At 40.3% G+C, this 72089-nt stretch overlaps 1 pseudogene across 1 annotated transcript; it reads left to right on the top strand.

Moving 5' to 3' along the window:
* Window positions 1–36574: 36574 nt before the first annotated feature.
* On the top strand, window positions 36575–55762 carry LOC309627716 (large ribosomal subunit protein eL32 pseudogene; annotated as a pseudogene). The gene is made up of 2 exons: window positions 36575–36688; window positions 49037–55762. The product of its transcript is annotated as a large ribosomal subunit protein eL32 pseudogene (transcript).
* The last annotated feature ends 16327 nt before the right edge of the window (window positions 55763–72089 follow it).

Here is a 72089-nt window from a genome sequence, read left to right as displayed (position 1 = left end):
AAGAGCCTTGATCCTTCTGCTTTACCGCTTGTGGAATTTAGACACTATTAGTGTCAAGTCCCATGGTAGAGGCCACTTTCTGACTCTCAGTAAACTGGCCAGGGAGCCTATTTTCCAAAAGGGTCTTGATAGTTATCTCTGTGATTTTATCAGTTCATTGAGAAATTGCCCTGCCCCATCTAGGAAATAGAAGTTTTTCTGTGAACTGGGTAGTGATGAAATATCCCTAGGGTGCCTTACGGAGCTCTTCTAGTCCTGGGACTGATGGAGATTCAGTGACTCTGACCTTGCGTACAAGGCAAGCAGTTGTTTTGGTGATCAAAGTCTTTGAACCCCCAACTCAGGACACGTGGATGAACAATAGAACAGAATATCTGAAATCTCGAAAAATCTAGGATGTCGTATTAGTTATTTATTGCTGTGTAACAAACTACTCCAAAACTTAGTGGCTTAAAACAACAAATATTTATTATCTCATACAGTTTTTGTGGGTCAGGAATTTGGGTGCAGTTTAGCTGGGTGGCACTGGCTCAGGGTCTTTCAAGAGGATGAAGTCAAGATGCTGGCTGAGGTTACAGTTATCTGAAGGCCTGACTTGGCACTTCTAAGAGGACTCGCTGACATGGCGGTAGGCAGAAGGACTCTTTTCTTCACCACATAGGTTTCTCCACAGGGCTGCTTGAGTGTTCTCACAATATGGCAGCTGGCTTCTCCCAGGGCAAGTGATCCCAAAACAGCAAGTTAGAAGCTGTAATGTCTTGTGACCTAGCCTTGGAAGTTGCACTTCATTATTTCCATAGTATCCCATTGGTTACACAAATCACCCTTATTTATTGTGGGACGGGACCACCCAAGGGCAGGATACCAGGAGGCAGGGATTATTGGGGACCATCTTGGAAGCTGGCTACCACAAATGTGTAGAATCGTTTTTTGTGTCTTATTCTGCCCTTGTTATCCTTCCAACCATGTTTAGAAGATTATGAAGAGCACTGTACCTGGCTCAGCTCAGCTAGAAGACAGACACTGGGGCATATTATGTCCTTTGAGCGCGTGAATCAGAAAACAAAGGACTCCAACAACCATCATGGTTAAAACAAAGTGTTTTAATTCCTTCTCTCTTTTGTTCTCTCTTCCACCAAACTTGGTGCTTCCCAGTGTATACGTCCCGGAGTACTAGTCCTGTGAAGTACTCTACCAAAAATTATTTTGCAATCAAAGTCATAGATTCACAATTTTCATAAAGACTCTGAGAATTCTTGCAGTAGAGATACTTATTTCACTGTTTAACCCAGCATTTCTCAAGTTTATTTGTCCATAGGTTTTGAAATTTTGTCATACCTGAAAACATCTGCTAAACCTAGTGTTCTTTAAAATATACATTTTGAAACACTGGTCTGCAGAGTTAGATGCCCATAACCAATATTATTCCAGAAAAGATTTAAGATGCTTGTAATACAAAAGCAGTACGTTGAACCTACCTGGAATTGTATAGTTGAGTAGTCCCATTAGATTGAGCCCTTGAAGGGCAATCTTATATCCACAACACCTAACTCAATACCTGAAACTGTTGGTTTGCTGGGGAATCCTCCTTTGACTATCCCCTTTACTGTGCTCTAAGAGCGTGTGCTTTGATGTTTCTTTACCCCTGTATGAAATCTCTATTGAAAACTGGCCCTTAAAGTCTTTCAAAGAGTGTTAACCTCCTTCCCCCAGGAGGAGAAAATTTTCTCCACCTACATATAAACTCCAAGAAGCATTGCACTGCTGAGATTAAGGATCTCTTAGCTGGTGTATTTTATGGCTGAATTGTTTGTCTTGGTATGTAAGCCTCTGGGGCATAACCATTTCTCCTATGAGTCTGGTATTAACACTCCGCACACTTTCAGCGCTCAACCCAAAGTAAATCGTCATCATAATAGTCATAAACATAAATCAAGAGAGCATAGTTCAACTTATTTATAGCCTTACAGGAGAAGCACAATAGAGAAAATGCAGTTATTTTCCATCATATTATCCTATATCATTTCCAAGCAAAATGTCGTATTGTCCACTAGTGTGTAACCAGGTAATGAAGGATTCTGGCGTAACCTGCAAATTCCATCAGGCCAGAGTTAAATGATGTGAGGCTAGAAGCTCATGTTTTCTAAGTTTCTATAATTAAAATCTGAATTTCTAGGGCTTATTAAGGTAATATTTAACATATAATTATCTTGACATTTTAAAAGGGAAAAGTGTTTAAGACAAATTATGTAGTAATATTTAATCACAAAAATCTACTGGTTCTGTTCATTTCTTCAAAGGTCTGTTCTCTGATTTCTAAGGTGAAAGCTTAAAACTTAATAAAGATTTTAATGTAATGTTTAATCTAATGGATAATAGTGGATTAGTTAGTGGGTTATCCCTCCCATATAATATACAGGGTGCTTTTACCGCACTGAAATCTGGGCCAGCCTTACAGTTGGGCTTGTTATTCCATATGACTGAATATCAAACTATAGTAGCCACGTTTTCCACTTTTTTTTTAACTTGAGAGATTTGGAAAACACACCTACACACACATGCACACCCTGTCCCCCATACTCACCCCCCTCATAAATGTGAAAATAACAATCCCAAATGTATCCACCATCAAGCAAGGTACTTGAACATTTTGATAGACTTCTTTTCAGGCTTTATCCTAAGCATCCACTTTAAAAAATATCTGAGTAACACATGACTGTATTTTCCTTTTCTGTTTTTTATGAAGGCATTTTATTTTATTTTATTTTTTTTAGATGGTGAGTTCCATATATTTTTTAAATTAATTAATTAATTAATTAATTTATTTATTTTTGGCTGTGTTGGGTCTTCATTTCTGTGAGGGCTTTCGCTAGTTGCGGCAAGCGGGGGCCACTCTTCACCGCGGTGCGCGGGCCTCTCACTATCGTGGCCTCTCTTGTTGCAAAGCACGGGCTCCAGACGCGCAGGCTCAGTAGTTGTGGCTCACGGGCCCAGCTGCTCCGCGGCATGTGGGATCTTCCCAGACCAGGGCTCGAACCCGTGTCCCCTGCATTAGCAGGCAGATTCTCAACCACTGCGCCACCAAGGAAGCCCCCTATGAAGACATTTTAGATAAAGCTGAAGTCCTCTTCAATGACCATCTAAATCTTGCCCTCTCTCTTGTTAGTGGCACTCCCTTTTTGGTGGTATTCGTAATCATGAGTTTGTATTCTTCCAGATGATTGTTTTTTGTGCTAACATACATATCTATGTATTTCTATGAAATATGTAGTATTGTTTTGTAACATGAAAAACATTATATTTACATTATATTTTATGTATTTTTATGTGAGTTACTTTAAAACAAAACCATCAATGGTGATGTACACACACATTCATACCCTAGTTTATTCATTTTATCTACTATATAATATTCCACCTCTTAAAAATACATTTTATTTAACAGTTCCATGATTTCTATTGCAGTGAACACCTTTGCATATACTAGAGTGTTTTTTTTAGCATTTAAAATATTTATTTATTTATTTTTAAATTTATTTTTGGCTGTGTTGGGTCTTTGTTGCTGCTCCTGTGCTTTCTCTAGTTGTGGCGAGTGGGGGCTACTCTTTGTTGTGGTGCATGGGCTTCTCATTGCGGTGGCTTCTCTTGTTGTGGAGCACAGGCTCTAGGCGCATGGGCTTCAGTAGTTGTGGCTCACGGGCTCTAGAGCGCAGGCTCAGTAGTTGTGGTGCACGGGCTTAGTTGCTCTGCGGCATGTGGGATCTTCCCGGACCAGGGCTCAAACCCATGTCGCCTGCATTGGCAGGTGGATTCTTAACCACTGCGACACCAGGGAAATCCGCCCCCCCCAACTTTTTTTTTTTTAATTAGTAGATATCTAGAAGTTTAACATCTGGGTCATGGGTATGAACATTTTAAATTTTAACAGGTGGTGCAAAGTGAATGTTCTAATTGACCAGGTCACCACTGGTAAATAGATCCCTCTGTCTATAAAACCTTGCCAATGCATGGTATTCTCAAATGTTAACATTTCTTCTTATCTGATCACTGTAAGATATCACTAGTGATTTAATTTGTATTTCCCTGGTTGTTAGTGAGGGCAAATTTATTGTCCTATGTTTCTTGGCCATTTGTATTTCCTCTTCAATGAATTGCCTAGTATATTCTTTATTTTCCTACTGGATCATCTTTTTCTTACTAACTTTTAGCAGTTCTTTTTATATTCTGGATATAAATATTTTGTCTTTCATATTTGTTTTGAATATCTTTCACAATCTGGTTCTTGTCTTTGAACTTTGTTTAGGCGTCTTTTGTTTAAAAGTAGTTTAAAATTTTCAGGTAATCGACTTTATTTATATGTTCTTTTATGGTTTTTACTTTTTTTAATTCTAGGAAGACAGGTTTAGTTCCTTTTTTGTTCTCTAGTATAATGGGTATGCAGTAATTCTGGATCTTAGCTTGATCAGATGTGAAATCAATGTAGAGTTGAAACTCAGTCGATACTGGTCCTAATGGACTTAATCAACGGAGAATCTCAGAAATATCTAATACGTGTACCTCATTTTAACAAAGTGAAGGTACCATTTTCTTTTCTCATCAGTGATTTTATGCCTGAGCTTATTATATTTAGCAGTTGGATTCTCCTCCTTTGATTTTCAACATTGTCTAATTAGACATTTGGCAGTCTCCACTGAATGGCTTTCTCATTCTGTCACAAAAATTTTAACAGCAGTTATTAAGTGAAACAAGAGAAAGCTGTGTTCACCAAGATATACTCCAAATTCAAGGGAAAATGGGTGTCAGAACTGGAATTAACATGGTTATGTCACATGAGAAAAATCTCTCTTGGACTTTCCTGCTTTATGTACACCTGGCCCCCTCTGTTCACACATTAAATTTCCTGTGTCCCAAACACCTTACAGCACATTTATCCTTGTCTGTTCATTGGCTTATGTTCAGAGTAAGGTATCAAGTAGTGAGACTTTTAGAAGTTTGACAAGGTCTAAATTGACTGCTGCCCCAAATTTTAGCAGTGGAGATAGAATACAGAATCTTAGTGAGATGGACAGACTCCTGGCATACCACTGTACCCTGGGGCCAGCCTTCAGGTTTGTTATACATGCTAATTTAAGAACATGTGTTGGATAGTGACTGCTTTGATAGTTTTAAGCTTATTTTAGATATTGTTGTATTGACAGGGTGGCATCAAAAACATCTTTTTCAAATGGTCATGAAGAACCTAGGGGCAAGACGGGACTAAAGATGCAGACCTACTAGAGAATGGAGTTGAGGACATGGGGAGGGGGAAGGGTAAGCTGGGACAAAGTGAGAGAGTGGTAGTGTATATATGGACATATATACACTACCAAATGTAAAATAGATAGCTAGTGGGAAGCAGTCGCATAGCACAGGGAGATCAGCTCGGTGCTTTGTGACCAGCTAGAAGGGTGGGATAGGGAGGGTGGGAGGGAGGGAGACGCAAGAGGGAAGAGATATGGGGATATATGTATATGTATTCACTTTGTTATAAAGCAGAAACTAACACACCATTGTAAAACAATTATACTCCAATAAAAATGTTAAAAAAACAAAACAAAACAAAAAACCCCCAACTTTTTCTAAAAAAAATATTTATTTATTTTATTTTTGGCTTTGTTGGGTCTTTGCTGCTGCGCGCGGGCTTTCTCTAGTTGTGACAAGCGGGAGCTGCTCTTTGTTGCAGCACGTGGGCTTCTCATTGCAGTGGCTTCTCTTGTTGCGGAGCACGGGCTCTAGGCATGCGGGCTTCAGTAGTTGTGGCACACGGGCTCAGTAGTTGTGGCTCACGGGCTCTAGAGTGCAGGCTCAGTAGTTGTGGTGCACGGGCTTAGTTGCTCCGCGGCATGTGGGATCTTCCCGGACCAGGGCTCGAACCCGTGTCCCCTGCATTGGCAGGCGGATTCTTAACTACTGCGCCACCAGGGAAGCCCAAAAACATCTTTTTCAAGGAAAGTTTAAATGTAGTTGTATGGCTAATATTATATAGGATGTTCTTAATGAAGAGCTTTCGTATGTCTTACATTGTTTAATCCTTACAACAAACCTGATAGGTATTATTTTTAGGTATTATTTTTTAATAACAGATTTTTCAAGAATAATTCAAATAACGTTCAATTACCTTTTGAAGTGTTCAGTTCAGTGGTTTTTAGTATGCTCATGGAGTGGGGAAACTGTCACCACAATCAATTTTAGAATATTTTCGTTACCCCTCCCCAAATTCCCATACCCATTAGCGGTCACTTCGTCATGTCTCTACCCCCCAACTCTAGACAACCATTAATCTACTTTCTGCCTCTATAGATTTGCCTTTTATGGACATTTCATATATATGGAACCATTAATACATAGCCTTTTGTGACTGGCTTCTTTCACTTAGTAATATAATCTTTTCAAGGTTCATCCATATTGTAACGTGTATTAATACTTTGTTCTTTATTAATGCTGAATAATATTCCATTGTATGGATATACCACATATTTTTGTGGGAGATTTTAAAAATTGAAGTACAGTTGCTGTACAATATTATATAAGTTATAGGTGTACAATATAGTGATTCACAATTTTTAAAGGTTATATTCCATTTGTAGTTATTATAAAATATTGGCTATGTTCCTGTGCTGTATAATATATCCTTGTAGCTTATTTATTTTATACATAGTAGCTTGTGCCTTTTAATCCCCTACTCTGATTTTGTGCCTCCCCCCTTCCTCTCCCCACTGGTAACCACTAATTTGTTGCCTATATCTGTGAGTCTGTTTCTGTTTTGTTATATTCACTAGTTTGTTTTATTTTTAAAATTCCACATATAAGTGATAACATGCAGTATTTGTCTTTCTCTGACTTATTTCACTTAGCATAATACCCTCCAGGTCCAGTCATGTTGTTACAAATGGCAAAACTCATTCTTTTTTTTTAAAATAAATTTATTTTATTTTTTTTGGCTGTGTTGGGTCTTCGTTGCTCTGCGGGGGCTTTCTCTAGTTGTGGCGAGTGGGGGCTACTCTTTGTTGTGGTATGCAGCTTCTCAGTGGGGTGGCTTCTCCTGTTGTGGAGCATGGGCTCTAGGCGCACGGGCTTCAGTAGTTGTGGCTCGTGGGCTCTAGAGCCCAGGCTCAGTAGTCGTGCCACATGGGCTTAGTTGCACCATGGCATGTGGGATCTTCCTGGACCAGGGCTCGAACCCTTGTCCCCTGAATTGGCAGGCAGATTCTTAACCACTGCTCTACCAGGGAAGTCTGGTAGTTCTATTTTTAGTCTTTTGAGAAAGCTCCATGCTGTTTTCCATAATGGTTGCACCAATTTACACTCCCATCAACAGTGTATAAGGTTCCCTTTTCTCCACATCTTTGCCAACATTTGTTATTTGTAGATTTTTTGATGATAGCCATTCTGACAGGTGTGAGGTGGTGTCTTGTTGTTGTTTCGATTTGCATTTCCCTGATGACTAGTGATGTTGAACATCTTTTCATGTGCCTGTGGTCATCTGTATATCTTCTTTGGAGAAATGTCTATTCAGGTCTTCTGCCCATTTTTTAATCATGTTGTTTGTGTTTTTGATATTGAGTTGTATGAGCTGTTTATATATTTTGGCTATCACCCCCTTATTAGTTATATCATTTGCAAATATTTTCTTCCATTCAGTAGGTTGTCTTTTCATTTTGTTGATAGTTTCCTTTGCTGTGCAAATACTTTTAAGTTTAATTAGGTCCAGTTCCTTTATTTTTGCTTTTGTTTCCTTTGCCTTAGGAGATAGATCCTAAAAAATTTTGCTATAATTTATGTCAAAGAGTGTTCTGCTTATGTTTTCTTCTAGGAGTTTTATTGTGTCATGTCTTATATTTAGGTCTTTAATACATTTTGAGTTTATTTTTGTATATGGTGTGAGAAAATGTTCTAATTTTATTCTTTTACATGTAGCTGTCCAGTTTTCCCAGCGCCACTTATTGAAGACACTTTTTCTCCATTGTATATTCTTGCCTCCTTTGTTATGGATTAACTGACTGTAAGTGCATGGATTTATTTCTGAGCTCTCTATTCTGTTCCATTGATCTGTGTATCTGTTTTTGTGCTAGTACAATATTGTTTTGATTACTGTAGCTTGTAGTATAGTCTGAAGCCAGGGAGCGTAATACCTCCAGCTTTGTACTTTTTTCTCAAGATTGTTTTGGCTATTTGGGGTCCTTTGTGGTTCTGTATAAATTTTAGGATGATTTTTTCTAGTTATGTGAAAAATGGCATGGATATTTTGATAGGGATTACATTAAATATGCAGATTTCTTTAGGTAGTATGGACATTTTAACAATATTAATTCTTCTAATTCATGAGTACTGATATTTTTCCATTTCTTTGTATCAGCTTCAATTTCCTTCATTAGTGTTTTATAATTTTCAGAGTATAAGTCTTTTACCTCCTTGGTTAAGTTCATTCCTAGGTATTTTATTTTTTATTTATTTATTTATTTTTTAATTAATTAATTAATTTATTTATGGCTGTGTTGGGTCTTTGTTTCTGTGCGAGGGCTTTCTCTAGTTGCGGTGAGCGGGGGCCACTCTTCATCACGGTGCGCGGGCCTCTCACTATCGCGGCCTCTCTTGTTGCGGAGCACAGGCTCCAGACGCGCAGGCTCAGTAATTGTGGCTCACGGGCCCAGTAGCTCCGCGGCATGTGGGATCTTCCCGGACCAGGGCTCGAACCCCTGTCCCCTGCATTGGCAGGTGGATTCTCAACCACTGCACCACTAGGGAAGCCCTATTTTATTCTTTTGATGTAATTATAAATCTGTATTTATGTATGTATGTATGTATTTTGGCTGCACTGCACAGCATGCAGGATCTTAGTTCCCTGACCAGGGATCGAACCCATGCCCCCTACAGTGGGAGCATGGAGTCTTAACCACTGGACCACCAGGGAAGTCCTGATACAATTTTAAACAGGATTGTTTTCTTGCTTTCTATTTCCAATAGCCCATTATCAGTGTATATAAAAGCAACAGATTTCTGTATATTAATCTTATATCCAGCAAATTTACTGAATCATTTATTAGTTCTAATAGTTTTTGGGTGGAGACTTTAGGGTTTTCTATATAGTGCACGATGTCACCTGAAAATTCAGTTTTACTTCTTCCCTTCCAATTTGGATACCTTTTATTTCTTTTTCTTGTCTAATTGCTGTGGCTAGGGCCTCCAATGCTATGTTGAATAAAAGTGGTGAGAGTGGACATCCTTGTCTTGTTCTTGATCTTACAGGAAATATTTTCAGCTTTTCACCATTGAGTATGATGTTAGCTCTTGGTTTGTCATAAATGGACTTTATTATGTTATGTTCCCTGTATACCAACTTTGATGAGAGTTTTTATCCTGAATGGTTGTTGAATTGTGTCAAATGCTTTCTCAGCATCTATTTAGATGATCATGTGATTTTTTTTTATCCTTCATCTTGTTAATGTGGTGTACTACATTGATTGATTTGCAGATATTGAACCATCCTTGCATCCCTGGAATAAATCCCACTAGATCATGGTATATGATCCTTTTTATATATTATTGAGTTTGATTTGCTAATGTTTTGTTGAGGATTTTTGCATCTATATTCATTAGAGATATTGGCCTGTGATTTTCTTTTTTTGTGTTGTCTTCTTCTAGTTTTGGTATCAGGGTAACTGTGGCCTCACTGAAGGAATTTGGGTGTTCCCTCCGCTTCAATATTTTTGGCATAGTTTGAGAAGGATAGGTATTATCTCTTTTTTGTATGTTTGGTAGAATTCCCCTGTGAAGCTGTTCAGTCCTGGACTTCTTTTTGCTGTGAGTTTTTTAAATTACAAATTCAATTTCACTAGTAGTGGTTTGTCTGTTCAGATTGTCTGTTTCTTCCTTATTAGGTCTTGGAAGATTGTGTGTTTCTAGAAATTTATCCATTTCTTTTAGTTTGTTCAACTTTTGCATATAACTGTTCGTAATATTGTCTTATGATCTTTTGTGTCTCTGTGGTATCAGTTGTTATTTCTCCTCTTTCATTTATTATTTTGTTTATTGATATGCCACATTTTGTTTATCCATTAATCAGTTGATGAAAATTTGGGTTTTACCCACTCCGATAGGTGTTATTACCCTCATTTGGTAAATGAGGAAACAGCCTCAAAATGCTCAAGTGATTTATTCATGGTCATATAGCCAGTCATTGCCAGAACTATAAATTAAATCCATTGCACACTTCACAATATAAGAATATCTCTTTTCATATTCTTTCACTTTCTCCTTGTTTTCTCTTAAAATTAAGGACAACCTGATATTTATGTTTAGAGGTATTGCTATTAATTTGATTTCTTTGCTGTTAAGTCATTTTCATCAATCTCCCTGGGTAGGGACTAAGTTCTTGGGCACCATGAGTGTAACAAACTTTATACACATCTACAGACTCAACACAGACATTCCCCAAAGAGTTAATACTTTGGAATCCCACTCGTAATTGTCATGCCAACCTGTTAACTTTTGATAGTTTAGTAGTTGATGACAGTTAAAAAATTCCTGGCTGACACGTTAGTTATCATTTGAAAGTATGGAGGAGTAAAATGTCTTGAAATTTTTCCTAGTTCCAAATTTAACAGATTTAGAGAGCCCTGCTTCCTTGTTCAATACGTTACATGTGAAAGAATGTCTTAAATGTAAAAACAAACTTGATGCTAATGGTGAACAATAAAGTTTGTAATTCCATACTTACTTTAAGATGACTTCATAACTGGTATTGAGCATAGTTATAATGGAATTATTGAAATTGAATCTGGACAATGCAATAAAAATCTCTCATATATGGAAGAAAACATCAATTAATTTAAACGACTCTCCTTGGGACGACTCTCATCATGCTGTGCCATATACATTATTAATGTTCAGATGAATTGGCCAAAACATTTGATGTTCAGCAATATTCCTTGAAACTAATGATTTCTGTTATCTGGTTGTAGGGCAAGTAGGAGAAGGTGGATACATAGTCTTAAATGTTGTAGGGACTTTACATAAGCTAATTTTCAAGCCTCTCTATTTATGGTTGGAGAAACGAAGTCCTAAAGAGATGAAGGTCTTATTTAATTATTTATTTATTTATTTATGTCTGTGTTGGGTCTTCGTTTCTGTGCGAGGGCTTTCTCTAGTTGTGGCAAGCGGGGGCCACTCTTCATCGCGGTGCGCGGGCCTCTCATTATCGCTGCCTCTCTTGTTGCGGAGCACAGGCTCCAGACGCGCAGGCTCAGTAATTGTGGCTCACGGGCCCAGTAGCTCCGCGGCATGTGGGACCTTCCTGGACCAGGGGTCGAACCCGCGTCCCCTGCATTAGCAGGCAGATTCTCAACCACTGTGCCACCAGGGAAGCCCCGAAAGTCTTATTTAAAATCACAAAGTGAACGTCAGTCTTCTTATGCTTTGCCTGACTAACAACTATCCTTAAAACTCAGCAGATTGGAAAATAGTAAGCAGGTTCCTTAAAAAATTAAAAATAGAACTGTAACATGATCCAGCAATTTTACTTCTGGGTATTTACCTGAAGAAAACAAAACTACTAATTCAAAAAGATGTATGCACCCAATGTTGTAGCATTATTTACAATAGCCAAGATATGGAAGCAACCTAAGTGTCCATCAGATGAGTGGATAAAGCAGATGTGGTTTACGCATACAATGGAACGTTACTCAGCCAAAAAAGAATGGCATCTTGCTGTTTGCAACAGTATGAATGGATCTAGAGGGTATTATGCTAAGTGAAATAAGTCAGACAGAGAAGGACAAATATAATTTCACTTATATGTAGAATCTAAAAAACAAAACAAACAAAACAAAAACATACCATCAATACAGAGAACAAATGGGTGGTAGCCAGAGGTGAGATGAGGGAGTGTGGGTATAACAGGTGAAAGGGATTAAGAAGTACAAACCTCAGGTTATAAAATAAGTCATGGGGATGTAATATACAGCATAAGGAACACGGTCAATTATATTGTAATTGCTTTATATGGAGACAGATAATTATTAGACTTATTGTGGTTATTTCACAAGGTATGCAAATGTCAAATCACTATGTAGTACTCTTGAAACTAACACAGTATTGTATTTCAACTATATTTCAATTAAAAGAAGACTAGCAGATGCCTTTGGCAGGACACATCCCTGGCATCCTTCCTCAGTGCTCCTTTGATTTTCCAAAATTTCCGAGAATATTGTAATTATTTGTTATGTGAACTTGGTTAAATGTGAGTTTGGCTATCTTGTCTATGTATTCCCAATGTCCAGATCACACCTGAGAACACAATAGATGCTCTATAAATATTCATGTTTCTGTGATACTCTATCCAATGTCCTTTCATGTTTTTCTATCTCGTGGTCCAGGCTAGAGTTTTTCTATGTTTTTAGTGATGGGACAGTTTCCTCCCTGCTAACATCTTACAGAAAACGCCAATGTGTAAGACAGATAACAGAAGAGCTGGCTTCGCTGAAGCAGGAGCCAGGGAACCAGATGCCTGGCTTTTTGGTCTTCCCTCTCATGGCTCTGCAACAGGGGTTGGGGGTGAAGAAGACATGTCTCAGAGGGGTGCCAAAGCTCCAGGAATCACAGCTGAAAACCTGCCATTCCAGATGCTCAAAGAGAACTAGAATTAAGATCATAACTAGGAATAGCTATTGCATATTCATTAGTTCATGTCCTGTCTGAGAAAGGTAATCATCTGTTAGCTTACACAAAACGCTAAGACTCTAAATTTTGCAGGAAGCTATATGTTCATTCACTTCACTCACCAGTCGTGTAATGAGCACCTACTATCTACTGGGCTCTATTTTAATAGCTATGAATCCAAAAGAGTGAACAAACAGACCAAAATATTTTCTTTCTTGGAGCTGACATTCTGATAGAGGAAGATAGACAATTAAAAAAGACATAGGGCTTCCCTGGTGGCACAGTGGTTAAGAATCCTCCTGACAGTGCAGGAGGTTCGAGCCCTGGTCCGGGAAGATCCCACATGCCGTGGAGCAACTAAGCCCGTGCGCCACAACTACTGAGCCTGTGCTCTGGAGCCTGTGAGCCACAGCTACTGAACCCATGCGCCTGGAGCCTGTGCTCCACAACAAGAGAAGCCACCGCAATGAGAAGCCTGCGCGCCGCAATGAAGAGTAGCCCCTGCTTGCCGCAACTGGAGAGAGCCTGAACGCAACAAGGAAGACCCAGCACAGAAAAAAGTAAAATAAATAAAAATAAATAAATTTAAAAAAAGACATAATTACACAGTATGTTGGATGGTGATGGTGATAGGTTTATAGAGAAACAGTGTTGAAGGGATATAGGGTGCGTGTGTGTGTGTGTCAGTGTGTTTGTTGGGGTGTTGCAGTTAATGGGGTAGTAATGGGAGGTCTAAGTGACCTTTGCCTACACACTTGAAGGAGGTGAGGGAAGGAGCCATAGGCTTTTTGGGAACAGTACGTGTAAAGCCCTAAGTGAAAGTATGCCTGGCAATCTGTATATCTTCTTTGGAGAAATGTCTATTTAGGTCTTCTGCCCATTTTTGGATTGGGTTGTTTGTTTTTTTTGATATTGAACTGCATGAGTTGCTTGTATGTTTTGGAGATTAATCCTTTGTCAGTTGCTTCATTTGCAAATATTTTCTCCCATTCTGAGGGTTGTCTTTTCGTCTTGTTTATGGTTTCCTTTGCTGTGCAAAAGCTTTTAAGTTTCATTAGGTCCCATTTGTTTATTTTTGTTTCTATTTCCATTTCTCTAGGAGGTGGGTCAAAAAGGATCTTGCTGCGATTTATGTCATAGTGTTCTGCCTATGTTTTCCTCTAAGAGTTTGATGGTGTCTCACCTTACATTTAGGTCCTTAATCCATTTTGAGTTTATTTTTGTGTATGGTGTTAGGGAGAAGATATACAGATTGCCAACAAACACAGGAAAGAATGCTCAACATCATTAATCATTAGAGAAATGCAAATCAAAACTACAATGAGATATCATCCCACACCGGTCAGAATAGCCATCATCAAAAAATCTAGAAACAATAAATGCTGGAGAGGGTGTGGAGAAAAGGGAACCCTCTTGCACTGTTGGTGGGAATGTAAATTGATACAGCCACTATGGAGAACAGTATGGAGGTTCCTTAAAAAACTAAAAATAGATCTACCATACGACCCAGCAATCCCAGTACTGGGCATATACCCTGAGAAAACCATATTCAAAAAGATACATGTACCACAATGTTCATTGCAACTCTATTTACAATAGCCAGGACATGGAAGCAACCTAACTGTCCATCAACAGATGAATGGATAAAGAAGATGTGGCATATATATACAATGGAATATTACTCAGCCATAAAAAGCAACGAAACTGAGTTATTTGTAGTGAGGTGGATGGACCTAGAGACTGTCATACAGAGTGAAGTAAGTCAGAAAGAGAAAAACAAATACAGTATGCTAACACATATATATGGAGTCTAATAAGAAAAAAGAAAAAGAAAAGAAAATGGTCAGAAGAACCTAGGGGCAAGATGGGAATAAAGATGCAGACCTACTAGAGAATGGACTTGAGGATACGGGGAGGGGGAAGGGTAAGCTGGGACAAAGTGAGAGAGTGGCATGGACATATATACACTACCAAACGTAAAATAGATAGCTAGTGGGAAGCAGCTGCATAGCACAGGGAGATCAGCTCGGTGCTTTGTGACCACCTAGAGGCGTGGGATAGGGAGGGTGGGAGGGAGGGAGATGCAAGAGGGAAGAGATATGGGGATATATGTATATGTATAACTGATTCACTTTGTTATAAAGCAGAAACTGACATAACATTGTAAAGCAATTATACTCTAATAAAGATGTTAAAAAAACAAACAAAAAAAAGAAAGTATGCCTGGTATGTGTAAAGGGGGTTTCTTTCTTCCATCTCCTTTACGTGAGAGTCCTTAGATTACAAAGAGCCATAGAAGAATTTTGATCAAGGAAATGATTTGGTTGAATTTCTTTAGTTCAGTTCCTATAATTAGGCAATAGATAGGAAAGTACTTTCATGATGAATGATCTAAGAATAACTTGCCTGCTATCATGGAATTAAATTGTCTTTGGCCAATTATGTTGACTCACATATATACTGATTTGAGATGTAAATGAATTCCCTTCCCATTTGTCTCCCTATTCCTGTGCAGATGGGAAGAGTTAAGAACCTTCTTTCTTAGGGGGTCTTTAAAATAGGCCAGAGTCTCCTGAAGGCAGATCAAACTCCCAAGTCTCATTACTACCCAAAGAATCTTTACAATAGACTGCGCTTCTCCAGGGGATCTCAAATTCTATTAACCAGGAGGAAGTTCTTTGGTGCTGTCATCCCTTCAGTTTTCCCTGGATCAGATGCAGAGAAGATACCGGGGCGTCATAGACCTTAGGGGGTGTGGGAGACCTGTGCTGCATCATTTAGACCGTAAGCAGCATCATTAGGGCGATGACGAAGGAAACGAGTCCTGAGAGGTTGCTGTGTGATTCCATGACCACCTTTGCTACAGAGCGTATTTTCTAAAATACCTCACTAGTTTCTTTCAAGGGAGGTTGTTATCTGCTACTCTAAACAACTTGCTTTGTAGCCAAGTTGCTTGTGGAGAGGACAGGTTATGAGGCTTCTGGAACAGGCTGGTGATGGTGGTGACAGAATCGCAACCAAGGGCCTTTAAGAGCTGTTCACACTTTAGATTTTGTTTGAAGTCCAATCCTGGCCCCATGGAGTATAGTGTTTATGTTTTATTTAATGATAGCCCGGTACTGAAAAATGGATGCTGTGTAACTTTCTAGTGGGGGACTGGGGGAGGGAGACAAAATGATAGTGCAGAAGGGAGTTTGACGTGGGGGAGATCTACCCTGCCCTATCATCACCAAGTTCCTACTCTTCAATTGTTGTCACCTGTTTAAATGCCTGTCCTGTGGCTCCCCTGAGGACCAACCTTCAGTACATACTTGTTACTACTGGGGAGCTGTTGCTAGTGGTGTTTTTGGGGGGCGGGATAAGGAGATAGATGGGGGAGGAAACGTGATGTGTCATAAAAAATGACCCCATGTTTTTACAAATACACCATCCCTTATGCAAGAGATGAATTCTTTTTATTTAAGATATTCCACATGAGCTTTTTTTTTTTTTAACATCTTTATTGGAGTATAATTGCTTTACAATGGTGTGTTAGTTTCTGCTGTATAACAGAGTGAATCAGTTATGCATATACATATATCCCCATGTATCTTGCCTCTTGCATCTCCCTCTCACCCTCCCTATCCCACCCCTCTAGGTGGTCACAAAGCACAGAGCTGATCTCCCTGTGCTATGTGGCTGCTTCCCACTAGCTATCTATTTTACATTTGGTAGTGTATATATGTCCATGCCACTCTCTCACTTCGTCCCAGCTTACCCTTCCCACTCCCCGTGTCCTCTAGTCCATTCTCTACGTCTGCGTCTTTATTCCTGTCCTGCCCCTAGGTTCTTCAGAACCATTTTTTTTTTTTAGATTCCATATATATGTGTTAGCGTATGATATTTGTTTTTCTCTTTCTGACTTACTTCACTCTGTATGACAGACTCTAGGTCCATCCACCTCACTACAAATAACTCAATTTCGTTCCTTTTTATGGCTGAGTAATATTCCATTTTATACATGTGCCACATCTTCTTTATCCATTCATCTGTCGATGGACACTTAGGTTGCTTTCATGTCCTGGCTATTGTAAATAGAGCTGCAATGAACATTGTGGTACATGTATCTTTTTGAATTATGGTTTTCTCAGGGTATATGCCCAGTACTGGGATTGCTGGGTTGTATGGTAGTTCTATTTTTAGTTTTTTAAGGAACCTCCATACTGTTCTCCATAGTGGCTGTATCAATTTACATTCCCACCAACAGTGTATGAGGGTTCCCTTTTCTCCACACCCTCTCCAGCATTTATCGTTTGTAGATTTTTTGATGATGGCCATTCTGACTGGTGTGAGGTGATACCTCATTGTAGTTTTGATTTGCATTTCTGTAGTAATTCCACATAAGCTTTTTATTGAAGGAAATCTATGGTAAATTATTTTTTAAATAGAGTTTTTTTTCTAATTAAAGTATTTTGTAAAACTGGATTTTCATAGTGCAGCTTTCGTGAAAGTGGGAAGCAACTGTAAGACACCTTGTTAGATGTCACTTGAACTCGGCTTAGGGATGTGAAAAGTCCCTAGCTGTAGATACCAGAGAGATCAGATTTGAATCTTGGATCCACCATTTGCAAGCTCTGTGACTGGATAAATCACTTCACTTCTGAGTCTTCAGTTGATTCATGTGCAGAAATGGAGGTAATGATTCTTCTCATGCTGGGTTGTTGTGATGTAAAATCTCTGACACACGATAGAGGCTCAACAAATGTTACTTATCCTGCTCTTTCTCCGTTGGCGCGTGAGCACACCCATTTAGGCCAAACTGAAAGCATCATCTTCGTTTATCAGAGAAATTGGCCAGTGATGGTACAGAAACCATTTCTTCCTCACACTAATTTTTAGTGCTTTCCTTGGATTTTGGTGATTTATCCTCAAGTCAGAAATCACCTGTGTTAATTTTCTTTTTTTAAAAAAAATTATTTATTTTTGGCTGCATTGGGTCTTTGTTGCTGCGTGCTGGCTTTCTCTAGTTGCAGTAAGCGGGGGCTACTCTTCGTTGTGGTGTGCGGGCTTCTCATTGTGGTGGCTTCTCTTGTTGCGGAGCACGGGCTCTAGGCGCACGGGCTTCAGTAGTTGTGGCACGTGGGCTCAGTAGTTGTGGCGCACGGGCTTAGTTGCTCCACGGCATGTGGGATCTTCCCAGACCAGGGCTCGAACCCATGTTCCCTGCATTGGCAGGCGGATTCTTAACGATTGCGCCACCAGGGAAGTCCCCACCTTGGCCTTTAGTGTTGGGTTTTTGGCTCTCCATGGAACATATCTGTATGCTAAACATCTGAGAATACTCTGTGTTTGTATTTTTTATCAGGGCAAATGACAACATAGTGATTTCATTTTGCTGCAGGAGCTATAATGATCGAATAGGTGGATTCTCTGCTGAACTTGCTTCCATATTTTCTAGCATGGTTTCTTCATTGGTCAGTAGAATGAGGTTGCTATATTTCTCACTATCTGTGGAAAGGGCTGTAGAAGAGAACTAATTCCTCCTGCTCTAGTAATTCTCTAATATAATTTTGTGACCAGTGGCCTGATTTCTGTACTATTGTTCTCGAACTTGTATCCCTAAATTAGAATTGTCTTTCCAAAGAGTTACCTGGGAAGGCTTACCGTTAACTCCAGTGATTCCATGAATGCTGATGTGTGATTGTTCGAACCGTTTCTGGGCCTTCCCTTTGGAAACTGCCTTCAGAGGCAAAACCCTAGTCACAAAGAAAAGAGTTTGCTCATATCAGGGACTTTAAAATCTAAGAACAACAGTATTGATCCCTTTGAAAATCAACACTGAATGTATAAACTGTGATTTGTTTGCTAAAAAAATCAGCCTCATTACTTTATGGTCACAGCTGACAAGGATAGAAAAGAATATTTATAGGGAGTTCCCTGGCGGTCCAGTGGTTAAGACTCTCTGCTTCCACTGCAGGGGGCACGGGTTCCATCCCTGGTCAGGGAACTAAGATCCCACAGGCCGTGCAGCGCAGCCAAAAAATAAAATAAAACAGGCCTATTTGTTCTCTCATAGTAAAAAAGCAATATAAAGTAAAAAAAAAAAAAATTTAAAAAAAGATTATTTGTAATAACATCTTAGCACAGCTACAGTCAACAGGTCATGCTAGAAATCCAGAGTGTCAGCTTTTCCCTGATCATCAGCAGTGTGTCCTTTTCTAGTCATTATGTCATTCATTGGTACTTGTTTTGCTTCCTCCTTGATTTAAAAAAAAATTTTTTTTTTCTGTTAAGTCTTTCTCCCATGATCCCTGAACTTGCAGTCTCACTTGTTTCGGGGAAGCTTTTATATCCCCAGTTCCAGGCATATTCTTTGATGGTTCAAAGTCCTCTGTTTGCTTTTCTCTTTTTCTAGCCAAGACCATCTTTACTTCGCACTCCTGAAGCCATACTTGCCCAGCCATGATTCTTCTATCAGGGGAAACTGCTAATCACTTTTGCCTTCCTGTGATATGCCCTGGGTTTGTTCCCACGCTCCTGCAGTTTTGTGTTTGAAATCTGAACTCATAGTAAGAAAGGACGTGTGTAACGGGGTTAAGATTGTCTAGTAGCCTTTTACATGTTATATTGGGGTGTGTGTGTGTGTGTGTGTCTTCTCTTTTCTGGGTTCTTTTTACATATGTATCGCTGGTCAAGTTTCTACTAATTACGAAGGCTAAATAAAGCCTCCTTTTCAGAGGGAGATTATTTTGGTAGGGCAGGATTTAAGAGTTTGGTAGCATGCAGCATTTGCAAGAAAAAGGAAACTCAAAGTCCAGAAGATTGATAAGTGACCCAGTCAACCCGAGCCCCTGGACACCGCACTTACTTTTTTGCTTCAATAAAGTCTGCTTCAAAGCAATCTCAATCCTTCATCAAAGAGATTTCCAGAGCACTCCCAATGGGTTAACATAAATCTTACTGTTGTCAATTTTTTTTTTTTTCCCTTCCAAGTTGCTTTTCAAAAAAAAAATCAGTCCCGTGTCTCCATTTCTTTACATCTTTTATCCTCGGGCTGCTACCACTGGCTGTATGATTACATATTAGCAGTTAAGAATATTCCACAAAGTCCCGGCTTGTTCTCACTCTGCCATGGTTACAGTCACCGATGGCGATGAAAGGAATTTGAAAGGCATGGCCAGGCAATCCTGCACGGGCTCAGCACAGACCCTCTCTGTGGCTTATCACGCCGAGGGTGTTCTTTGGACCAGCCATCAATCGTGTTTGAAACTTACCCCTGATTCCTGAGATATGAACCCCTTTGATAGAAGTTAACAATACAGCGCATGCAGCATGGGCTAAGGAAAATATTTTTGACTTCGAGTTAAAGAAATGCTTTGCTCCAGCTCCGATTTTTACACTTTCTTAGGGTCTCCCTTCTCTTGGGCAGCCTCCGTGGCCCCCTGCCAGCTAAGTCAAGTTCAAGCACCCACGGATGCTTCAGTGGCTGCCATAACAGGCAAAAAGAGGCTCCTGGAAGGAGACGGACAGGAATAAAGAAGAACAGAGAAAGAGATGGAGGGGAGAGAGGAGAGCGAAGACGAGAAAAGAAGAGCATATGGAGTTGAAGGCAGAAGTGATTGGGAAAGAGCCAAGTCCTGAGGGAGCTGGAGGTGTAGACAGAGCGCTCAGTGTCAAGGTCAGGGGCATCTAGAGAGAGGAAGAAATGCCGTGCGCCCAGATGTCTGTGTGCTTTACAATGCACAAGTATAAAGGAGCCATTCTGGGAAATGTTCTTGGGAGCTGGAGGTTCACTTGTTACTCAGACCCCACCCTGTGTGATTCCCCTGTTGTTTTTAAAACCTAGGCTTTGCTTTAAAATATTTGAATTTTTATCCCTGATTCAGGGTAACAGGGCAGATCGCTCCTCTTTGCTGATGGGGGTTTAGCTCTGAGCCCTGGGGCTAATATTTTAACATCAAAGAAGCCAAAGGAGCCCTCGCAGCAATCAGGCAGATTTCATTTTCAGTTACTTCTAGCAGAAAGAGAAGAGAGGAGTCGTCTGCAAAATTATTGGGCCCAGGACCCCCATCCCATTGAGCATTATTTTGAATGGACAGGACACTGATTGCTCAGTGCTGTGGGAAAGATGTTCATCAACTGAACAACGTCCAAAGCAAGTGCCACCTGCATCCCTGTGTTGAGGGTTGAAGATTGGAATTAAAATGTCGCCCTTTCTTTTATCTTCAGCAGCACTTTGGAGGTACTTCCCTGGAGGGTTGATTTGTTCCTTCTTTCAGTGGGTTGGAATAATTCCATTAAAAGTCTTTGGCTAACTCAAGTAAAACACTCTACCAAGTGAGTGGTATTTGGCAAACTTGTTCCCTTTTCTTGATTATTCTGGTCTATTGATCTGTGTCTCTGGAGAAATTCTGGAAACTTCCAAGATGTTTTTTGGAGTTTAAAATATTATCTCCCTGGTGATAAACTTGAATCAGAGACTAATAAGATGAATTCCTTCCTTGCCTTGGTCATCCCAGCTCTTTCCTCACACCCATCAATCCTCCCGCTCTTAGAGAACTCAGAAACGAAGGAGTATATTTGTCACCAGTGGGTAACAAGGCAACAGAAAAATTCAGATTGGTCAGACAGAAATAAATGCCTTTGCAGGAAAAGTAAAGGCACACAGTTGGTTGTAGGAAATTGGAAAGAAAGAATTTTACATGAAATGGTGGAAGGAGAAAACTCATGCTGTTAAAAACCACAGAATTATTGTTATCCTATGGTAAATGGTAAATTCCATGAGGTCTGGATCCAAATAATCTGCCACTGGTAACAAGGAAAAAAATAGAAGTGTTTTTCTTTGTATTTTACTTAGAAAACATCCTGATTGGCATTTGAATTCCTAGAGTACATGAGGAAAGAATGCAGTAAGCTTTTTCAGAGAGTCCACTTTCTTCTGGAGAGAAGATAGCAGAAAAATGAATGATGGGTCACTTCTAATTTATAATGATGGTTTCATCTCTCCCAGGTATTACTTTAGTTCTTGGATGATCGGTTCTCCCCACCTGAATCCTGATTGCTTTTTGAAGATGAGAAAGGTCACAGAGGCTATACAGTCCATTTCTAGTCTTTTGCAACTTACACACTGCTTTTAATACTAGTTTAAAATTCTTTGGATAATGGAGATTCCAGTTTGTTTTAAATTTTACCTTTACTCCATGGCTTGATTAACAAACACTCATAAACAAAACTGATTAATTCCTATCGCTTTTTAAGTTGTTGTTTGTGTTGAAACCCACACTTAAGCTAAGTTATTTTGAACATAATTAGAGGCTAACTTTATTGGAATAAACCAAACAGCCAACATGAGAAATACTGCCAATGTGTATATGTCTTACATAACGAGAAACATGGTGCTTAACAAGAAACACATAATATGTCTTATAGTATTGAAGTGAATTATCTCTTTGTGTTTGCTCTCAGATTTGGCACTGTTTTGTTTTTTAACTTATGCTGTAGTTTTAGGTATTCTGGAGCTCTGACCACTTTCATTCATACTTATATAAAAATTGGAATGCTCCCCAAAAGAAATGGTAATGTCTGTGCTACTGTTTTTAGAAAGACAATTTGATCTTTATTAAAAAGCAAGGATAAAACCCATGTATTAATCATCTGCATTGCCTTTGTTCCAAATTTAAGATTATTGTCTTCCTCTTTGCTTCGGCATCTTCTTTGACCCACACTGCTCTCTCTCTCTCTCTTTTTTTTTTTTTTTTTAATAAATTTATTTATTTTTGGCTGTGTTGGGTCTTCGTTGCTGCGTGCAGGCTTTCTCTAGTTGCGGCGAGCGGGGGCTACTCTTCCTTGTGGTGCGCAGGCTTCTCATTGTGGTGGCTTCTCTCGTTGTGGAGCATGGGCTCTAGGCACACGGGCTTCAGTAGTTGCAGCACGCAGGCTCAGTATTTGTGGCTCACAGGCTCTAGAGCTCAGGCTCAGTAGTTGTGGTGCACGGGCTTAGTTGCTCTGCGGCATGTGGGATCTTCCCGGCCCAGGGATCAAACCCGTGTCCCCTGCCTTGGCAGGCGGATTCCTAACCACTGCGCCACCAGGGAAACCCCCATGCTACTCTCTTTTAGACAGGGAAGATAAGGACAAAGGGCACGATCTACGAGGGCAGGATATAGGGCAAGATACATGTGTTCTTTGGGGCAGGAACCATATCTTCTTCAGCATTTATTCCACCCACAGACTGCCTCTCTCTGCCAAACACTTAGAGCCTAGCTTGAAAATCATTTGATTTTGTTGATAGGATAAATGAGTAGGAAGATGGAGTTTGTGGCCAAGTCTAGACCAAGAGTTCCCAAAGTGTGGTTCTGGGTAACATTAGTCTAGATATATAGCCCATACAAATATTCTAAGAAAAAATAGATTGAGATTATATTTTCTTTAGGAGAGTCAAAATGTTCATTAGTATATTAAAGAGTCTGAAAAACATCCAATAGGAAAGAAATCTGTAGTAAAGCAATGAACCCAGGGTTTCTCCAATCTATTTGACCATGAAACTTTTTTCCCCCTCTTTTAAAAACCTTCCTTCTTAATGTCCCACAGAACCAGTGCTCTGATGACACCCTAGATGAAGATGGATTAAGATGGAAAAATCTTGCCTTCTTTGAGCATTAAATTTAAGATGTATTTACTGAATATATAACCATGCCTTTAGGTATCACAAGAAGTCCCATAATAAGAAAAAGGAGACCATGAAGTAAGTAAAAGCCTTCATTTCCCATCAGGTCAGAAAACAAACAAAAACCAGTTGAAACAAAAATCTTGATGAAATATTGCTTAGAGAGGAACCAGGTACCAATTAAAGATATCTTAAAGATTATAAATGTCTATTATGGGAAGCAGTGGTAGGCCTGCCTAAAATATTTGGTATTGCCGAGTCACAGCCTTCATATAATCGTGCAGAGAGAAACTGTGTACTCTCCTGGAATGAATAACAATTTAGCCTGGGCAAGCAGTAGAGATTGATGATTTTATGTATCTTTGATTTTTTTATGTTTTTCCAGAGTACGAGCAGACTGAAAAAAAAAAATCAGGCCCTCTAAATGTTTCTTCTTATGTTTGTAAGGCTTGTGAAGAGCTTTACCACCAAGAGGCCAGCGTACATTTTCCTGGTCAAGCTTTGTCGTGACTTGCTCTGTTCTGAGTTGCATTAGAGCTCTTGTTTGAGACAAATGGGCTCCATCATTTCTTCACCACTCAGACATGTGGCAGGAAGAAGGCACTGACGTGAGCGAAGCTTTGACACGGCAGTCACCGTCCCTTTATTTCTGCTCTCCTTTCTTTTTGGGTAATGAATCGGGGTGTCGTTAGCTGCCTGCCTTGTGTTCATCACTGTCAGAGCTGGCAGGGTAACAGATAACAGCAGAGATTCAAGGCCACCCAGGGAATGAAGCCTGACAGGACCTCATCTATCACTCCCATTTTAGGGGGTCTCTGTGGTAGAGCTAGCGTCAAAGCTGTAATCGAAGCTCACCAGGTCTTCAGGGGCCGGGCAGGATTGTTCCGCCAAAAAAGCAACTTGAGCTGTCAAATCTGCTTTGTAAATGAAGTGCTTTTCTAGAGACAGTGTGTTTATAATTGTCATCCTGTATGTAGTTCCTCAACATCCAAGAGCTTCTCTCCACGTGCTCCCTCTGGTTATTTTCAGACAAATGAAACTTACACCACGGGGAGGAAAGGTGTGCCAGAAGATGGATGTCTTTGACCTTGGGCATACCTAAGCATACTCTGCTTCTGAGGTTTTTGTCATCTCCTCAAGCAGCTCAGTTATTAAGGCTGGGTAGAAATGGCCTGACTAGGGGGCTACCTCTTCTCTTGTCCTTTTCTCTGTGTGAGTCTATCCTCATGGCTACTTCCTTCCTTCCTTCCATCCATCCATCCATCCATCCATCCATCCATCCATCCATCCATGTCAGCGACCTCCAGATTTCCATGAACAGCCAGCTCAGTTCTCCAGTCTCCATTCCAGAACAGTATGTCCAAATCTCTACTTGCATGTTCCACAGGCACCTCAAATGCATCATGTCCCAGACAGGATATATCATCTCTACTCCAAACCTGCTTCCATCTGCATTCTCAATCTCAAGAAATGCATCACCTTCTAGCAAGAAAAGGAAGAGAAGCATCCTAGATCCCTTGTTCAGCTTTACCCTCCTCCAAAATCCAATTAAAATTAATTCTGTTGGAACCAACTCCTAAGCAGTCGTCCCATCGTCTCCATCTCCTTGTTTCACCCGGACTTTTCAATAGGCTTCTTAATGTTCTCCCTGCCCGTCTCCGTCCACACCACAGAGAGGTTCCCAACATGCAGAGCTGATCACGTCAGTTTCCTACTCAATAATGCCTCCCCAGTGCCTATGGGATGGGCTCCACCCCTTCCTGTGACATTCCAGGCTCTTCATAATTAGACTCCCGTCTATCTGACCACTTTCGTCTCCTGGACTCTGCCTTGAGCTTATGATCTAGAAATACTGAATTAGCTGCACGTCTTAGAAGATGCCAGTTACTTTAATGTCTCTGTACCTTTTCACATGCTGTTTTCTCTTCCAGGAAGGTCCTCCCAATACATGCCCGCTCAGCAAATACTATTCATTTTTAAGTCTCAGTACAGAGAATTTGTCATCTGTGAAAACTTCTCTAACTCCTTTCCACTCACTGTTACGATTTTTCATGCCTGCCTTTCCACTGTAAAACAAGTATCATTTATCGAGTGCCTCCTATTGTCAGGCACTATATTACTTTCTTTACATATTTGTATTTAATTCTCAAGTCTGTCTATAAGGTAGATGCTATTTGACCAATTATACACGTGATAAAATTGAGGCTTAGACTAATGAAATAGTTTCCCCCGATTCATAAACCTAGTAGATGGTGGATATGAGCTTTAACTCCAAGTTTATGTGACTTTGAGAGGCTGCTCTTTCTATTGTTTTAAACTGGATCTGTTCATGTCTTGAGAATAAGCACCATATGTTTCCATTTTTATTTTCCTAGTGCTGAACACAGGGTTTGGTACAGACTAGACACTCAACAGTTACTGAACGAATAAAACTCATAAAGGATTCCATATATTTGTACTCCCAAGGTACCTTATACACATTATCTCTATTTTTCAAAACAACCCTGGGATAAGCAATGATATTACCATTTTTACAGTTGTGGAAACTAAAGCTTGAGGAGTTAAATGACTTTACTAAGGTCATATAGGGGGCAGAATCTGTGTTTTGTCGTTCCATAGCCCACGTTCTTCTCAACACGTTCAAGCACTGATGAATTATGTCTGTTCATTTTGGTCAGTCATGGCATGAGAAGTTCTTCAAGCCTTCACTATTTCTGCTTGATTTCCTAGAAAGCCTCACACTTATTACTGAAGATTTTTCGGGAAAAGAAAGTTATGCTGTATTCCTTGTTGAATGCCAAACTTCCATGCTGGCTGCCAATGAATGCATTCTCTGATGACAATGAAAGAATCAACATCAAGGAAGGGATAGAGAGAGATGAAGAGCGTACGGTTCAAGTCCAAACTCATTACCATTACCGTGCCCTTCATGGCATTCTGTGGTTTCATTGTATTCTTTCCATGGAGCTTTTTCTAACACAACTCAGCAACTTCCGTCCCCTTCTCTCTAGTGAGCCTGGCCTCTCAAATCCCCTCTTACACATCCAGCCTGTCGTTCCTGCTCTCTGATTTTACTTACACCCTCTGTACTGCCTGAAGTGCCCTTCTCTGCTGCTGTGTGCAGCTGAACCCATACATCTCCCAAGGACAAGCTCCAGTTCCATCTCCTCTATGAATAATTTCCCATAGCTCCATCCTGCCCACCCCGACCAAGCATAATGTTGTCTGTACCTTATATTTTAGTCTTGGTTACATAATTTGATTGCATTGCTCTATTTTGTTTGGCATCCTGTAATTACTTCAGCATCCAAGTTTTATTCCCAGGAATATTGCAAACTCCTTGACAGGAGGCACCGTGCTATATATTTCTTTTATATTTCACACAGCACATAGCACAATTCTAGACAGGCCCTTCATAAATATTTATTGAATTAAATTGGCTATGGCACAGACTACATGTAAACCTGTACAGAATTCCTTTTCATAAATGATAGGGGCCTAGACAAGAGGATTATTGGAGGGAACCACTGAATGTATTCAGTCTGGGCAAGGACACAGGAGAATGCGGGGCTACGATGCAGGTTCCAGAACAAAGAGTAGTAGGTAAGCTGGGATTTGGAGCCAAGGGTGGGAAGAGGAAGGCTCTGCAGAGTAGGAGGAAGGGGAGTAGTAGCTGCGGTGAGAGCAGTGAAGAGAGCTCCGAAACAAGAGAGAGGCCTCCTTAGCAAAGAGGCGGCTGAGAACTTCTGTTTTTAGAAGTTATTAACAAGTTAAATAATTTGACAATGTGTTCTTAGGTAGTCAAGAGATTTGCTAACCAAATATCTTGCTGGGTCAGCAAAATACCACTGCTCTCCATAATTTCTGCACAGGTGGAATGAAGTGTTTTCAGAGTTTTATTCATTAAAAACACCTCTATTTCTTTCTAATGCTCCTGTCTCTCGATTCTCTCTCTCTCTCTCTCTCTCTCTCTCTCTCTCTCCCCACATCCCACCCCTGAAAAACACACACACTCACACACATACATATCCTCTCTTTCAATTGGATAGAATATCCAATTGAAAGAGAGGATATTTGGGATGATAATATTCTCTCTTGAGTGACTAGATTCTTGAAAGATTTCGTGATTTTCTTTTCTTACTTCTATCTCGGATTTACGTGTTTGGGGCTATGTAGGAAGCTCATGTGTGGAATTTGACTTATTACAGATGATATTGATCCTAAAATTACTGTTCAAACACAAAATGACATATCAAACCATTCACAACATTTATGTTTCCTGGGAATATTTCAATATAAAAAAAAAATCTGCCAGTTTTTTTTCTATTGGCCTCATTTCTGTACTTGGAGCTTATGGTTTATTGCCAGGAACACTTTCCTGAACAGTTCTGAGAAGATAGAAAACGAATATGCCATAAACACAGATTGGGATTAAATGGCAACTCAGGGGGCTATTTTGTCAGTTTCCTTGCTTTCTGGTAGGAGAGAAATTATAAAACATTTCCATTCACTTTTGATTGCAATTGAAATCCTTAAATATCTCCAGGGAAACACGTGCCACCAGCCCACTAGGAAACAGTTTCTGATGCCTCATAAATACTATCCAATATCAAGAAATTGTTCTCCAGGAGGAAATGCTTTTCCACCTCTGTCTCTCTTTCCTCCCGCTTCTTTTCCTTGTTTTTGGTGCGTTATTGTGAAGCAATGATTTGTTTCCATTTGAAAGCTTTCTATTTCTGCTGAGGAGATAGTTTTATGGGATATCACAGATATTGCTGGCTGGCCGACCCATCTCAGAGCCACACCTTCATCTCCCAGTTGAGTGTGACCACATGACAAGGTTCTGGCCAGTGAGAGTAAACAGAGGATGCTGTTTACAGACTCCCAGAACCATAAGGTAATAAATTGGTGTTATTCAAGCCACTAAAGTTTGTGATACTTTGTTACATCAGTGCAGCCACGGAGCAAAACAGTGTAGAGGTTTCTCAAAAAACTAAAAATAGAACTACTGTATGACCCAGCAATTCCACTCCTGGATATAGATCCAAAAAAACCAAAAACACTAATTTGAAAAGATACACGCGCCCCAATGTTCACAGCAGCATTATTTACAATTGCCAAGATATGGAAGCAACCTAAGTGTCCATTAACAGACGAATGGATAAAGAAGACATGGCATACACACACACGCGCACACACACACACACACACACACACACACACACACACACACACACACAAAATGGAATACTACTCAGCCATAAAAAGAATGACATTTTGCCATTTGTAGCAACATGGATGAACTTGGAGGGCATTTTGCTAGGTGAAACAAGTCAGACAGAGAAAGACAAATACTGTATGATATCACTTATATGTCAAGCCTAAAAAATACAACAAACCAGCGAGTATAACAAAAAAGAAGGAGACTCACAGATATAGAGAACAAGCTAGTGGTTACCAGTGAGGGGCAGCGGGGGAGGGGAAACAGAGGTGGGAGAGTGGGAGCTACAAACTACTGTAAGATAAGTGTAAGATAAGTTCAGAGATAATATTGTACAACACAGGGAATCTAGCCAATATTTTGTATTAACTGTAAATGGAGTGTAACCTTTAAAAATTGTATTAAAAAGATATATGGAGGAAAAACAAATAAAAATTTTTAAAAATACAAAAAAAAAATTGTTACACCAGTAATAGGAAATGAATACACTAGGTTTGCCTGTTTCCCTACCCCATCTCTTTATTCCGAATAACTCCCCACCATCTCCCTCTTCTCCCCACTCCACCTTGTGTTATGAGGCCTGTTAGTCTGGTAAATCCATTGGAATTTTAGACAATAAAATAGAAATAGGCACTTACTTAAACTCCTGTTCCTTTGTGTAACTACTCTCAGGTGCTCAGTAAAGACAGCCACTTTCACACGTGAAGATGGCACTACTGAGCCCCTGTGGTCACAGCCCTCATCACTTTGAACTTGTGTTACTGTAGCAACCTTCTCTGTGTTCTCCATACTATGTTTTATCTCTCTAACTGGATAAAACTGACCTTTCTAATACACCACGTTTATCATGGAAGTCTCTGATCAAGAACCTACACTGGCTCTCTTTTTCCCTAATAAACTGAGACAGTCTTCTTTTTAGCTTTCAAAATCTGATCTTACTCTGGATTTCTAACCTGAGCTTGAACTTTCTGTTTGATTGGGTTACTCTCTTCCTATCTGCCATATCCCAAACCATAGCAAACCCTTGTCTAGCTTGGAATTATCTTCCCTTGGTTTTTTTCTTTTTTCTTTTCTTTTAAAGTCCCCTCCCTCCCTCCTTCTTTCCTTTTTTCCTTTCTTTCCACTGACACTCTGTACATTCTTGAAAGTTTCACTTCAGTTACCAAACATCCTGACTCTTCTAATTACTGGTGACTTTCTGTTACCTGATCATTGAACTGTACTTGGTACCACCTATGTGATTTTATTTGTGAGTTAAAGGTTATATTTCTGTAGTTCCTTTTGCCTGTGATTCAGGACAGAGCACATGGTAATAATGCACATGGATTCATACTTAGTTGATCCCATTCTCTCTTGCCTTCTGGACTCCTCCCTCGTTACTGTGTAACCAATGCCAAAGATTCTCCATAGCGCTAACTGTGGACAGGGAGAGTGGGTTCAGAGGCTGTTAATGGGACCAGATCTGAAACCTGCTGCAATCAGGATTGTGATCTATCCCCCTGAGCAAACTGTCTGTGGAAATGCTTGGCAAATACTGGTTACTTGATCGACTGAACAGACGTTTTAGAACATGCTCATAGTCTTATTCATCACATTTACCTTTAAGTATGTAAGCATCACCATCACCACCACCATCAGCATCACCATCATCATCACCATCATTGTCATCATCACCACCATCATCATCATCACCATCACCATCATCGTCACCATCAGCATCACCATCATCATCATCACCATCCCCATCATAATCACCATCATCATCATCACCATCATCATCACCATCATCATCATCATCACCATCATCATCATCATCACCATCATCATCATCATCACCATCATCATCATCATCACCATCACCATTAGCATCACCATCATCATCACCATCATCATCATCATCACCACCATCATCATCATCACCATCATCATCATCATCACCATCACCACCATCATCATCATCATCACCATCACCATTAGCATCACCATCATCATCACCATCATCACCATCATCATCATCATCACCAACACCACCATCATAATCACCATCATCATCACCATCATCACCACCATCACCATCATCACCATCACCATTAGCATCACCATCATCATCATCATCACCATCATCATCATCATCACCATCATCATCATCATCACCATCGTCACCATCACCACCATCATCATCACCATCATCATCACCATCATCGTCACCACCATCATCATCATCATCATCATCATCATCATCTAAAGCTTCCAGTATTTTCTTGAAAATGTAACCCAGGTATCAGGTCTGAAACTTCTACCTTACTGGGGGTCATCTGTCCTTGATATTTAAATAAAATTTGGTTTATGTCTCCATTCCAGTGGAATACTCAATGTTTCTTCCATTATCTGTAGGCTTCCAGGGAAGTAACATTTTTCATAATCACTTCTGGATGTGAGTTCCTACTTTGGTTCCAGGTTTGATTTCCAGTCTGCATTCTGCCCTCTTGGATGTTGTTTCTTTTCCTGTCTGATATTAGCCTGCTGCATATTGCCCTTATCCAATGTCTTTTCTCCTCAAAGTCCCACCAACTTAAGCTGCTGAGTATTGCAGATTTTATGAAGATTTAGGGGTTGATGGTGGTTGATCTGGAGGGTTAGAGGGTCTGTGTTCTTTGATTCTATGAAAAGCATATTAGACATTCCTGTTCTACCCTTTAGATAGACCTGCCTTAAAAATTACTGATCATCTCTTCTGCCATGCCAGGGGAGCCCCTGTCATCTTTAATTCCTCCTCTCTCCTTGTAGATTTTGATTCTTATCCATTTCTGGGGAAAAACCATTTAGATAATCTTTTGTCCTGCCTCAGAAGATTCAAGCCAAGCCTTGTGGGCTTCAATTTTGTAATCAAACACGTCTATATAGATGTGTTCCTAAACAAAGATTGTTTCCTCCTTGAGAAAATTTCTGCTAGTACTGCACTAATTGTTTTTTCTCTTGTACTATTAATGGAAAATGTAAATCAGAATTAATTGTGAAAATCATAAAATGTTACCATTCCATATGTTTGGGTATTTAGATTGTGGGTGATCATTACTTTCTTTTTTTTTTTTAGAACTTTTATTTTCAACATTTTTGTAATGAATATGTATTTATTCGCAACTAGAAAAATGTGAGCAAACTATTTTTATCCAAAATGAATACAAATAAAAGAAAAAATATTAAAACTGATGAATATATAGGTACATATTATTTATATTTTGAAATATTTATGTGTCCTTTAGTTTTAGAATCGACACTTCTAAAAGAGGATAATTTTTAAGCAAGTTCTTTCTAAGGAGTTAATGCACTGTGGGTCTCCGATAAATGTGAAATGATATCTACTTGATTCACTTCCTCAGCTGATATACTGGCACTGCTTCAAGACATTAAACCATTTTATGAGGAAACTTGATGGGTACAAGTTATTGCCCCATTACCAGTGTAAGACACAGAATAAAATACCCTTCAGTTGGGCCAATGGGAATAACGCCTGTAAAGCAAGAATAACTTTGAAGAGAAGGAACTAAAGTGATCAAAATGGACACCAAAAATATTGAAGGAACACAAATATTAGAGAAAAATACGATGAGACAGAGCAAGATAATGACTATGAAACATGGGCCTTTTTGACGAAATTTTTTTTTTTTCTGTTTTGTCCCTGCTGCTATCACTTTGTTAAATCAACAATTCAGTTTGGGCCAGATGCTCTAGTGATTAAGCTTTAAATAAGGATATTGAAATAATCGAGACAAATGATGGAGTCATCCATTATCATAATATATTTTCATAATGCCAAACAATCCCGCATTTAATCAAGAGATTGTCTGGACAGGGAAGAAGTTGATAATTTGCAGTTGTAATGTAATAAAAATGTTATAATTCATGGATGAGACACCCAGACTACATCATGTATTATGAGTTTAACTTGACTTATAACTCTTTCTGGAATTTAAACTGTCAAATCCGACCATATGCGTTGACTTTTATAGTGATTTAACGAGTTGTTTGGTGAAAATAGATGTTGACAAAGTTACAAAATTTTCTTTTTTCTTTCTTTTTTTTTTTTTAAAGATTGTTATTCTCTTTTTGGATACTAGAGCTGGTTGTTTTGCAATAATCTAAGAGTTTCTCTTTCCCCATAATCCATGGATAGGATCTTGACCTTGGCCTTGGATGGATTGTGGTCATTTTGCATGTTTGATCTTGGTGGATGGATCAAGGCAAAAAGAGCCTAACAGAACATGGTGATTAACCTCTGGTGGCAGCAAGATAATAGTGTTAAGTTTGGAAATAGGGGACCCAAAGCCCTAATATCTCAAGTATCACCTGATTCCCCAGGGAAGTGCCTCGTCTTCTGGATGTGGTTTGGCTTCAGCTTAGTGCTGCTGTTGCAGCTATTCAGAGTGCTGGTCACGATGCTGGACTTGAAGGGTGAGTGATTATCTTGTAAGGACAAGCTCAATTCCTATGGAATCTCACAGGAGGATCTCAGCTACTGCATGATGCTGTTGATACTGAAAAAATGAAATAATGCCGAATTGTAGTAGTAGCGTAGTAAAGCGTCTTCTCAAATGAGCTGTAATTTGAGCAGGCACACATTATCCACTCGTAGAGAAAAGTAAGGAATTACTAACTGGCTTATTATGTACTCTTTAATTGGTTCTGCTAACTTTTAGTTACAGCATAAGGGAATAAACAGGGAATCCTGTTTTGGGCTTCGGCTAGGCTGGAGAGACATCATGAAATTTCCCTACATGATAAAAATGATTAGATGTACCACCATTTAGCAAACATAATAAGGCAATAACCCGTAATCTATTAAGAGCTGCATAACATTCCTGACTGCGTGGTCAATGAGCCAGTATGAACGTAAAACTCCCTGGGAATAAAGAGATCTGATGTGTGGGAGGGAATGACCTCCTTTAGGGCACCGAGTACCCTGAAGAGTGATTTACTCTCTTGTCCTACAAAAAGCCATTTGCCTCACAGGGGTGACGTTTTTCTTACCCGTGAGTTTCAACTCAGCTGCTACTGTTACCTGCTTATGTAAAGGGAAATGAACATTTGAGGTAACAACCTAAATCCTATGGACCAGTAAAATGCTTTTTCTTCAGTTGCCTTGATATTTCAGTCTAATGTTTTTTGGCCTCAGTGCTGATTGCCTTAATTTTGCATTTTGCTTTGGATGCGCAGACTAGACTGTGTCATAGGAGGGAAAAATAGTAAAGCTGTAGAAGGAAAAGTTTTCCAAAGTGTTTGAGATAACCCATAATGCTATGTTAAAAGAAAATTTGCTTGTGATACGCAGCCCAATGATAATTGATGCATTTTTATCTTTTAATATTTACTGTTTAAGCCAAGGTTTTAATATTTAGATCAATAAGCATGGCTTATTATCCCAAGGCTAAAACAATGGAGTTTGATGTTTTTAGCATCAGAACCACTTCTCACCACCTCCTCTGCTGACACCTTGTCTGAGGTACCACCACGTCACACCTGGATGGTTGTAAAAGTCTCAAAGCTGGTCTCCCGCTTCCATCCCAATGCTGTGCTCCATTTGTCACACAGCAGCCAGAGTTTTCCTATAAGATGCAAGTCAATTTTTGCCATTTCCCCACTAGAAACTCTTCATGGCTTCTCATTTTCACTCAGAGCAAAGACCATGGTCCTCACCATGGCCAAAGGCTCTGCAAGATTGGTCCCCAGTCACCTCTCTGCCCACTTCTTGAGTCCTTGCCACTGTTCCAACCACACTGTCTTCCTGGTCATTCTCTGACTGCTGGAAGCACCATCTCCCCTTGTGATCTTTGCACTTGCCATTTCTTCCACCTGGAATGCAAGGCTCAATTTTTCAGTTGCTCCAGACTCTCTGCTTAAATGGCCTCCTTATCAGAGAAGCCTTTTGTGACCACTCTCCATAAAGGAGATGATACTCTCAATACCCCCTTCTTTCCCTTATTCTTCTTCATAGAATTATCATCATCTGATATTTCCTGTATTTATCTCTGGATTTGTTTATTGCCAGGCTCCTCCCATCCCTAAGCATATGTACGAGGGCAGAGACTTTATATTTTTGTTTACTTTGCATGGCAGATTGAATTTTCCAAGATGGCCACAAGATCTCCTGTCTTCTTAGAATGTGATATTGACACTCCTCCAGCAAGAGATGTCAGGGCGGGGGGAATGGGCTATGCTCTTCCACTTGAATCTTGGCAGGCCTGTGGCTACTGGCAGAAGCGATGCTATGTGATTTCCAAGGCTAACTCATAAAAGTGATACAGCTTCCTCCTGGTCCCCTAGGGATTCTCAGTCTTGGAACCCAGCCATCATGCTGTGAGGAAACCCTGGCTACAAGAATAGGCTGTGTTTCTTCGATGCAGTGATATCAATTGATGAGGTCCAGGATCGACTACCAGACATGTGACTAAGGAAGCTTTTATGATGACTCCAGGCCCCAGTCACCATCTGACTGCAACTATATCAGTGACCGCAAGAGACACCTGCCTCATCAACCTCCAGAATTATGTGGCATAATAATAAAATGATTGCCATTTATTTAGATTTTGGGATCTCTCATTTAGCAGCAATAGACAACCAGAACATTATGTCCCCCAGAGCCGGAAATAGTGCTTAAAACATACTTCCTCAATAAATATTTTCTGATTAGACAAATGGGGAAGAACTCTAGAGGTGAAAAGTATCCTGGTTTCTGGTTAGAAACTTCCTTTAGCTTTCTCCATTCTAATGGCAACTTTTGATTAATTAATTTACATGTTGTACATCCCCTTGTATATTTAGAAATTTCAGGCTGGCAATTCTGTTTGAATTTTTGAGAATAGATAGCTCACAAGATCTGAAAGAAGGAAGGTTAAGCTTAAGCTTAAGAGGCTTAAACATATGGTCTTTTTTTTTGTTTTTTAGCATTTTCTTTTTTTGAGTATTTAGTTACATGTACATATCTTTGACAGAGAGAATGTTAGTAAGTCTAGAAAAAGACATTCATGAGGAAGAGGCTAAGGTCTTGGTATTATCTGTTGATTGCCTTTATCTTTGCCGTACAGGTATTCCCCACTTTTCGAAAGTTCACTTTACACCACTTTGCTTTTATGAAAGACTTACATTGATACCTATTTTCACTAACCTAGATAAATCTGAAAAGGATTTGCATGTTTCTGAAAAGAAGTAAGAAGCAAAAATAGCGTTCAGTGTTTGTTTCGCAGGGGCTGTTGTAGAAGCAGTGGAAACCCTGAGTGGCAAGAGTGGCGCCACCAAGCTCCTTCCCCGGGAATCTCAATTTATTTTGTGCATCGTTAGCAAGATGTGTCCTAAGGTACTTGCTTCTTTGCTTTACGCCTTTTTGGCTTACAAGAAAGGTTTTTGTAGGAGCAGCTCTACTTTCAGATAGCAGGGCAAACCTGTACTTCTTCCCAGTTGTAATTGCTCGCATAGGGAATAGAAAAGCTTTAGCCTAGTTTACATTTTATACTATTACTATAGTAGAATTTCAGACAAAAGCAAGAAAGCAAAGCAAAGCCAAAAAAAAAAAAAAAAAAAGAAACCATTTTCAAAGTCACCATAACTCACATGAAGTAGAATTGTTTTAAAATGGGCTCTTTTCTTACTAAGAAAGACCTATTACACCTGAGCTGTACTGTTTTCCTGTTCAGTACCCAGTGTCAAAGCAATGGGGAGTTCTCAGACTCAACCCTTACAAATGCCACCTGTGTTCAAGCGTAAAAGTCACCCGGCTAGATTCAGGCACTTTAGATACGAAGGAGTCAAGCTTCTATCTTGGGACATTTCAAAGAGGTCCCGGAATGGCATTTCTTTCTTCATTCTTTGACTGACATTTGCTCGCTCTTCGTAGGCCTTTGCATCACGACCAACAGCTTTTCCATCACCCATCTGGCTGTTGAAGCATGAAACGGGGGTCCTGCAGAGATGTGAGGTAGGAGGCCAGGGTTGGCTGTGGTTTTTTTTTCTCCGAAAACATGCAGGAGCTACGTAGGAAAGGGCCGCCTCATTTGCAGTATCATTCCGTTCTGTGTAAATCGCCCATCTCTGTGGCTCAGAGGGGAAACCTTAACAAGGAAGGGTACCTCAGGGTAGGGGAACCACCTCATAACTAATGCTTTCAACTCTCCCACCACTTTCTAGACCTCATCTCTGGGGAGAGCGGAGCCCTTCAGGCAGAGATCCTCATGTGTCCCATGGCCCTTCGTCTCTCTATAATCTCGGTGATTTTCTCTCGTATTCCTGGGGGCTGACAGCAAGTTTGCAAAACAGCGTGAATGAAGAAAGTCACGTTAGAAATTTAGTGTGGGCTTAAGGCAGGGCTCAAGGAGTCGGAATTTAAGACCAGCCATTCAGAGACTGTGTAGCTATGGCACAGGATTTGGGATGAGCATTGCTTATGCCCCAGGTGAGCTCCCCCAGCTGCCTCTGCGTGGAGCAGAGACAAATCTTTCCTACCAAGTGCCAACTAAAGGATGTCGCTTGTCACGCGGCTCTACATGGATTAGCCATTAGCCACTGCACTCGATGACCTCCAACACATCCTGAGAGGAATTCAGGGTGGAGATCCGAAATGAGGCAGTCTGTGCTCTGGGAAAAACTGGCAGAACAGGCCTTCGGATAGTTGGATATCTTGGAAGGCTCAGGGTCTCTTATAACCTAATCTCAGAAGTGACCGATTGTTACTTCTGCCATCTTCTTTTGGTCACACAGACCAATCCTTTTCCAACAGGGGAGGGGACTGTACAGGGTGTGAATATCAGGAGGAGGGGCTCATTTGGGTCCATCTCGAAGACTGGCTACCATATCTTCTATCCTGGATTCCATGGTTTTTCTCCTTGGTTGCCTGCTTCGTTTTGGTGGATTACATTTTTCTAGTGGCATCCTGAAAAAGGTTGCCTGGGCAGTAATCTTTTTCATATGTGGCATTTGTGAACATGTCTTTTTTTTTTTTTTTAAATTATTTATTTATTTATGGCTGTGCTGGGTCTTCGTTTCAGTGCGAGGGCTTTCTCTAGTTGTGGCAAGCGGAGGCCACTCTTCATCGCGGTGCGCGGGCCTCTCACTATCGCGGCCTCTCTTGTTGCGGAGCACAGGCTCCAGACGTGCAGGCTCAGTAATTGTGGCTCACGGGCCCAGTTGCTCCGCGGCATGTGGGATCTTCCCAGACCGGGGTTCGAACCCGTGTTCCCTGCATTGGCGGGCAGACTCTCAACCACTGCGCCACCAGGGAAGCCCTGTGAACATGTCTTTATCCTCATCCCTGAATAATGGTTTGGGTTTAGAATTCTAGGTTGATAACATTTTTCTTCAGAATTTTGAAGGCTTTATCCATTATCATGTAGTTTCCAGACTTCTTATTGTCAAGTCTGATGCCGTTGTGAATCTTCACTTTCATGTGCTCCCTGTCTTTGTGTTCTTGAAACTTTTAGGCTTTTCTCTTTATCCCCTTTACTCTGGAGTTTCATATTGTGTATGAGTTTTTTTCTTCTTCATACATTTGTGTATTGTCCTGGGTATGTGATGGGCTCTTTTAATTTGGAAACTCAAGCTCTTCAATTCTGTGAAGTTTTCGTTTTTATTTATTTGGTAACTTTCTCAGTTATCTCTTTCTGGGGTCATATTTATTGCATGCTTAACCTGTATTGATTCTCTGCTTTTCTTAGTATTATTTTTTCTATTTTCTACCAATTTTTCTTTGATCTACTTTCTGAAAGATTTTCTCAACTTTATCTTCCAAAACTTTTATTAATTTTTAAATTTCTGCTTTTATATTTTTAACTTCCAAGAAGTCCTTTGTTGTTTGATGAATGTTTCTTTCCTTTTTTTTTTTTTTTTAACACTTTGTCCTTCCATTCTACTTTTATCATCTTGTCTAATTTTTTCCCCCGTTGGATGCTTTCTGAGAATGTTTGACTTAATAATCCTAGACTGTCTACTAGTGCTGAAGAGTGATGCATGACAGTTGATTGGAACAGTATGTGCAGAGGCAAGGCTTGTCAAGATGTGGGCTTTTATTGGGGGTAATTTGTTGGTGTTCTTTCCTGGATGGATATCTCACCTCTCAGTATTTATAGGTCTTTTTTTTCTCTTGTATTGTTTAGTTTCCTCAGTGAAAAATTACCCAGTCTCTTGCTTACAGTGTGTTTGTTGGGGGATGGATAACAAACTAGGCTGCTGGATTCTAAGAGCAGAGCAGGGTAAGGAGGATGGGAGATCTCATCACACCTTAGGCATGATTTCACCCTGTTTTCCTCAGCTCTGGCTGGCATCCGTGAGTCTGGAGCTTGTCTGCGTTTAGGCTTTCAGTAAATTGGCAACATGGAGGGAGACAGGCAGTTACCTCATTGTAGCAGCTAAGGGAGGGGACTCAGGGCAAGGGGTTTAACTGCTTCATAGACAGACTTTCAACCAGTACGGCTCTGGTTCAGACTCAGCCTCCCCCCAGCCTTCACAAGCACTTCCGGTCTCCCGTCTGGGGAACATGCACCTTGCTGTTACTGCACATGGAGGGGCATTTATTAGAGCATCGGTTCTCAGAGTGTGGTCTGGGGGTCTGAAAAGTCAAAAGAATTTTTATAATAATACTAAGATGAGATTTGCCCTTTTCACTCACATACTCCCGTGAGCGTACAGGGGAATTTTCCAGAGGCAACATGATGTGTGATAATGCAACAGATTAAATGCAGAAGCAGATATGAGAATCTGGCTGTCTTCTGCTAAGCCAAACATTACTGAGATTTATAAAAATGTGCAACAAAGCCGCTCTTCTCACTATGTTTTCTTGGTTTGAAATATAAACTTATCTTTCATAAAATACGTTATTCACATTAACATGTACTGGATTTATTAATATTGTTAAGTGAATTTATAAATAAATACTAAAAGTTTCAGCTTTGGGGAAATATATGTATATTTTTTATGTATATATATATACACAATACCTTTATATATAAATATATAAAATATATATGTATATATTTCCCAAAAGCGGATACTTTTAGTATATAACCAACATGAACAAAAGCTCTTTGAGGTCTTCAGTACTTTTTAATAGTCTGAAAGGGTCTTGAGACCAAAACGTCTGAGGTCACTGTATTAGAATAATACTCTTGGATTCTTTCTTCTCGTGCCTTCACTCCTCCCCAGGTGACAAGAGTGACTTAATTGGAGAGTTTGGGAGAAGAACTGGGCAGGCACGGCTCAGCCCTTTCCTCTCACTTTTCTTTTACGTGATCCTAACTTCTTACACTTAAGATTTGCCTGTCTGTAACAGAGCATGTGTTCTTAACGGTTTTTGGCCGGGGGTCAGCTTAGGGCCCGTGGCACTGTCCTGTGATGAGACATGAGTTGTCCCATCATGGCTTGTGATTCTGATTGGGTAAATCTGTCTAATTCAGGGGTGGAGCTGGCAAATCTATCTAATTCAGGCAGAATAAGCTATGTTTTCTCAGAAGAGCTTTATTTGTGATAAAGGAGGCATTTAACTTTTAAAGAAGTTTTGATTTTTGAGAGATTTTAGACTTACAGGCAAGTTGCAAAAAATAGTACAGAGCGTTCCTAGATACCCTTTGTCCAGCTTCCCCTAATGTTAATGTTTTATGTAACCACAGGACAGAGATAGAAAGCAGGAGATCATAGTACATTACAATAAACTAACCCACAGACCTTTCTTGAATTCCATCAGTTTTTCCAACAATCTTTTTCTGGTCCAGGATCCAATCCAGGGTTTCACATTAAAAGTGACATTTTTATCTCCTGCTGGCAGGTTCCTGCATCTATGTCTTAACCGGTTGTATATTCAACTGAGAAAAAGCTGGGGAACGGGAGTTATTTATCAGTCAGCCTTGTCTCCCAGCACCTCCCAAAGTTGAATCTTTCTAGAATTCTATGGTGTGAAGAGATGAGTTCCTGTCTTCTTCCTCATGTTCTCCACTATGGTACTTTCTACCTTCTCCCTTTGACTCACTCAGTTGCCTCAAGTCCACATCTTTTCCAGCTTCCAGAACTTTGTTGCTAACTCTCTTCTGCTCTTGTCTGCCCTTGTGTTTTCTGTGGTTTGCTTTTTGGGTGACTTACACTCTTGCCCTCAGTCTAGGGTCAGTTGCCAAGCCTCACCCATGCTCTGAGAACTTGGGAGTTAATAAATTCTTATTCCTTTAATATTATTATTGGTTGGGTTTTAGAAAGAAGCAGCGATAAATAACAGTCTTAATCTCCTTGTTTAATTAGAATCTGACCCTTGATATATAATCCCCAATTTGTATATTATTTTTGCTTTTCAATGGAAAACCTCATTTAAATACTTTTAATGACTCTTGTACTAAAATGAAGCCCTATAGTCACTTTTAAAGCAAAACCATGGCAAGATTAGGGAAAAATTGGGTAACTTTAAAACTAGTTTTAGGTATACCTATTGTTTGTAATCAAACACATGTAGGCCCCGATTAGAATGCTTTTTGTAGCTTACCTTGAATTTCTTAGCTTGGAATCAAAAGACCCATGCCCAGGGATGGGTCTTATCCTTTAGGCTTGGATCATGGTGCCTGCAGCTACTCACTGCTCAGAGATCAACTGTAGGTCTCTCCTAGTCACCTCTTCCTTCAGTTTCTAAAAAGGAAGAATTGCTGGAAGGAACAAACACTACCTTATCTCTGGTTCCCAGTTCCCAACTTTCTCCTATCATTTTCTCACACTCAACTGAAAAGGAAGAGTGAGATTATGGCTATGTTATACTTTTCAATAAAGTATTTGGCTATCCTTAATTACTTTTCCTTAAAAGTAATCAGGTTCTCTACATTTACAGTATTTATAAAAAGAGTAAAACATTCTCTTCCTATCTCTTATATTAAAAATTTACCTTGATACAGCTATTCCTTGTCTTTATACTTTTGCTTTTTATTTTAATTTACTATTTATTTATTTATTTATTATTGAGGTATAGTTTATTTACAACATTATATAAGTTTCAGGTGTACAACATAGTGATTCACAATTTTTAAAGATTATATGCCATTTATAATTATTATAAAATATTGGCTATCCCTGGGCTGTACAACATTTCCTTGCAGCTTATTTATTTTATACATAGTGGTTTGTACCTCTTAATCCCATACACTTATCTTGACCCTCTCCTCTTCTTCCCTCTCCCCACTGGTAACTACTAGTTTGTTCTCTATATCTGTGAGTTTGCTTCTTTTTTGTTATATTCACTAGTTTGTTGTATTTTTAGATTCCACATGTAAGTGGTATCATACAGTATTTGTCTGTCTTTGTCTGACTTATTTCACCAGGCATAATACCCTCCAAGTTCATCCGTGTTGTTGCAAATGGCAAAATTTCAGTCTTTTTTATGGCTGAGTAGTATTCCATTGTGTATATATACTACATATTCTTTATCCATTTGTCTGTTGATGGACACTTAGGGTGCTTCCATATCTTGGCTATTGTAAATAATGCTGCTATGAACATTGGGGTGCATGTATTTTTATATTCATAAATAATGTGCTATATTATTTGTTGTATATTTAAAAGTTGCATCCATGACTTTCTCATAGGGTGGAAGGTAAGGGATGAGAATGGGGGTGGAGAAGGGAACGTAGGGGACAGTTTCCTTGACTGTGATGCTTTAGTTCTTAAAAGATTAAGATCTGGAGCACATATGACAAAATATTAATATTAATTTTGAGGGGTGGAAATGGGTGTTTATGACATCATTGTTACTCTTTGGCATTTAAAAAATAATTTTTTCAAATTTATAACCATTTTTTTTTTAAAGCTGGATGTAGTTTGATTTTACTGGGAATCACAGTGACTACCTGGTCTTCTGTCATCTGAGAATGAATCATCTTCCATAAGTGAAAGGATTGTATCCAACTGAAACTTAACTTTTAGGTGTAAATGTTATATCCTAGGCCGCGCCTACTTTGGTAAACCTTGGGACGGTAGAAACAATATTACAAAGCAGTACTTCTATGTATCTGTTCTCACTTGGTCTGCAGAAATTTCAGCCCTCTCAAATTTGGTAAAATGGTCTAGAGATCTCTAAGAAATGTCTGTGTCATAAAAACTTCAAAACCATCTTCTGTCCTGGCTAGCTACAATAATGACTCCAGGTATGGCAGATGTCTTACTCAGCTGTGTCACCAGTGTCCACCCAAGACACCAGAGCTGCCAGTGTTCGAGTTGCTTGGTGATTCTGGCAATGAGGGCACTGACCTCTGCGCCCTTGAAATCTAGGTCATTGAATCGATCTCCACCCCTGGTGACAAGGTGTACAGAGCTGCTGCTACCAACACCTCACCATCACTGGCTCTAGTGTGGCTGATGTTTCACAGTCTGAAGGTCCCATGGAGGCTTCAGAGAAGGAATTATTTTGGCTCTTATTGGTGCAACCTGCAGTGGGTGTGGGCTGGAGGACAGTCTGAGCGACAGTCACCTGCTATGCTCTCATTCACTTCTCTCTTCCAAGCTTGGGCCATTGACTCTGTTATTAGAATGAGTTTTTTCCTGGGAAGAACCTTGATCATCATTTAAGTAGACTCCTGGTGAGCCTGTCCCACTAGCCCCTGTGCAATGTCAGGATAGTAGAATAGATTCGAGGTGAACACACCTTAGACTCAAACTGGGACTCTGTTACAGGTTCTAAAGCATGTATATGTTTGAAAACATGGTTAAAAAGGGACCTTACCTAATATGGAATATTTACCATCCTGACTTAGAAATTATTTTTATTATTCTAATGCAGGCAGCAGCAAAAAAAAAATGTCCTGGGTCTCTGAGAGTCATCTGTAAAATCAAAGCATAATAATGACTTTAGAATACATGCAAAACAGGACTCAAATATAAATATTGCTCAGGTCCAGAAGCAGGAAGTACAATACAAAACTGGCTCTATTAGCATGTCAGAAAGCTATTATGAGTTAAATTTAGTTAATATGTTATAAGAAAAAACATGTCAATCAGAAAAGGAGGTAGATGATCAGTGATGGAAGTCCACAAAGTCACGGAGGGAGATTTGCCATTACTTCCCAGCTCTGCCCAAGAGAAGTTCTCCTGGCCAGTGGACTTCCTCTGTCTGGGGACAGGAACAGCTTTTTTGAAGTGATACAGCTGGCAAGTCCCCACATAGAACAATCAATCCCATTAAACGTCAGAACTTAAAGCCAGGTACTGTTTATCTGATTCCATGGTCACTAAGTTAAGAGGGTACAACTCAAGGTCCCTTTGGCAGTTAAATTTCTTGCTTTAAAGACATAATTTGCATTTAGATTTATGTACTAGTCTTTTGCAGTCAAGGTTAATTTGAGTACATCCATTGAAGAACGATCTACTTACTTTCAGGTTGTGAAAAATATCAACTAGTTGAGCTTGCAAAGTTGAGAAAAAGATTCTGGAGAACTACGAATTCACTGAAGTGCCAACATGAGGATTCTTGGTAGTAAACTCCCACCTTGGTAGCACCCTACCATGGCAGATAGCCCACAACAAAAGTAATGCAATTACATTAGAATTCTTAGAATACAGAAAAGAATCAGTCACAATTTCACCGATATTACAGTTTTGATGTTACTGTTAATTTTGAGTGTATTTACGTGTAATCATTGTGTGTGTGTGTGTGTGTGTGTGTGTGTGTGTATGCGTAAGTATGTGTTGTATATATAATTTAGGTCCTGGCTTTTTTTTTTTTATTAAAATGGTAAATTTTATTTTATTTAAATTCTTTTTTTAATTTATTTTTTTGGAACTTTATTGTATTTATTTTTTATACAGCAAGTTCTTATTAGTTATCTATTTTATACATATTAGTGTATACATGTCAATCCCAATCTCCCAATTCATCACACCACCACCAACACCACCCCGCCACCTTCCCCCCTTGGTGTCCATATGTTTGTTCTCTACATCTGTGTCTCTATTTCTGCCCTGCAAACCGGTTCATCTGTACCATTTTTCTAGGTTCCGCATGTATGTGTTAATATACGATATTTGTTTTTCTCTTTCTGACTTACTTCACTCTGTATGACAGTCTCTGGATTCATCCATGTCTCTACAAATGACCCAATTTCGTTCCTTTTTATGGCTGAGTAATATTCTAAAAAATGGTATATTTTATTTTATTTTAGTTTTTTATTGAAGTACAGTTGATTTACAATGTTGTGCTAAATTCTGCTGTACAGCAAAGTGATTCAGTTATACATATATATACATTCTTTTTTTAATATTCTTTTCCATTATGGCTTATCATAGGATACTGAATACATTTCTCTGTGCTATACAGTAGGACCTTGTTTATTATCCATCCTCTATATAATAGCTTACATCTGCTGACCCCAACCTCCCACTCCATCCCTCCCCCAACCCACTCCCCCTTGGCAACCACAAGTTTGTTCCATATGTCCGTGAGTCTGTTTCTGTTTCATAGGTAGGTTCATTTGTGTGCAGTTTTAGGTTCACAACAAGGTTGAGAGGAAGGTACAGAGAGTTCCCATATTCTCCTGCCCTCACACATGCTTAGCCTCCCCCATCATCCCCCACCAGAGTTATACATTTGTGACAATTGATGAACCTGCATTGACCCATCATAATCACCCAAAGTCTATAGTTCACATTATGGTTCACTCTTTTTTTTTTTTTTAACATCTTTATTGGAGTATAATTGCTTTCCAATGGAGTGTTAGTTTCTGCTTTATAACAAAGTGAATCAGCTCTTAGTGTTCTACATTCTGTGGGTTTAGACAAATGTATAATGACATGTTTCCACCATTAGAGTATAATGCAGAGTAGTTTCTCTGCCCTAAAATCCTCTGTGCTCTGTCTATTTACCCTATCCTCCCCCTCCTCCACCCCTGGCAACCACTGATTCTTTCACTGTCTCCATAGTTTTGCCTTTTTCAGATGTCATATAGATGGAATCATACAATATGGAGTCTTTTCAGATTGGCTTCTTTCCCTTAGTAATATGCATTTAAGGTTCCTCCATGTCTTTTCAAGGCTTGATAGCTCATTTCTGTTTTTTAAATTTTTATTGGAGTATAGTTGCTTTCTAATATTGTGTTAGTTTCTACTGTACAGCAAAGTGAATCAGCTATTTATGTCAGAGAATGTTTTGCTTATGATCTCTTCTATAGGTCCTGACTTTCTAATTAAGCGTTTCTTTATGTGTTTCACAAATTTTTATTGAATTGCTGTTATTTTCTAGGTGTTGCTTAGGTGCTGGGTGGATAAAAGCTTTTGCCTTCAAGGAATGTACCTTCTTAAGTGAGGGACAGAAAAGAAACAAGGGAAAGATCAAACAGGTGGCATATCTGGTGGCAATCAATGACAGGAAGAGTAAGTAAAGCAATGGAAGGAGGGAGAGAGTGATGGATGTGCTCCAGGACGGGGTGGATCAGGGAAGACTTCTCAGAGGAGGTGACAGTGAATAAAGGTCTCACTCAACTCTCAAGAGGATGCAGTAGTAAATGAAAAGAGGGAAGATCTAGATTGAATAAGACTTGGGATTACTGATGTCTGTTACTAAAAGCCAATTTATTTCTTCGGACTTAGGAGTGAGTTAGATATATTATGGCTATTAAATCTTTATTACCACTGGCATTTTAGAATATTGGACATATTTATTATCTCAAAATGCAGGCGTGTATATTTGTATGCACGTTCATTGGAATAAAAGGGGAAGAGTAATGTGTAAGTGTGAATGCTTCCATGTAAGAAAGATTCATCTGGCCCTCCTGAAAGATTCCAGATCTTTCAAGAATCTTACACTCTCGCTGTATATTAAACACTAAAATAAAGGAACTGACTTTAGTGCCGTGACATACTAGGTATAGTCCCACTCCTCCAAAGACTTTCCTATCACTTATAAGATTTTCACTTTGTATTCCCCAAATTCGAGTCTAGGTTCATGTCCTTGATAAGGTTTTCACAGTCAGTCAACAAACAGCTGAATCAAATTTATTATGAGGTGATTTTTGACTCTGCTATTTCCTGCTACTCTCTTTTACCTAATCAACACTTATCATGCTCATATTATGTGCCAGCTATTAAAGAATTGAGGCCAGAGATAGAAAACAAAATCCCTATCCTGACAGAGGATCGTTTCCTCTAGCAGGGGAAACGATCAACGTGGCAGGACAGATGCTGTGGTGGTGACAGTGCGGGGCGTGGAGAACAGGGGCCTGGGAAGGCGGCCTGTGCGGCCTCTAGGGTCCTCATTTTAAAAGGAGACAGGATATCAAGGACATGTGCCATAATTTAGTTAGCAATTTCCTTATTTGTTGTATATGATGTTTGCTTCTAATTTTTCATTGATACAAAATAGAAGCAATTTCACTTCTAGGTGTATACCCCAAAGTACTGAAAGCAGGGACTCAAACAGATATTTGTACACTAGCACTATTCACAATAGCCAAAAGGTAGAAACAGTAAAAATGCCCAATAATGAACAAATGGATTAACAAAATGCCATATATATATATATATATGAATATTATTCAGCCTTAAAAAAGGAATGAAATTCTGATGCGTGCTACAATATGAATGAACCTTGAAATATTATGCTATGTAAAATAAGCCAGACACTGAGAGACAAATATTACATGGTTCCACTTATGTGAAGTACCTAGATTAGTCAAATTTAGAGACAGAAAATAGAATAGTGGTTACCAGGAGTTGAGGAGAGTGGGGAATGGGGAGTTATTGTTTAATGGGTACAGAGTTTATGTTGAGAATGATGAAAAAGTCCTGGAGATGGATAGTGGCGATGGTTGCTCGACAATGTGAACATACTTAATGCCACTGACAGTGCACCTAAAATTGGTTAAAATGGTAAATTTTTATGCATGTATATTTGATCACAGCTTTTTTTTAAAAAAAAAGATAAGCTGAGATGACATTCCAATGTATATAGGAAATGCATATGTCCTAATATGTAATACAGATTTCCCAGAATTTGGATTATTTCCTTATTCTAGAACCCAGAAGAAATCTTACTGGATCAGAGTTTATGGCATTTAATAAATATCATCACATTATTTTGTGAGGACAACTGCGCAAGTTTACAGTTCTCCCAGGTACATATACAAGTACTGATCTCATTATTCCTATGCCAATCCCTATCCCTGACTAAAGGAAAGAAAATAGTTTTGAAAATTCACAGTACCAGTGAAGAACTAAGCCTTGGGCTTAGGATCCACATTAAATTATAAGTAAGAAAATGGTGCCTTGTTTTAATATGCACTTCTTTATTAGTGAGGTTTATACTCTCTTGGTATCTTTTTTTTTTAAATTTATTTTTATTTTTTTAAATATCTTTATTGGAGTATAATTGCTTTACAATGGTGTGTTAGTTTCTGCTGTATAACAAAGTGAATCAGCTATACGTATACATATATCCCCATAGCTCCTCCCTCTTGTGTCTCCCTCCCACCCTCCCTATCCCACCCCTCTAGGTGGTCACAAAGCACCGAGCTGATCTCCCTGTGCTATGTGGCTGTTTCTCACTAGCTATCGATTTTACATTTGGTAGTGGATATATGTCCATGCCACTCTCTTTTTTTTTTTACTGGATATATTTCTTATTGTGTGGGTTCTCTGGTTTCTTAGAGTATTTAAACATTCATTTCTCGCTTTGTTTAAGTCAGCTTAGCAAAACACATATACAACAACAGGGTGTTTTAAAAGTGAAGAAAATTGGAGCAGAGGGAAACTAATGGTAGGAAAATAAAATGAAGACAAGGTAAGTTATTGAATATGAAGTTTGCCAAGGGATCTGGCTGGAGGAAGGCAACACATTTGCCAATGAGTTTTCTGGAAGCCAATGGAAAAGAAGAGAAACAAGATCCATAGTTTCATGAGCTCAGCCAACATTTTCTTGGTTAACACCACACTCATTCCCAGTATAGACTCTGAAACACATTCTTCCCGTGGGTTCATATGCTAGACTGCATCAAAAATCACAGGAGCAATATTTTCCATCCCCTGTGATTTTTGCAAAACATTTTCACTCCCACACAAGAGGTGGAGTCTATTTTCCCCTCCCCTTCAACCTGGGCTGGCCTTGGGATGGCCGCCCTTGATTAACAGAACGTGGCAGAGGTAAGGCTACATGGCTTCTGAAGCAAGGCCGTCCGTGAAGGGCAACACAGCTCCCCCCCGGCTCTCTCTCCTGGGACAGATGCCTGGGAAGCCTCGAGCCCACCTGTGAAAAATCTGGCCACCTTGAAGCTGCCATGCAGTAGAGACCACGTGTTGGAGATAAAGAGGCATATCCAATCAGATGGAGCTGAGCCGGGTGGAGAAGAGCCGTCCCTGCTGAGCACTGCCGGGGTTGCAGATTCATGAGCAAAAATAAGTTTTGTTTGTTGCTTTAAGCCCCTGTGTTTTAGGGTGATTTGTTATGCAGCAATAAGTAACTGTGACAGTTTATTTAAAGAGAATAGAGAAACTTCAGCAGCGCTCTTCCTCGGCGCTGCCTAAGGAGTTGGCAGCCATCTCCTACTTGGCATCGTGGCCGCCCTCAGACCCCTCTTGAAGCCCAAGATCATCCAAAAAAAAAAAAAGGACCAAGAAGTTCATCCAGCACCAGTCAGACCGATATGCCAAAAGTAAGCAGAACTGGTGGAAACCCAGAGCCATTGACAACAGGGTGCATAGGAGATTCAAGGGCCAGATCTTGATGCCCGACATCGGTTACCGGAGCAACAAGAAAACAAAGCACATGCTGCCCGGCGGCTTCCGCAAGTTCCTGGTCCACAGGGTCAAGGAGCCTGAACTGCTGCTGATGTGCGACAAATCTTACTGTGCTGAGGTTGCTCGCAATGTCTCCCCCGAGAACTGCAAAGCCACTGTGGAAAGAGCAGCCCAGCAGGCCATCGGAGTCACTGGTCCCAACACCAGTCTGCGAAGCAAGAAAATGAATAGGCAGCTCGTGTGTACATTTTGTTTGTGTTAATAAAACCATAAAACTCGGCCAAACAAAACAAAACAAAACAAAACAAAACCAAAAAACCTTCAGTAACAATCTTTTATAGCATCAGTGTGCCAGACACACATGGGCTCAAGAGCTGTTTTGTCAAGGGCTCTGTAAACGCTGCAGTCAGAAGCCACAGTGCCTATCAGTGGGCTTTGGAAACAAAGCAGTTTGAATGCCTTTGAAGTTTCCTGCACATTTTTGGAAACACGTGTGTCACTTTTCTTATCGGTATTCTTACAGTGTGCTCATAAGTAATCTTGAGTACAGACAAATATTGAGAGTTTCTTCTTAAAGACCATTTAACTTTCATAGACAACATCTTATGTAAAACAGTTTCCTGGTAGAGGCTTATATTTATTTAATGGCAAACTATAGGATATTCTAGACTCTTTTTCTGATGAAGGATTCAGGTAAACCAGAAATAGATTCCAGATACCTGCTAAGTGCTCAAACCAAATGTGCATAATTCAAATCTATTATTCGAAAGGTAGACGAGTGTTTGGGGGGTTTGATTCTCTCTCGTCCCTCTGACTAATGCCATGGTTAAGCTCCCATGATTGGCAAGCTTTCCATGGATGGGACCCAAAGGAGGGTGAGAAAATCTGGGTCTACCCAGGAAAATTGTGACTGACTGAAGCTTTACATGGGACCTTCGCCTCCGTGATGCTATTTACTGCTCTACCAGAACTTCCACTGGATGACAAATTCCTTTAGGAAAAGGAGGCAGGTCTTACTACAGCTGTGGAAGCTGGCAGAGAGCCAGAACGTACCTAGCAGGCTGTTATCATTGTTAAAAATATGAGCATGGACGCGGGGTCCAGAGAGCCTGGATCTAAATCCCGCTGGTACCACTCACTAGCGGAATAACTTCAGGCAAACTATTTAACCTCTCTGTGCTTCAGTTTCTTCCTCTATAAAAATAGGAATGCTCACAAGGGTTAAATGATTTAAAAGTCCCTAGAACAATGTGTGGCATAGGAGAAGTGGTAAGTGTCAGCTATTGCTGCTACTACTGCTACTTCTACTATTACTACTACATATTAGTAATGGGCACCAGTGAAGTTTGCTGAGTGAATAAATGAGTGAATGAATGCCACTCTACTGTGTCCTAGATTTTCCCCTTTATGTTTCTGTAATTAAAAAAAAAAAAATTTATTTATTTATTCGGCTGTGCCGGGTCTTAGTTGCAGCACGTGGGATCTTTGTTGCTGCGTGTGGAATCTTTAGTTGCGGCGTGTGGGATCTAGTTCCCTGACCAAGGATCGAACCCAGTCCCCCTGCATTGGAAGTGCAGAGTCTTAACCACTGGACCACCAAGGAAGTCCCCTATGTTTCTATAAATTTTCTACCTTCTAGCTCCATTTACCATAGTTTTTGAAGACCTCATCCTACCCAGGGCTACTGGACTCTTACATAGCCACAAGCTGAAGATTTGTCCATATAAATATTTGGTTTGTTCACTGTTTGGCCTTCCAGAGCTCCAGGGCTCAGGTCCTCTTGTCCCTTCTGAACTTGATCCTTTCAGTGAAACTTCTTATTGTTCAGTGTTCATGCACAGTAAGAATGTATTTAAGAGTGCACGGAACACCCCCTTTTCTGCCGGTTCAGACTTCCCTCTTACTCACATGTCGTTCCTTGTTCTCATTCTTCCCGGATCCCTGATCATTTGCCTCCATCAGTGGGTCATTGATATCCATTTCTCCAGTTTACATGCTTTGATCTGCTCTGTTCAACTTTCAGCTTGTACCCCTTGGGTCTTTCCTGCTCATCCCCACCTGCAGGCTGCAGATGCTGTGCCTGATTCCTCACCCTCGGTGACCAGGTCAGCCAGTATGCCCCGACAGTTACACCACAAAGAGGTCTTAATCACACACCTCCAGGCCACCCTCCCAACTTCCAATTCCATCAGGTCTGCAGACCTACCCCATCCCATCTAGAGAGCAGTTATCTGAACCCCGCCCATCATTTAGAGATACACACTGGAAAACACATTGCATTTCTATCTCCTATTAATAGTGCATTGTGTTTATTTAGCTGTCTGTCTGTTTCCTCTACTTATATTAAAAGCATTCTGATGGAAAGGATTGTATGTTGTGTTGTATGTGGTGGAAGTTGTGTCTGTTGTAGATTTGTGTTCTAGGGTCTTGACATAAATCTCCCTCTTTTGTGGATTCAGGATCTGTTGGTGGAGATGAGCAGAGTAAAAAGTTAACTTGTGGTTGAGTTTTTGTCATGTTTTGTCCAGCTTTGTATCAGTCTGCTTAACACTTACTTGGTTTGCTCGTAGGTTTCCATTGTGTACTAAAGAGAGCATTGGCTTGGGGGTCAGAAGACCTTGATTCATGCTTTAATTCCTTGGACAATTCGTTTCAGTTGAGTCTCAGTTTTCTAATTTGTAAGAGTAGGGCCATAATATCTCTCAGAATTGTTTGAGGGTTTAATGCAATAATTCTCATCAGGCTCACTGCTAGTCTATAGGAGGGCTTTGTGAAAATGAGAAAAAGGTGTTCCCACATCCAGGCAGACACAGTTTTGTCCCAGGATGTGCCCTTTGTGAGTGGAATGTGATCTATGTTCCCCACACATCCTCTTAGCTGGGGGGGTGCCCTGGTACAGAGCTGTGTGCAGAGACTCCACGACTTTTAAAAGTGTAGTTTGTAATGATAAAATGTCATACATGTATTGGGAATTATTATTTATTATTAGTTCTGTTTCTCAGACCCTATCCTATCTATCTGCCTATCTGTCTATCTACCTACCTACTTACCTATCCATCCATCCATCCATCGTTCTTTCTATATATCTATGTATCTCTGTATCTACATATGGATGTGTGGATGTATAGATGTATCTATCTCTCTATCTCCATCCATTGAATCATTCCACCTCTTTTCACAAAGGATTTGAGGTGGCATTGATTAAATTACAGAATCACAGCTAATATTTGCATAGTGCTCTTTCATTGATCTAAATTACTTTATGTCATCCTTATAATGGTCTTATGGGGGGAGTATCCGGTCTCTCACTTTACAGATGGGCTGGCTGGGTCTCAGACACACATAAGAAATGTCGGACTCAGGATGGAAGCCCAGATTTCTGGTTTATACCCATGTTCTTTTACCAGTATCATGCCATCCAATCTGCTTGTCACTATGATAAAGTACGATATGACAGAACTATTTTTTATTTTCTGTACTATATCTCAAAAATTGGAACTGCTCTTCAGTAACTGAAACTGAAGAAAAATCAACGTCTATTATTATAAACACAATGGAGACCTACAGAATTGGTTTTCTCTTGGTTTCTGTACTGTGTCTAGATGTTAGGGAATTTAATTTAATTTCTACGTGAGAGAAGCAGCACATTCAACCAAAGGGTTGTGGATTACATAGAAATGAGCTAGGCTTAAAAGGGACTCAGATAGCCAGAGGAAAGGCAGAAGAGGACAACATTAATACCTGCAGCTTAAGTAATCGCTCACATCATTTATTGTGGCTACTGTATGTTGCTGTATAAATATATCACATATGATCTTATACAAGGGGGATTTCTATAAGAAGTATTATGATTAAACACAATTGGATTTCAGATAAATCTCATACATCCGTTTCATATCTCCCTTTGTTACGGGATTTCAAAATGCTTGTGAAACACTAAGGAAATGAAACCATATCTAGCCTCTTATCAAACGAGCAAGAGTATTGTATTGATGGTTATGAGACATAGGAGCAAAGAGGTATTTCAAAATTGCATGTATGCCACTCAGAACCACAACCCTGGGCTTCAGAAATCACCCATTGTTAGATATTTTCTTAGAAAAGATGGTTTCCATGATTCCTTTGACTGTAATTACTCATATAGTTTCAACCTCATTATTATTGTTCAGAGTAAGAATTGTATTTTTTATTTCAGTGATATCAGATTTGGGGAAACGTCACAAAGTAAAACTGATCTATTTCCATAATTCTAGGCCTTGGGTATTTTTTCCCCCCCAGAGGATGAAGGTAATGGTTACCACCTCATCCCTGGAAAAATACCAAGTCGAGTGGCTTTCAGAACAAAGAGAGCCTGGGCTTCTTGTGACTGCTGTTGAAGTACAGGAAGAAAGAGATTGGCCCCTTCTTGTAGCTCTTTTTGGGGGACAGGACAAACACCCACACTCTAGTCTAAATTTGTCATTGGTGTCTCAGGAGACATGATTTGATTTGTGGCAACGCTGAGTCCAGATTACAGAGAGCAAGAGAGCCCATATGGTGCTTGGCATTTCAGCAAGAAACGTGAGTTAGATAGGAACTTATTGATTTTTTTTTCTTTTTTACAGCAAGTTTAGAAAGTATATTGAAATAAATAACAATGTAAATACCACATAGTAAAACTTTTGGGATACAAAAAGTTGCTTGCGGAAAGCAGCTAAAACAATCCGTTGAGGCACATTGAAAGGCTTAAGATCTCATATTAGAAAAAGAAACACTGAAAAATTATTAACCTACACTTTTTTTCTAATATTTTTTTCTTTTTTCTTTTCCCAATCTCCCAATTCATCACACCACAACCCCCATCTCCCACTGCTTTCCCCCCTTGGTGTCCATATGTTTGTGGAACTTATTGATTTTAGTCTCAAATAGTTCTCATGGAATTCTTTTGAGGATATAAGCTAGCTTTAGGGTATTTTAATCCAACATTTTTGTTTTCTATGAAGAAATTGGCTCCAGAGTGGTAAGATGAATTACCTGGTGGTGACGCCAAAACCAAGGCCTTTAGGACACCAGCCAGGAGGTCCCTCACCGCACCATTCAACCACTTTCTTCCTTCTTCAAGGTGAAGACAAATATATTTATTAAAAATCAGTATAAATAAGATTTATTTAGTTTTTTTTCTATTTTGGGCACTGTGCTTTCTTTATTATTTCATTGAATCTTTCTGTAAACCTACGACTCTTAAGTCCTATGCTATTGTTACTATTGTTCACCTGCCTTACAGATGAGGAAACTGAGGCTTACAGAGGTGATGAAGGACCTTGATCTGAATCACACACCTGTGAGAGCCAGGATTTGAACCCAGTCTTATCTGAGAGACCACACTCTCAACCGCCACCTGAAACTAAGCCCCTTTGGTGTATTCTCTTTACTCTGGGTCTCCTTGGGAAGGAGTTTCTGTTGTGTATTAGCTGAAGTGATGGAGCCCAGGGGGAGAGACAGCACTTCACTCTCTAAGTGGTCATTCACTGTCTCCTTTCTCTTTTTTATACTCTTCTTTGTCCTTCTTTCTATAACCATCTTTCCTTTTACATTCTCAAAGCCAGAGACAGTGCACGTGCTGACTGAAGCATTCCAACTCGAATTCTCATTTCCACCTCTGGGTTTCATCTGAAGTTTTCCTTCTTCTTTTATTTATACATTTGATTGTAAAGGTCCTTAGGCTGTGTATACTTTTGGCACACACATAAATATTAAAATAACAATATTACTCACTTAGACTGTAGGAGATTTATACGTAGTCATTCTTGACAAAGAGCAGGCAGTTTGATTGTTTTTGTGAGAGAGGTTAGAAGTGGGTTCCTCAGCTTTTCTCAAACTTACGTGCATTCTTTCTATTGAGGGCAAAGGAAATGTATTTTCCCTCTGACTTTATTGAAGTTTGGTAGCGTGGAGAATACTTGTTGCATTAAGAGCATTTCCCTATTTAGTTGAATGGTTTGCTGCCTTTGGCTCTGTGTTTAAAAAAATGCACTGTTTTGTGGGTGAGGACCGTAACAATGAGATACTTTGTGCCTGAAAGCATTTCTACAAAGTGCTAGAGCTTGATTTATGGTGCGAACATTGCTTGGAGGATGGTAAATATGCAATATGGATTCAACGTGGGTCCCAGCAATCCAAACTGTGCAATTTCTTTGCGTCCAGGGTCACTTAGTCAGTGACATTTGTCTCGCTGTAGCTGGGATACTGGTTTGCTTCTAAGCATGGTTCAGGCATGTCCAACATAGCTAATGAACCAGGGGCTGGATGAATTGAAATTTTCAATTTATTTTCTTGGGGGCTGTGTAGCTTCCCAAGAAAGTACACAAGCGGGGTTCCCTGCTGGTGTGCAGACGTGTCTGGGCATCTCTGCTGACCCGGAGGGGATGCCCGCTGAAGTCTATTTGCGGGGGCACCCAGGAGACTTCTGGGAAAGCACCCATCTTAGGTGAGGGAGAGCCGGGAGATTGACTCAGGAGCAGGTTGAGGTGTTTTGAGGACTGTATCCTACATGTGGCTTGGATTTGTCTCCTTGTCACAGCTCTTCTGCCCACATGGCTGTACGCCCAGAGTTGTTTGGTCAAGGCTACCAAACGATGGGACACAAATCATGCTGCTTAGGGGCCTGGGAGGGACTGCCCACAGCGGGGAGTGGTCTATTCTCCCTTCCTCCTCACTGTGGACCACCGCCCACTTGGCTCTATTAGGCCCCTTGGTTGTCTCATTCCAGAGGATTTGGTTCATTGACCATCGCAGCTGTCTTCCCTGTTCTGCAGAGAGCTCTGTGAGAGCTGGCTGACTTCTGTCTTGTTCAGTATTGTATCCCCAGCACTTAGCCTCTTAGAGGAGCTCAATCAACATGTTGTTGGATGGATGAAGTTTGGGTGGAGGAAGGTAGGGGTGCTCAAGGCTGCATTGGGGTACCTGGCAGAGCTGGGGGTGAACTGCCGGGCCTTGTATGGGAATGGGAAGGGCTGGGGAGTAGAGCTGCCCTGGGCGGTGGACCGACCATTAATCAATCGACCTTTCCAAGTCAGAGAGGAGAAGTAAACTGATACTCGTTTTTTTCTGGGTTGTTGGAGTTTTTTGTTTGTTTTGGGTTTTGTTTTGGTATGAATTTCACATTTGGATTCTGTCTTAGTTTCTGCCGTATGACTTCAAGTTTACAGCAGCCTCTTAGTTTACAAGAGCAGAGCCTTTGATTGACTTCACTGGGTGAAGCCAGTGCCAGTCACCGGCCTTGGTGACTGACGTCACTACTGTATCTGTCATTTATTCCTCCTCCATGTCCCAAGTTTCAGGAATGTCTCTGGTTGTCCGTGCTGCTCACCTTCTGGACCCAGGATCGGAAGACTTTAACATCCTTGTGCCAGCTGTTCCCAGGTTACCAGGTGTCATTCTGGTGCCACCTGCTAAGTCCTGCCCTTCTCTTGTTTATTTTCTTTTTTCTCTACTCTTTTTAAATTTGTGGATCACATGTCTCAGTGCTCCTTAAACCTATAGCCAAGTACGGTTTTAACACCTGTGGTAAGAACCTGTCACAGTTACTGATTAACCCAGTGACACATGCTAATGAGACTGGACATGGACACAGGGAGGGAACGTATTCATAATGAGTCCATTAAATCTCATTTCCATCGGAAACTTGAAAACCTCAGAGGGATCAAAAGTTCTATGTGATTTTTCTGAGAGAAGAGGATTGTTCTGGCATTAAGGACAATGTTCTGGAGATTACTAGACCGTTGGAAACCTAATTCATTCTTGCACAGGGACATATAGTGATGGCATTTTGTGGATGTTGTTAGGACAATAAGGTCAGAGTTAACTTAAAGAAGCACCCAGTGTCTTGCTATTTTCCCAGAACCTCTCTTGTTCTGTATGATTCTGAACCTTTATGCATCCATGTACCCTTTTCCATCTGGCAAACTCCTACCCATTTTTTAAGACTCAGTTCTTTAGTGAAGCCTCCACAAGTTCCCAGACACAGTTAGGCGCCCCGTCCCCTACCACATGCTTCTATAGCATCCTTCAGCACACATATATATTATAGTATTTACCAAGACATAGGGCAGGAGTTGGCAAGCTTTCTGTAAAGGGCCAGATAGTAAACATTTTCAGTTTTGTCAGCCATATGGTCTCGGTTGCAACCATTCAACTTGGCTGCTGGGTGTAAGTAGTCATAGACAATATCTAAATGAATGAGCATGGCTGCGCGCCAATAAAGTTTAATTATGGATTCTGAGCTCTGGATTTCATGGACTCTTTCGATGTCATGAAATATTCTTCTTCATTTGATTTTTTCCCCCCAAACATTTAAAAATGTGAAAATCATGCTTAGCTCCGGGACCATACAAAAACGGGCATGGGTTTGGCCCGTGGGTTGTGTTTGTCCAGCTCTGATATAGATCTTTTATTCAACCACATGTCTGTCTCTTCCATTTGACTGTCAGCGGTTGAGTTCAGGTAGTAGAACCCTAAGGCGTAGGATAGTTCCCAGCACCTAGGAAGGAAGGGCTCAACAAATGCTTGCTGAATGGATGCCTGTGACGGAGTATGAAGTAATACTTCCCCAAATGTGTTGAGCACTTACGGTGTCAAGCTTTAAGCTGAGCACTTTATATGCATTTCTCTTTTAATCCTCATTTAATTTTGCTATCTGGAGACATTAAAGTCAACAGTTATCATTAGACTGTGTTAAACGTGTCTTTGTAGTCACATTTAATCCTCTCAACAACCCTTTGGTGAGTACGTACTGATAATATCCACTCTTACAGCTGAGGGAAATTAAGCTTGGAGAGATTCTTTGCTCAAAGTTACAGAGCTAGGGAATAGGGTGGGGTTAGGAAAGAGCCTGGGTCACCAGACTTGAGGGTTTCCAGTTCATAACCCCCATGCTGTAGAGCATCAAAACTTGGATGCCCTCTTGATGGACTTGAGTATCAGGCAGCTTCTGGGACCATGGTGATGCTGAAACAGGCATGGGGGATGTCCTTTTCTCCTTCTAGCCGTTTGGTTATGTTTTAGGACTACAATGATTCTGTTCCTAACTAGCTGTGTAATGTTTGGAATGTGGCTTAACTTTTCTGGGTCCGTGTCTTCCGCTAGTATAGCAAAGAGTTCGAATTGTATGCTGTCAAATGTGTCCTCTTACGATAAGTTTCTGTAATTTTGTTCTCTGCTGTTTTCTGCTTACATATTGCTATTGTCTGTCTCAATTCTCCCAACCTTGACTACAGAAATCTCAGATCCCATGGGGTTGCTTGGACTTAGAGGGGAGGAAGGGAGAAGGGAAATATTCATCTAGCCACAAATACATTTTTAAGTCCACAAAATAGCAGCTTTTAGGATATTTGTTTTTTGGCTTTTATTTTTATTTTTTTGATGGAAAGGTAGCTTTTCCAAGAAAAACAAGTAACATTATTGTCTATAACAAAATGACAATAGTGATAGCATCTTCTATTTCCAAGGCACCTTGTAAAAGTGCCTTTTTGAAGGCATTATCTAATTCATCCTTCCAATATTCCTTTGAGACATGTAAGAAGCTTTTTTATTAGAAGATTCTTTTATGTAGCTACAGAATGAACCTTTCTTTGTTGTAAACCGAAAGGCACTGAGTGTCCCAGAGAGATTTCAATAGCAGGCCACTGGGTGAGTGGTCACTTCTCAGATGGATGGTCACAATTCTTAAGGAAAAGAAAAAAAAAAAAAAGCCAGGCTTCTGCCAGGGCTTTTAGAAATTAAAAAAAAAAATTTTTTTTTCCACTTAATATAAACGTGGCCTTTGGTATTTAAAAATCTGATATCCTTGTTTGGCTGGTGAATATGAGTCATTTGAATTAGTGGAGGTGGATATACCTAACTCATTCCCAATAAATATTTGCTGTAGGAGTCAAGGGATGTTTGAGACAATCTTCGGAAAGGCAGGAATTTTATCTATGGGGAAGTTCCATGTCCTGTGGCCATGTCACTGGGCCCAAGTGAACTGTAGAGGCAAGATCATAGGAGGTTTTTATTAGATGTGCTTAAGTGACATCTCTCTGGGTCTCTAGAGGGATAGACCTAAACAAGTAAAATAAAACAAAAATTCAGAATTCTCCATAAATAAGCATGTCAAACAATCTTTTCTGAATTCAACTTTCACATTTACATAAAATATAACACTTCCACGGTGTCTTTGCAAGTGCAGACATTGGCTTTTAGCTTTGTTTAGCAGTGATTACCACAAGTATATCCTGACAGCCAGGGAACGCCATCGATAACATGACAAAAGAGATAGAATTTGTTATGGGGGCCTGCGTACTCCCCGTTTTGCATCCAGGTGCCCAGATTCCTCATACTGCCCTTGACTTCTCGCAAGCCCATAAGAATGCTCTACCTATACCAACTCTCCCTTAGGGTTCTAACCCTTCAGGACATCTCCACTTCTCTTCATCCTGTTCCCCACTGCCTTCACTTCCTTAGAGCATTCTGCCCTCTCTAAGTAGGAAATCAAGTTGATAAGTAAATTTACACTATGGTATAAATCAATGCTAGGCTTTTGGATTTTATGAATAAGAGAAATTTAAAAATTTTGAATTGCCATCTTTTCTATTCAACTTCTATCACCAGAATTTTGTAAACTAAAGGGTAGCTTATTACTTTCAAATTAGGATGGATATAATCTTAAAACAGAAGATAGTTCAGCCTAATAGAAGATAGTTGGCAACTTCATACTGACATGTTAAAAAAAAAGGATATTTTTTTAAAGGATAGAATGTAATAAAATTACAACATTCATTTTTATTTTATAAGTTACATGTAAAATTGGCAACTGAGCAATCCACATTAAGAGATGAAGATTGTCTAACATGATCTGGGACATTTTTTTTTTTTTTTGAAATAGTCATTGTCAAATACCAAATTTTGCCTGGAGGAGCTTGACAAAATGGTAAGCTATGTTTTTTAACTTGTTCAGATCAATTTGAAATGTTCTAGGTAAACTAAGAGGAGCTCAGGAAGTATTGCCCTCAAGTTGCCCATTCCTTTTCTGCAACTTCTCTTTGCAAGGCTGGTGAGAAATCTGAGAAATTAAGCTGTAAGCAGGGTGTCTGGTTAGCACATTTTCCAAAAATAGACTACAGAGCAAGCATCATGCGACATCTGCTGACACATAGGTCTGTGCAACCTGGGCGCCCCATTCACCCAACCTGGAGTCATCAGAAATGTACTTAAGAGGGAGGCTTCAGATTGGTAAAAAATTTCTGCAAGCACAGGCCACACGCCTACCAGCCTTTGGGAACTGTTTGTGTAAAAGGCATCACTAACCTTCCAAGGGTAATTTGCATTTGAAGAGCTTATTAACCAAAGAAATGTCCAGTGCCTTAGTTTTAGTGTGCTCAGAGATCCTTTTGGGAATCTGATGAGAGCCCTAGCCACTGTCCCCAGGAAAATATCACAAGCTCACACAAGAATTGCACATTTTAGCAGGCAATTTCAGGAGATTTATGGATTTACAAAACTCTACTCTAATAAATAGAATTTGGGAAGCATAAGGATGAAGTGAAGCTTTTCAGAAGTCTGGGAGAACTGTTAGGGACATTGTAGGTAAGTAGCCCTGTTTTTAATGTCTCAAGAGTCTTCTTAATTATGCACCTTCTTTCTTGAGATAGACGTCAATAGGATGAGTATAATTGTAACCTGAACAGAAAGATATCTTTTTTGTTCTTCTTGCAAATTAAAGGATTGCTGAGTTATAGCAAAATACTCCCAGTTTATGCTTTGCACAGAAAAATATAGAAGACATAATTGCCTTTTGATCTTTGAAACCCTCTTGGTGTCCAGCCACTTAAACCTACCTAGATGGTCATGAAGAATTCATGCTCCAATGTAATGCAGTGACACTGCTGGCATTATAGTTGTCCTTATGCTAAACTCTTCTATCTTGTGACTGTGATGTTGGGAAGGGACAAACATACTTAATATTTTCATAGTACCCTTGGACTCAGATTCCTCCATGTGTGACAAAATATGTGCTTATTAAGTTCTAGAGTTTTGTCTCTGATATTTCTGTTGGCGAAAGAAATACAATTAAAGAGAGATTGCATTGCTCAGTGTGCTGTATACATTATTCATGACGCAGAAACATGAGTCACTTTCCCTTGCTGTGCTAATGCAGGCCACCCATAAGGTAGAGTCGTTATCTATAGGCTCTTCTTTTTCATACCAATCTGTTCAATATGGTCAGACAGGGTTTCTCCTGTCAGACATACCACCCCCCCCCCACACACACACTTTTTGCTTTGACTATTTGTATTGTAAGCATATAAAAAGACATAACATGATATTTTCACACTTCTCCCCCCCCAACTCTTTTACATGAGAATTCTAAATCTTTTGAATCTCTTAAAGCATCTGGGCTGAAATGAGAACCCATCAGCTAACAGAGCAGTAGAAATTTGGATGGGTCTTCTAATTATTTTTCTGCTTTCTGCCTTTGACACTCCCTCCCTCCCATCCCCATTTTCCTATCCCTCTCCACCATGCTTCCTGATCTCCTGGAATCTCTGGTACAAATAAGAGAAAGTTTGGACCCAGAATGCAAATAATGGTTACTTTTCTCATAAATAGAGATTGAATTCTATTTTGGCTTTGCAAAATATTTTTAGCCAATATAAGCATAAAAGATGTGCTTCAAAGCTAGACTCTTAATGGAGCTCTGCCTCTTCTGGATGAAGACATTGGAATTGGACCCACTTTATCCTCCTCCAGGGATGGTAACCTATCTGACTTAAACACTGTGATGCTGTAAACAGCCGAATTGTAACTAGTTGAATGCAGTGCATTGAGAACTTGAACGAGGACTTGGAAGTCACTGGCCGAACTACTCACCCGAGAGCTGGGGTACCTATACTTCAGTTACTGTCAGGAACTCGATGCAGTGTAATCTTTATTTAAAGAGGGTTTAGTTCTTCATCTACAAGGAGAGTATCCGAAGTGACAGCATCCTTCTGTCTGAGATTGGCTAGATATTCGCCAGTCTGTTTCCTTTCTCTGGGCACATATAGAGAGACTACATTTCCCAGCCTTGCTAACAGTTGGGCTGGGGCCATCTCAGTGGTGTCAGTGGGATATGAGGGGAAGTGATGGATGCCATTTTCAGTCCTGGTCACGAAAATCCCTTTATAATCAGCTGCATGATGATAAGGTCCTACTGTGTGGATGAGAGTCATTGAGGAGTGCTGCCCTCCACTCTCCATGACAATGGTGAGAAATAAACCTTTATCATGTGAAGTCATTGAGAAGTTGGGTTTGTTAGTTACAGTGGCTAGTATTACTTATTAAAATTAAACAGTCACATTGCCTTCGAGAAGGTGATTTTGAAAATGTGTTTCTGAGCATAGGCTTTGTATAATTTCTTTCTTTCTTTTTTTAATGTAGCTTCTTTGTTTTTCTTTTATTTTATTTAATTTATTTATTTATTTATGGCTGTGTTGGGTCTTCGTTTCTGTGCGAGGGCTTTCTCTAGTTGCGGCAAGCGGGGGCCACTCTTCATCGCGGTGCGCGGGCCTCTCACTATCGCGGTCTCTCTTGTTGCGGAGCACAGGCTTCAGACGTGCAGGCTCAGTAGTTGTGGCTCACGGGCCTAGTCACTCTGTGGCATGTGGGATATTCCCAGACCAGAGCTCGAACCCGTGTCCCCTGCATTGGCAGGCAGATTCTCAACCACTGCGCCACCAGGGAAGCCCTGTATAATTTCTATTATTAATGACCTTAAAGTTAATGGAATTGATCATACAATGAAGGATATTTGAAGAAAATGTCACATTTCTGCTTTTATAAATAAATCTTTACTGAATGCTTACTATATAAGGCATTTATGGGACACAGCTTCTGACACAGCTCTCAATGATCCCAACTTCTGGTACATGCTCTTCTGTAATATCCACCCCCTTGAATGTGAGCTGGACCTAGTGAGTCACTTCTAACAAGTAGAACATGGCACAAGTCATGGGATGTTGCTACCACGACAAAAGACTGTAACTTCCTTCTTGCTGGCACTCTCTCTGTTGCTGGCACTCTCTCTGTTGCTGGCACTCTCGCGCCTTCTCACTTGCTTGCTCTGATGAAACCAGATGCCATGTTGTGAGTTGCCCTATGGAGAGACCCAGGTAGCAAGGAACCGAGGAAGGCCTCCAGTCAACAGCTGACGTGAAACCAAATCCTGCCAACAACCGCTGGAGTGAGCTTGGAAAGCAGGTCCACTTCCAGCTGAGCCCTCAGATGAGACTTTGGCCTCCACCATCCTACAGCTTGATTACAGCCTATGAGAGATCCAGAGCCGGGAGACCTAGCTAAGCCTTGCCCAGATTTCTGACTCAGAGAAACTGTGAAATAATAAATGATGCTTGTAGCCACTAAGTTTGGGGGTAATTTTTTTTTGCAGTGATAGATAACTAATATAGCACTCTATTAGATGGTTGGGGGATGATGATGGCTATGATTTCTTTTCTTTTTTTAAAAATATTTATTTATTTGGCTGCACTGGGTCTTAGTTACGGCACACGGGATCTTCATTGCTGCGTACGGGATCTTCGTTGTGGCATGTGGGATCTTTAGTTGCAGCATGTGGGATCTTTAGTTGCAGCATGCAGGATCTTTAGTTGTGGTTCCCTGACCAGGGATTGAACCCAGGCCCCCTGCATTGGGAGCAGGGAGTCTTAACCGCTGGACCTCCAAGGAAGTCCCATATGATTTCTGTTTTTAAGGAGCACGGGTTCTGTAGTGATTGCCAGAGTGGCTACAAGAACAAAGCTTTTAGGGATGGGGAAGAGAGGTCTGTTCATTCTGCCAGGGGTTAGGGTTAGAGGAAATTGTGTTGAGTAACTGGTACTGGGTTTGATTAAGATTTGACTACACAAGGAGTGGGAAGAAGACACTTCAGGCATGGAGAACAGCACAGGGAGGTGTGAAAGAGCCTGGCATGTTTGGGAAACATCAGGTGGTCTAGTGAGGCAGGCGAATGAGGAGGTGATTGAGAAGCGATCTGTAAGGATGCGTGGGGGACACGAGGCTGCAGAGATTGCTTTAGATAATAGGATTTGTTCCTCAACCAGTGGTAAAGTCATGGACCATGGGTTGGAAATTTGTCTGTTGAAACTGGTATCAACCATGGTGTGAAGCGCACACAGCCCAAATTCTGGGCAAGAAAAAAAATCCCTCTGATATTTTATCATCCACATAGTCCATGCCTAGATAATACCAAACTCAGTCATTAAAATCTCATCACAGTATTTGGTTTGATATTAAAAATGGTCTTGTCTGATTTTTCACTGAGTTATTTCTGTGTGGAATAAATATAGTTAAAATGATTTTCAAGGTGATGGATGCGTTAGCTAACTGTGGTGGTCATTTTGCAACATATACATTATATATATATATATATCTCAACTCATTACATTCGACAACTTAAACTTACACGATGTTATATGTCAATTATATTTCAATAAAACTGGAAGAAAAAAATCTTTGTAAACAGAAAAAACAAACAAAAATCTGTTTCAAGTCACCTTATCCCTTTTTTATTGGCTTCAGGGGTCTTTGGGCAGAAAGCTGTATTCCTCCACTAGGAATAAGGATTGGGACATCGTTTTTTCACTGAGCCTGCAAGTTCACTGAACCTCCTATTACTATATTCTTTTTTTTTTAAATAAAACAAATTTTTTTTAATTAGTTAATTTTTGGCTGCGTTGGGTCTTCGTTGCTGCACGCGGGCTTTCTCTAGTTGCGGCGAGCGGGGGCTACTCTTTGTTGCGGTGCATGGGCTTCTCACTGCGGTGGCTTCTCTTGTTGCGGAGCACGGGCTCTAGGCGCGTGGGCTTCAGTATTTGCAGCAGGCAGGCTCAGTAGTTGTGGCACACGGGCTTAGTTGCTCCGCGGCATGTGGGATCTTCCCGAACCCGTGTCCCCTGCATTGGCAGGCAGATTCTTAACCACTGTGCCACCAGGGAAGCCCCTACTATATTCCTGAATATGGAGGTAGTGGCAGGGATTGGGCTACGTATTTATATATATTTATATATATATATATGTATTTTTTGGAGTACTTGAAAAAAAATTTATTATTAGTTTTTTTTTAGGCTGCACCGCGCAGCATGCGGGATCTTAGTTCCCCCGACCAGGGATCGAACCCGTGCCCCCTGCATTGGGAGTGCAGAGTCTTAACCACTGGACCGCCTGGGAAGTCCCTACATATTTATATTTAAATTTATTATTTATTTATTATTTATTTTTGGCTGTGTTGGGTCTTCGTTTCTGTGCGAGGGCTTTCTCCAGTTGCGGCAAGCGGGGGCCATTCTTCATCGCGGTGCGCGGGCTTCTCACTATCGCGGCCTCTCTTGTTGCGGAGCACAGGCTCCAGACGCGCAGGCTCAGTAATTGTGGCTCATGGGCTTAGTTGCTCCGCGGCATGTGGGATCTTCCCAGACCAGGGCTCGAACCCGTGTCCCCTGCATTGGCAGGCAGATTCTCAACCACTGCGCCACCAGGGAAGCCCCATATTTATATTTAAACTCACCTCTGCAAAGAATCCAAGTGTCAGGAAACTATTGAAGCACTAAATTTCTAAAGGCTATGGTAAATAACAGAATAAGATATTTCACAAGTTGGTAACTATATAGCATCAACGAGCCCCATATCTTTCAGATACAGGCATTATTAGAGCGGGAAAGGCAGTTCAGCCTGAAGCAAACACTGTTGTTTGTTGTCTTTAAAAAGGCATTCTCTAATTTGCATTAAATGGAAAAGTTAGGATTCTGTGCTGGTGCCCATTTTGTTGGAAAAAAATGTACCTTAGAATCATTAAATATACCACGTTTCAAATTTCACTAATCTTTCTTTCAACTCTTTTCCAGTTAAATGATCAAATAGTTTAGCGTTATCTGTTCTGCTCATAGTTTTTCTGAAGTGGTCCATTTTCCCCTCCCTTGGATTTATTTACTTCATTCTTGACTCTTTCCTCTACTGGTAGCCAATACTAACGGCCTTCTTGGAAAACTGATATTTGCTTTATTAGCTTCCCAGCTGGTACTGATATTGGGATGATGTCCGTTTCCATGAGCATTAGCAGGGCTTTCGAGGGGAGATTCCCATTTGTTGCTGCGTGAAGCGGGGCTGGTGAAGTCCAGGGCTCCCCAGAGCTGGCCTGGTTTGCTTCAGTCACTGGACCTCAGGGATGTTGATTCTGATGATGAGTCTGGCCCATTAGAATCACTTTTTGCGCTTCTTTCTCAGTTGGGGATGTTTATTCAAGAATAACTGCAATGGCAGTCTGGGTGAATGAGGTCACCTTGGTCTATATGAAACAGCGGCACACAACTATCAATCCTGGATCCGCGCATGTGTAAGCCTGCTGCTTGAGAAGGGACAGACTCATTCCCTTGGTTGGGATTTATCTGATGCCTGATATCAATTACGCTTAATCTCACTCCCCCACCTGGAGTCCCTGCTGATATCTAAGTCCTCTTTTGCACACTTCAAGTATGGTGGTTGCAGTTCCAGAAAGGAGAAAGGCTGAGTGGAGGTCAGGTCTGTAAAAATATCAGAGGAAAGCTTGGGTAGGTCTAAAGAATCACTGTAAAATTTTACCAGCTCCTCTGCGGTTTTGCAAAAATCACATTTCTTGAAAACTGACTCTAAATCCAAATTTAAAAAAAAAGAAACAAAACCATTTCTTTTATTCTGATTCACATTCTACATAACATTCTACATGTGTTTGTACCAGTCTTACACATTGATGCAAAGAATTACAGGTTTATGTTTTTTTCTTGGGGAGGCAGTTATGTTATCTCCAGTGATGTCACTTGTAACAACTCACAACTGTCAGGGCATAAGACTATTAAAAGAGGAGAAAATCCCACGCCAACCTGTTTTTTCCTCCTTTCATTGGGCTTCTCCCTATTTGCAGCTCTGTACTCCATAGGCTACCTGATAGCTTTTACTCAAGAAAGTCGAGTTGTTTTGAAGGTTTGGTCGCTGTTTTCATTTCAGTATTCCAGAGCCAAATGCTTTACGTTCCAGTTCAGTATTTCCCACGTTCCCTTTGTTGGTGAACTATTCTCTGTGGGCCACAGTAAGGTGCTTCCTGGGTGTCTTTCAGGGCTGCCAGACACCACTTTAGTGTTCAGAAGGGCTCAGAGGCCGTATTAGTCAGGACGTGTTCTGAGAACAATCAACCACAAACATTTTAGCATCTTAGAAATGGAGGTCTATTTCTTGCTCATGCTAAGTGCCCATTGTAGGGTGGCCGTGGGACTTTGCTTCCTGTTCTCATCACTCTTCCTTGGAGCTACATATTCATTTGGTACGTTTTTGCCTTTGGTGTTTTCACAGGTGAACACTTTACTAGATACTGTATTACTGTGTGATAGAGATTGTCATCCTTGCAGCCTCTGATGGCGGGTTCCCCTCTGTCTGCTCCCTGACCTTACCTTTTTAGTTCTCTTCTAAAGGTAGAGCGGAATTTCACTTATTGGTACCAATTTCTGAATTGGTCAGTATTGGCTAGCTTACGCTGTAGTGAAGGACAACCTCAAAGCTGCAGTGGCTTAAATGACAAAGGATGATCTCTTATTCCTGGTATACATCTTGAGGGACTCTGCCCTGTCCTCCTTACCTAGAGATCCAGGCTGAAAGAAACTCCCCATCTGTTTCTATAGCTGCCCAGGTTGGTGTCATAGTCACCTAGCACTGTGTAACAAACAACTTTCAAACTTAGTGGCTTTAAACAACAATTATTTAGTTGCTCACTATTTTGCAGCTTGGGGTAGGTTTAGCTGGACAGTTCTGCTGTTCTTGCCTGGGGTTGTTTTGCAGTCATAGTCAGGTGGTGGGTTGGCTGGGGATGGCTGGCCTCACTCATGTGTCTGGGGTTCAACTGAGATTGCTGGAGCAGCTGGGACGGCTGGGTCTCTCTAACCACCTGGTCTCTCATCTTCAAGGAGTCTAGCCTGGGCTTCATTGCTCTAATAAAGAGTGAGAGGTGAAGTTTCATAGACCTCTCGGGGACAGTGCTCACATTGTCACTTTCACCATGTTCTATTGGTCAAAGCAAGTCATAGGGCCTGCTCAGATTCAAGAGAAGGAGAAACCTTCTCTTGGAAGAAACCGCAGAGAATTTATGGCCATTTTAATCCACCACAGCAGGAGAATGGGATTGCGGCGAATCATGTACAGGCATGCCTCAGAGACAGTCGCGGTTTGGTTCCAGACCACCGCAACAAGGCAAATATATAATAAAGTGAGTCACATAATTTTTTTTTCCAGTGCATATAAAACTTACGTTTACACCATACTGTAGTCTAGTAAGTGTGCAATAGCATTATATCTAAAAAAACAATATACATACCTTAATTTAAAAATAATTTATTGCTAAAAAATGCTAACCATCTTTGGAGCCTTCAGCGAACTGTAGTAGTGGCGTTAAAAATCACTGATCACAGATCACAATAACAAATATAATAATAACGAAAAAATTTAAAATAGTGCAAGAATTACCAAAAAGTGACACGGGGACATGAAGTGAGCCAATGCTATTGGAAAAGTGGTGCTGATAGACTGAATCAGTTCAGCGTTGCCCCAAACCTTGCATTTGTAAAAAACGCAGTATCTGTGAAGCACAGTAAAGCGAAGAGCAATAAAACGAGGTCTGCTTGTACTTGTTCTTAAATCTTGTCCCCAGATATGATAATTGTCACTTCTACTCACATTTCGTAAACCAAAGCATGTCACACGGCCATGCCTAACTTCAGAGAGGGTGGGGAAATGGACTCCTTACCCTCTGCTAAGAAGATAGAAGGCTGAAAGTATTTGATGAATGTAAATAATGATGCTAATAAAAAATGTCCAATTGTTGACCATAAGGGCTTCTATTGTTGGGGATTGATAGGTTTCTTAAATTGATTTTCAGTAGTGTGCAGCTTATGCAACAGAGTTAACCAATCAGATTCAAGACTCTTACATTATATTTAGGCTATTTGTAAGACTTATACAGTGCTATTCAGTATGTGGCTCAAGCTTTCCCGAATGTTCACTCATTTTGTAGCCCTGCATCAACTATAAAAATACGTCACCAATTGTTTTTTGAGTGTAGCATCAACACATCAGATTTTGGATATTGCTCTCAAAGGCTTTTCATGATGTTTATCACTTATGGGTCAGATGGGTCATTAATTTGTCTTCTAATTCCTTAGTTCAAGGGCAAGAATCCAATGAATATGTGCATGAAGATGATTAAGCAGAAGTCATACACAGAGTTGGAATCTCATGTGTCACAAATTTAAATTTAGTAGTAGGGATATCTTGATATGGACTTTGAAGAGACAACAATAATTGGGGATCCCTGTGGAGGTTGTACTCTTTGAGTCAGAAGTGGTTTGTGTTCATGGAATCAAAGGCTGGCGGGAGACTGAGGTAGGTTTTGTTGATTTGTTTGTTTGTTTTTGGTTGCACCGCGCAGCATGTGGGATCTTAGTTCCCCAACCAGGGATCGAACCCGTACCCCCTGCAGTGGAAGTGCAGCGTCTTAACTACTGGACCACCAGGGAAGTCCCTGAAGTGGGTTGATAAAAGTCATATAGCGTTCCTGACTGTTTTCATGATGAATGAAATAAACCATATTAAGTAAATAGTTGTATACAGCTAGATATACATATAAAACTTAAAAAGAAATTTCACAAGTATGACTTTAGATGGAGGGATGTATCCTTCCATCTAAAGTCAGCTGGCAGAGGGAAGCAGGGGATCCGAGAGGCTGCTGCAGACATGAATGGTGCTGTGGGCAAGAGTAGGGCTTTGCATAAAAAAAGCATGAAATAATGCCATGTGCACCAACATGGATGGACCTGGAGATGGTCCGTACAATTGAAGTAAGTCAGACAAAGACAAGTATTGTATGGCATCAGTTATATGTGGAGTCTAAAAAAATGACACAAATGGACTTATTTACAAAACAGAAACAGACTCACAGACATAGAAAAGAAATTTATGGTTACCAAAGGGGATAGTGGAGGGTAAGGGTGTGTGGGGAGATAAATTAGGAGTTTGGGATTAACATATACACACTACTATAAAATATATATAAAATAGATAATCAACAAGGACCTACTGTTGTATAGCACAGGGAACTCTACTCAATACCTTGTAATAACCCATAATGGAAAAGAATCTGGAAAAGAATAAATATATGCATATAACTGAATCACTTTGCTGTACCCTTGAAACTAACACAACAGCGTAAATTAACTATGGTTCAACAACAAAAAAATCCTAAGGTTAAAAAGTAAAAAAGTAAGGGCTTTGGAGCCAGTAGACCTGGTTCAGGACCTGGCCCTGCTATTTGCAGGCAGCGTGTCTCAGAGACAGTGAGCACCAGAGGCACAGAACAGCCGCCTTCCCGAGCCTCCCTTGCAGTTGAGGTGTGACCACGTGACTGAGTGAGAGCTACTGGAATGAGGGCAGCGGGAGTAGAATGTGCCACTTTCAGCCTTGGGCCAGAAAGATACTCTTCCATCGTATGTGACCCTCGCTCCCTTTCCCCCTCCGCCGTCTGAATGGAGAAGATTTGGGGGGCGGGGGGCTTGGAGGCGGGCGGAGAAGATGGAAGTTGCCTGGGTTCTTGAATGACTTCACGCAGCGCAGCCTGCTTCCCTCCCACCCCATCGCCACTGCTGCATCGGACCACAGGCGCACAAAGCATCTTGCTTGGTCAAACCCCTGAGATTCGGGGGTTTGTTAGAGCAGCTAGTGCTACTCTATTACTTGTGTAATATGAGGCAAGACACATAGTCCTTTTCAGCGCTGCTATCTTTTTTTGTGTGTTTCTGTTAGCTGTTTTTTTTTTTGTCTTTCTAAAAAATTGAAGTATAGTTGCTGTACAATATTATATAAGTTATAAGTGTACAATACAATGATTCACAGCTTTTAAAGTTTATACTCCTTTTATAGTTATTATAAAATATTGGCTATATTCACTGTATTGTACAGCACATCCTTGTAGCTTATTTTATTTTATTTTTAATATATTTTTAATTTTTATTTATTTATTTTTGGCTGCTTTGGGTCTTCGTTGCTGCGTGAGGGCTTTCTCTAGTTGCGGCGAATGGGGGCTACTCTTCGTTGCGGTGCGCGGGCTTTTCATTGCGGTGGCTTCTCTTGTTGTGGAGCATGTGCTCTAGGTGCGTGGGCTTCAGTAGTTGTGGCACACGGGCTCAGTAATTGTGGCTTGTGGGCTCTAGAGCACAGGCTCAGTATTTGTGGCTCACGGGCTTAGCAGCTCCGCGGCATGAGGGATCTTCCCAGACCAGGGCTCAAACCCGTGTCCCCCGTATTGGCAGGCAGAGTCTTAACCACTGCGCCACCAGGGAAGCCCTGTAGCTTATTTTATACCTAATAGTTTGTACCTCTTACTTACTCCCCTACCCCTATCCTGTCCCTCCTGCCTCCCCTCTCCCCACTGGTGACCACTAGTTTGTTCTCTGTGTCTGTGAGTCTGTCAGCCCCACTTTCCTCATCTATAAACTGGGGCAACTAATGCCCACTTAATGGAATTTTTTGTAAGGATTGAAAGACGTAAAGTTTATAAAGTGTTTAACATATTGCCTAGCATATAGTAAATACTCAATAAATGGTAGGTATTAATAATAATAATAATAATAGTAATAGGAATGTTAGAGTGTTTCCTTTCTGAAGTTGGAACAAACCACTTGTTTTCAGTTACTCCTAATAGACTATGAGATTAATTACAGTAAAGAG

This window comes from Balaenoptera borealis, assembly GCF_965194805.1.
Source record: "Balaenoptera borealis genome assembly, chromosome: 4".
In the NCBI taxonomy this organism is placed as follows: Eukaryota; Metazoa; Chordata; class Mammalia; order Artiodactyla; family Balaenopteridae; genus Balaenoptera; species Balaenoptera borealis.
The sequence above is the reverse complement of the archived record's forward strand: the minus strand, read 5'-3'. Positions and strand labels throughout refer to the sequence as shown.